This window comes from Nicotiana sylvestris, chromosome 8 (genome assembly GCF_000393655.2).
Source record: "Nicotiana sylvestris chromosome 8, ASM39365v2, whole genome shotgun sequence".
Lineage (NCBI taxonomy): Eukaryota > Viridiplantae > Streptophyta > Magnoliopsida > Solanales > Solanaceae > Nicotiana > Nicotiana sylvestris.
Window position 1 is genome coordinate 191,008,424 of NC_091064.1, and position 71,339 is coordinate 191,079,762.

A 71,339-nucleotide genomic window follows, 5' to 3' on the forward strand; every position below is an offset into this window, starting at 1 on the left:
AGGTATCTACGCCAATGGGTGAGTCTGTTGTAGTTAGATGGGTATATCGAAGTTGTGACGTGAAGATTCATGACCGCCATATGTTAGCTGATTTGCATGAGCTAGAAATGGTTGATTTTGATATCATTATGTGTATGGATTGGTTGTCTTCTTGTTATGCCAATATAGATTGCTGGACAAAGATTGTTCGTTTTAATTTTCCAAGTAAGACTATTATTGAATGGAAAGGTGATGTTGCAGCGCCTAAGGGAAAGTTTATTTCTTACCTTAAAGCTCGAAGGATGATTTTGAAAGGGTACATCTATCATTTGGTACGAGTGCATGATATGGAGGTGAAATCTCCAACTCTTCAATTGGTTCTCGTCGTGAATGAATTTCCCGATGTATTTCCTGATGAACTTCCTGGTCTTCCTCCAGAAAGAGAAATCAACTTTGCTATTGATATGCTTCTAGATACTCAGCCAATATCTATTCCTCAATACAGAATGGCTCCTGCTGAGTTAAAAGAATTGAAAGCCCAGTTGAAGGATCTTCTGAATAAGGGCTTTATCAGGCTCAACACATCTCCCCGGGGTGCACCAGTGTTGTTTGTTCGTAAGAAGGATGGTTCGTTAAGAATGTGTATTGACTATCGTCAGCTCAACAAAGTGACTATCAAGAACAAGTACCCCTTACCCAGAATTGATGATTTGTTTGATCAGCTGCAAGATGACAAATATTTCTCAAAGATTGACCTTCGATCCGGCTATCACCAGTTGCGAGTTAAGGAGAGAGATATTCCGAAAACGGTTTTCCGGACTAGATATGGCCATTATGAATTCCTTGTGATGTCTTTTGGTCTTACTAATGCGCCAACAGCTTTCATGGATTTAATAAATCGGGTTTTCAAGCCATTTCTAGCTATATTTGTAATTGTTTTCATTGATGATATTCTGGTATATTCTCGATCAGAAGCAGAACATGAGGATCATTTGCGTGTGGTGTTGTAGACTTTGAAAAATCAGAAATTATATGCTAAATTCTCCAAATGTGAATTTTGGTTGAATTCAGTGGCTTTTCTTAGGCATATCGTTTCCGATGAAGGTATTAAGGTAGATGGTCAGAAATTGAAGCATTACAAAATTGGCCTAGACCCACAACTCCTACGGAAGTTCATAATTTCTTGGGCTTAGCTGGTTATTATTGGAGATTTGTTGAGAACTTCTCTTTTATTGTTGCTCCCATGACAAAATTGACACACAAAGCCGTTAAGTTCCAATGGTCTGATGCATGTGAAAGGAGCTTTCATGAGTTGAAGAAACGCTTAACATCGGCACCTGTTCTAGCACTTCTTAAGGGATCTGAAGGTTATGTGGTATATTGTGATGCATCCAGGGTTGGATTGGGATGTGTTCTAATGCAGCATGGAAAAGTTATTGCATATGCTTCGAGGCAGTTGCGGAAGCACGAATACAATTATCCGACTCACGATATTGAGTTAGCAGCCGTTATATTTGCCTTGAAAATATAGTGTCATTATCTTTATGGTGTTCATGTGGATATCTATACAGATCATAAAAGTTTACAGTATATATTTAAGCAGAAAGACTTGAACTTGAGACAAAGGAGATGACTTGAATTGCTGAAGGACTATGATGTGGATATTTTGTACCATCCGGGCAAAGCGAATGTGGTAGCTGATGTGTTGAGTCGCAAATCCATGGGCAGCTTAAAGCATGTAGAAGTTGGGAAATTAGAAATGACTAAGGAGATATATCGATTGGCTAACCTGAGTGTGCGGCTACATGATACAGGTGACCAGGGTGTAGTAGTCCAAAATATTGTGGGGTCATCACTGGTAGCTGAGGTAGAAATGCGTCAATTTGAGGATCTAGAGCTAGTCAAGATTAAAGAGAGCATCCCTTTTCAGAAGAAGCAGTTGTTCGAGCAATCTGATAATGGAATTCTAAAATATAAAGGTCGATGGTGTGTACCTAATGTTGGGGAGCTTCGCAAGCAAATTATGACAGAGATGCACCAGTCTCGGTACTCAGTTCATCCTGGTTCAACCAAAATGTATAATGATCTTCGTCAGCTATACTGGTGGAACGACATGAAGAAAGATATAGCCACATTTGTGGCTCAGTGTCCCAACTACCAGCAGGTTAAAGCTGAACACCAGAAACCTGGATGGCTACTTCAAAATATTGAGATTCCAGCTTGGAAATGGGAATCGATTAATATGGATTTCATTACAGGATTTCGCAATTCTTGTCGTAAGTTCAATTTTATTTGGGTCATTGTGGATAGGCTGACGAAATCAGCTCACTTTCTCCCAGTTAGGACCACCTATCCAGCTGAAGACTATGCGAGCCTGTATATCAAGGAAATAGTTCGGCTACATGGAGTTCCGTTTTCTATTATATCTGACAGAGGTGCCGAATTTACAGCTAATTTCTGGAGGTCTTTTCAAGAAGGTTTGGGTACTCTTGTTAACCTTAGTACAATATTTCATCCGCAGACCGACGGACAAGCCGAACGCACTATTCAGACACTCGAAGATATGTTGCGAGCTTGTGTCTTAGACTTCAAGGGAAGTTGGGAAGATCATTTACTGCTTATTGAGTTTGCCTACAATAACAGTTATCATGCCGGTATTCAGATGGCACCTTATGAGGCACTATATGGGAGGAAATGCAGATCTTCTATTTTTGATGTTGGCGAGACAAAGTTGCTAGGACCCAAATTGGTACAACAAGCTGTAGAAAAGGTAAAGTTGATCCAGGAAAGGTTGCGTACAACTCAAAGTCGACAGAAATCATATTCAGATAACTGACGTCGAGACTTGGAATTTGCTGTGGGAGACTGGGTATTCTTGAAAGTGTCGCCTATGAAGGGTGTAATAAGATTTAGAAAGAAGGGAAAACTCAGCCCTAGATATGTCGGGCCATATCAGATTGTTCAGAGAATTGGGCTAGTAGCCTACAAACTTGACCTGCCACCGGAATTAGAAACAATCCATCCGGTATTTCACATTTCCATGCTTCACAAATTCTTAGGTGATCCTTCTTGCATCAGCCCTAGTGAGGATACTGAAGTTTCTAAGAACTTGTCATATGAAGAAATACCTGTTGCCATTCTTGACCGTCAAATCCGTAAGCTACGGACCAAAGAGGTAGCCTCAGTAAAAGTACTTTGGATGAGCAATAATGTAGAGGAAATGACATGGGAGGCCGAGGAGGACATGAAGTCTAGATACCCTCATTTATTTGAGTCTTCAGGTGATATGCTTGAGACAAATATGGCAGGTGTTGCACAGATATCAACCAGTGACAACTGAGGTAATTAAGTTACGGCTAACCTTCTTATTATCATTATTGTATAAGTAAATGGTCGTGTGAGGCCAAGTTGATGTTATTATGATGGTGTGTAGCCCTGTTTGGCCTTAGATATGTATGTTTGGGCTGATGACAGGTTTTGGATAGTCCTATTTATAGGGGAAACTCTGGCGAAATTTATTTTAAATTTTTTTTTCAGAAATAAGGTTAACCGTTAACATTCGAGGACGAATGTTCTGAAGGAGGTGAGAATGTTACACCTTGTGTGTTTGGCGTTATCATTCTGTAAATGGGCTAATTCGATAGGAAGATAATTTCTATGAGATATTTAAATGATGTAATAGTTATACGTTAAGATTGGAAGTCATTTGAGTTGTGATTAAAAATTCGACAAAGATCGCCGCAAGTTACGGGTTTAAAGTTTACTGGAATTTGGATAAACTTTTAATAAGATTTTCTCTCAATATACTAGGAGTTATGGTGTGTTCTAGGGATTTCCTCTTCGTATAGGGGTGCACACTGTTACGGGAATAGTGTGCTTAGTCGGGTTTAGTTAAAAAAAATTTATTTAAGTCATTCTTTAAAACTGAAACCCCTGCGTTTTATCCTCTCCAAAATAGAACCTAACACCTAGGGATTTCCTCTCAAACTCCTCCCATCCATCTAGCCAATGATAATAACAATTTAGTCATCCTCAAGATGGAGAACACCATGGTAACTTCGGAATCGTGAATTCTTCGGTGTTTCACTTTTCATAGCAAGACTCCGCCTTGAAGTAATTTCGAATTTTGAGTAATTCTGGTCACATAAGGTATGATTTAACTTCCTCTTTGATCTTTGTAAACTTCTACCATAAGAATTCCTAAGAAATGGTTGAAACCTCTATAGAAATATTCTTGATTATTTTAAGAAACCTCTCTTAATATTGTTGGGGTTGTTCTATATGGTTTTATTATGTTGTTTGGATCTGTGAAGATATGGATGGAATCCTGTCGATGAGGAGATGTAGTAATGTAAAATTTGGTGGTGTGTTGGAGGGAAATTAATCTACAAAAGAGTCTACAAATTCATGGCCACAAGTTGTTCGCGTAAATGTCTAAATGAAGAATAGATAAGCTATGAGCTTGAATTTGATTTTGAATGGTTCGTATTATGTAGGAAATCATTCCTAAGGCTTTCGAGGTCTCGGAAACAGTATATAACTCCATCGACAAGGTATGTAGGGCTTTCACTATACTTTTCGGCATGACTAGAATTCGAATAAACGTTTATCGAATTGTCTCGTCGGATTCGAGTTATTTCACCTTCAACTGATAAATATGCTTAGACCTGATCCTTTCTCATAGATTGCTTACTCTAGAGGATATCTATGAATTCTCGGATTTCCTTGTTCCTTGCTTAAAAAGAACTAGAGCCTTTTTACTCGTTCTCCTTTCGACGTTCATATAAATCATGAATAAGTAACACTTACTTCAAAGGTATTCATAATGAATAACTCTCATGTTCTTAGTACTTGTTGGCTCGTAGTAAAAAAAATTAAATATTTTAGCAACAACCATGATAGTCGAGGAATAATGATGGTAGGCCACTTTGACTCTTCTTAGAATACGTCTTTTAAGGTTGGTTTCGCATTGCACCTATATAATTCATGATTTAGTATATGTATATATTTACTTTCATTATCGAACCGCACTATAGACGGTCGGGTATGACACATATTGTGTAACCACTGATCAGTTGGGATTACCGAGCTTCACGTGGCCGGGTACGATTCTACCGAGCCTTTATTATGGCAGGGTATGTTATGGATATTATAGCCCCACGGAGGGATTTATTATTATATAATGTGATATATTATAAGTAGCAATAGTGAACGACGATTTCACGAGCATACATTTATATCCATGTTGAATTTTAGTTTCCTACCGAGGCTAGTTTCATAATTCAAATTGTCTCTATATCTCTTCTCTTGTTAATTACATTTTTCACGTTACACTTGTCCCCTTACATATTCAGTACATATTTCGTACTGACGCATTTTTATGCGCTGTGTTCATGCCCACAGGTTCGGATAGACAGAGCGGCGTGCCTCCTAAGTAGGACCCCTAGGATCAGCGTTGGGTTTCGCACTCCACTTCTTCGGAGTTGCTGACTTTGAGTCCATAGGTACTATTACAGATGTATATGTGTGGTTTTGGGCGTGTCGGGGGCTTTGTCCCGCCCTGTTGAGATTGTCTTACACTCTTAGAGTCTTGCAGACTAGCGGTCATTGTATATATATATTTTTCGTATGGCCCTATCGGCATCCTGGATAGCTGTTATACTGTTGTTGCAGCCTTGTTGGCCTAGGTTTTATATATATATATATATATATATATATATATATATATATATATATATGTCGTGTTGGGCTCTTCTGCCTGCAGGTTATTATATTTCAGATCATATCTCATGGTTGGTTCACTCGGGCCTTCGGGCATCGGGTGTCAGCCACACCTCCCAATGTTGGTGTGTGACAATCCCATCTCTCTGAACCTCATCAGCTACGGCCACACAATAATTGTGCGGTCCGCACATTGCAAAGGAAATCTGTTAGAGATTTCTTCATGGTCTGCGGGTGCACGCAATATTGTGCGGTCTGCATTTTCTCTTTTTGCTTCATTTTAGTCCTTGTCCAAAATTACTCCTTCTTGAGTTGATTTTTATCTCTTTGACTCATATTCCAACACTCATGCAAGTAAGCATATTTCATCAGTTTTCGGGAATATCTTTAAGTAATTTTGAGCTAAAACGAAAGTAAAAGAGTGCAAATAAATAGTCAAAATCCCTACTTACAAGCAACAATGAAGAAACGAGAGAGAAGTATCTGAGAGTCTGTTATTTTGATATAAAATGAACATTGGTCTCTAAATGAATCTAACTATTGTGTATATATATTTACAAGTACAAATGGGTCGGGTTGCACCCTTTAAATACAAATAGATCCGCATCGGATTTTTTGTAGTTTGTGGGTTGCTGCTGCTTTACGACGGGTTATTGTATGTTGGGTTGTGAATCATCATATTGGGCTCTAACAGTTTGTGAGATAAATAGTGAATATGAGTAATATCGTAGTGAGATGTTTAAAATAAAGAATGTTATTCTTTTGAAGTTATAATAGTCTTTTGATACTATCAAGTTATAATATTACAGTGATATTATATTACTCCGCTCGAGTATTGTATTTTAGCCTGTCAAAAGATTTGGTGTCGTTGTTAATGTCTTGTGTTATTGTAATTTATCGTGGATATTGTTCGTGGGCGGGATATTACTTTCTCAACATAGCTGTGTTCGGAAGGCAATACTCTAGAAACTGGGCATGTGAAACTTCTGTTCTCGCTTTTCCTTTTATCTTCTCTTGTCTATAGAAGAATGAAGATGTGAAATGTTACTCCCTTAGAAGAGTGAAGTATACGCGCTAACATTGGATTAGTTCCCAACTCTTACTTAATTCCTTTTATTTGATCACTAGAGTCCTATCTCAACTGTGTCATATTTCAACTCGTGGGGATATAGTACTTTTCTTTAATTTGTTGGAGCAGTTAGTACCTCTGAGCACCTTCTCTCTCTTTGGGTTGCTGAAGCGAGGCATAAAAATCCTTGAAGTTCTCTTTGAAATGACTGTGGACAAATTCCTCTATTAACTTCAGATTTTCTGTCAACTGCACTATGCTGTGTCATATAATGCAGTAGCTGATCTCTACTCACTTTAGTGTTCACTTTTTATTTTGTTCATTTTTGTAAGTTTTGATGTTCTGTACTGAAGTCTTCGCTGCAATAGTGGTCTGGGTTGTTGGGACGTAGTTAGGGCTCGATGGGTTTGTGTAAATCTTGACATGTGGTGGTGAATAGTTACTAACAGATTAGGATTTACTTTGCCTTGCTTAACTTCTCCCTTTGCTTTTTCTCCTGCTTTAACATTTGGCAGGTTTCATGTATGTGTGTGTGTGTGGGGGGGGGGGGGGGGTTATGTTTCTGCCAGCAATAGATTTTTATGTCTCTTAGGTATATTCTTTTATCAACCAAATGTATCGATTGTAGATTTCTAGTGCAGAGCCCTATGAAGTGTTGTGTTCAACTCTAATCACTGTCGTAATATAACAAAGTCAGTGCCAAGTTTTGTATTGTTATTATTTTCGTTCATATGGCAGTGATAGTAACTTTGCATACGAAGTGGCCGGTGACTTGTAGCTATGCGGTTGCTTTTCTTTTCTACTTGTTGAATTACTATTGCATTTGTATTTATTTAGCTGACTTTTAAGACTTTTAGCCCTTAATTAACTGTAGAAAATAAGCTTACTAGACATGTCTAACATCAAAGTGAGTATTATATTTTTGTAGGTATCATTTAACATTTTCATGTAAAGACTTGTGCATTGACTACTATATATCACACATTTGGAATTGTCCCTTTTTTTCCACTAAAATTCTATAAATGTGATGTAGAAATAGGAAGAAACAAGTAGCCCCCAGTCCGGACTTGTGCATTGACTTGAGCTATATATGGCATGTTCAACAATTGCTAATGACTAAGAAAAAGCTTGTCTCATGTAGATTTCAATTGAATTCATGGAAAGACTTGTGCACTAACTTAAATTAAACATTGGGTTATCTATTTTTTATTGTAGTAATTAGATCAATATTGTTACCCTGATGATGAAAAAAAATTCAAGAATTGCAATTTTTTCTTAACATTAAATCAATTATGTCTTTGTCTCTTTGAAAGGGAAAAAGGCACTTATTCTTATAATATCAATCAAACAGTCGCAACAATTTTGACAAGTCAAAGAAAACTATTCTCCTCTATATATTTGCGTAGCTTTTTCTTAATTTCCAGAAACAACTTTTGAACTCCTTTTATACAAACATGGGCTACAAATATCGTCTAGCATGAACTTGCTTTTTCTTCATCCACATTAGCTCAATTGTGCCACAAAGATCAAAGCATTTCCCTTCTAAAATTCAAGCAGACGCTTACTATAGATCTCTTGGCTTCTGCTTCCTGTGATATCGCTAGTCAAAAAACGAGTACATGCAATATGAGCAGAGATTGTTGCTTATGGGATGACGTGCAGTGCGATGAGATGTCTGGCCATGTTACTGAGCTTGACCTTGGCTGCAGCCACTGATTGATTCTAACAGCAGCCTATTCCACCTTGAGCAGAGATAACGATCTTGAAGGACCGATTCCTCTGTTTGCAAGTGGAATGCAGAATCTGAAGGTACTTTACCTATCAAATAACTCCCTGAATGGAGAAATACCATCCTGGATATACACGCTTCCATCACTAACTGAACTAGACTTGAGCTGTAACCACTTTTCTGGTCAACTTGATTATTTCAAGTCCAATTCACTAGTCGTTATTGACTTAAGTGGCAATCAGTTGCAAGGCGTCAATTCAAAACCTTGTAAATCTAGAACAACTTATTCTTTTCTTTAACAATTTTAGTGACAATGTAGACGTCAGCATTTTACAAACCTCAAACAACGTCACTCGTTGGGTCTTTCATATAATAGTATTTCGTTGACCAATGAGAACAAAGTCAAGTTTACCTTATCCGAATCTCTTACAGCCTTATCCCTGTCCGGTTGTGAAGTAAAAGAATTGGATTTTTTGAGATCAGCAAAGGAACTTTTTTCTTTGAATCTTTCAAATAACAATATTCAAGGAACAATTCCTGATTGGGCATGGTCTAATTGGATGCACTCAGTGTATTATCTTAACTTATCCCACAACATGTTGATAAGTATCGACTATATTTCATCATTTTTTTCAACTAGATATCTAGATTTGCGATCCAATTTTTTTCAAGGATCGCTACCTATTCTATCGTCCTCTCTAAGTTATTTTTTCATATCAAATAATAGTCTCAGTGGGAAAATCCCTTCTTCTGTTTGCAATTTGACATCATTAATAGTTCTTGATTTGGAAAGAAACAATTTGAAGGGAGCAATTTCATAATGTTTGGGTAACATGAGTCACCAACTTGAGGTTTTAGATATGCAACACAATTTTCTTTCTGGAAATCTCCAAACAACTTTTAGAGTTGGAAGTGGACTGAAAAGCTTCAACTTGCATGGCAAAAAGGTAGAGAGAAAAATTCCAAAATCCTTAGCCAATTACAAACAGCTGGAAGTTCTTGATTTGGGAAAAAATCACCTCAATGATACATTCGCTATGTGGTTGGGGACTCTTCCAAAGCTACAAGTTTTAAGCTTGACATCCAATAAACTATACAGACCAATTAGAACTTCAGGGATTAAAAGCATGTTTCCTCAGCTTCGGATGTTAGATCTCTCATGCAATGCATTTACAACAGAGTTGCCAACAAGTCTTTTTCACCATTTGAAAGCCATGACGAGAATCGATCAAGCAATGAAGACACCACTTGATGGATATTACCAAGATTCTGTAGCTGCCGTAACAAATTGACATGGGCTTGAAGTTGTGAGAATCTTGTCTTTGTACACCACTATGGATCTTTCAAACAATAAATTTGAAGGACAAATTCCAAGTATTATGGGAGATCTAATTGCACTTCGTGTGTTGAACTTATCTCATAATGGATTGGAAGATCATATACCGAAATCACTTAAAATTTTATCTGTAGTTGAATCACTAGACATTTCATTTAACCAGTTTTCAGGAGAGATACCGCAACAACTTGCTTCTCTTAAGTCTCTTGCGTTCTTAAATCTCTCCCACAATCATCCCCTAGGATGCATTCCTCAAGGAACTCAATTTCAAACCTTTGAGAATAAGTCATATGAAGGTAATGATAGATTACTTGAATTCCCAGTTTCGGAAGATTGTGGAAGTAGCAGGATTCCCGAGACAAACAACACAACATGCGTTTTGAATGAAGAAAGCAATTCTATATTTCTAAGTGAATTTAGGAAAGCAATTCTTATGGGATACGCGAGTGGACTAATTATTGGATTATCCATTGCATATTTTATGCTTTCAGCTCGAAATCCCAATTGGCTTTCTTGGATTGTTGAAGAACTAGAACACAAAATCACCATGAGAAGGCGAAAGAAGCAGCGAGGCCGTCAAAAGCACTACAGAAAAAGAAGAAATAATGGTGTCTAGACAAGTTCCAGTCGTCCAATATGTAATTTCAGGAATATATTCATATTAAGCTCTATATCTGATTCTTTTTTAGTTTATATTAACTGGCATTATATATCTTCATTTGAATATTTCTTGCTTTATTAGCTTGCTAAGTGTATCTTTATTAATGCATGAGAACTGAGATTATTTATTCTATATCTCACTCTTCCATTGAAACTTAGTATGAATTAAATGTAGGCAAAGAATGTGTCTAGTTGAAATACCATGGGAAAAGACTATGTACTATAGATGTTTACAACAGCAAATGCCACAAGGAACATGAAGATTAATAGATGCTTTCGATTTTTTTTTTTTGTACTGTAAATGTTGTTGTCTTTTTTTCTTTTTTCTTTTTTTTGTTTTTAAATAGAAAAAAGAGAACAAATTCTTGTCCTTAGTGTCACGACCCATTTTCTAAACAAGTCGGAACCGACACTCGACCACTAAACATGACCGAGCGAACCATCTCTGCTTATCAAATCTATTAACTCCAAATTTTATATGCAACAAGGCAATACTCTAACAAAATACTTTTTATTAAATTAAATATTTAAACAAATCAACTCCAAAACTTTATTCGTAGTAACTACCGAATTACTACTAAGTTATTATCAAAAACATCTGAATCTTAACCCAACGACTATGTCCATGAAACCTCTACTAATAAACCGACGCACTGCTCAGGACATGAGATTTCCTGGACAGTTCTCTAAGTAAACAAAGAAATAACTAAATAAAGATGACTCAAAGGGATACTCCACAAATAGAAGCGGAGCTCACCAATAGCACTAGAAGAGAAGGAAGTCCTAACCCGTAGTCTACTCGCCTGCAAAATTGATTCCTACGTTGTACCGCAGACCAACATAGGTTCCCAAGAAAGAATGTCAGTACCATCCATTGTACTCATGTCACGACCCTAAACCCGGACCCGGTCTTGATGGCACCTCTCGTGAATACAAGGCTAACCCACACTTTCCCATTTCAGTTTTAAGCAATTAAATAATAAGAATTAAGTCGAAAACGTAATAAACAACCCAAAGGTAATCAGTTAACAAAATAGTTTGCGGAAAATAAACCCAACACAGCCCGATACCAGGGTGTCACTAGTCATGAGCATCTATCAATTTTAACACAAGGCTAAAAGGTCTACAAAGCTATTACAAGTCACTAATACGGAAAAAGAAATGAGATAAGGGGGAGAAACACGGGACTGCGGACGCCAAGCAGCTACCTCGTGAACTCCGAAGTCTGCCGGGAGCTCTCAACTCTCTCTAGCAGGGTCAGCAATGCCTGAATTTGCACACATGATGTAGGGAGTAAAGTGAGTACTCTAACTCAGTGAGTAATAATCATAAATAAAGACTGAAAGCAAGAAATCACGTAAGGCACATTACAGGCTACAATGAAGCAGTAAAAGCCAATAAAATAGTGAATCAGTAAAGATATGTAAAAATCATTTTAGCTCAGTTTAAACTTCATAAAAGGCCTTTTCAACAATTAAGCAGGTAAATGACAGGCAATAAGAAAGATTAACACATAAAAGGTTCACCCCTCGGGCACAATGTCAACAAATCCGCCCCTCGGGCACATATCTCAGAACAACACCAGCCCCTTGGGCTATATCTCACATCACAATGGGTACCCGCGCTCACTAGGAGTGTGCAGACTCCTGGAGGGGCCCCTTACAGCCCAAGCACAATATCAAGCCATCTCGTGGCATCATCACTAGGCTCTCGGCCTCATATCAACAAGCCACCTCGTGGCGTACATATCTCAGGCCATCGGCCTCAGAATCATAATCAGTGTTTCCTCACAAATAGGCCTCAGTCAAATATCCTCACAAGCCGCTCGGACAATAGTAAAACATGATTCTCAGCCCAAAATATCATTTAGAAGATCATTTAAGTGTTAAAACAGAGTAAACATGGCTAAGATATGAAAATAGTGGAATATAGCATGACTGAGTTCAAGTATAAAGTCAAAACAGTGAGAAAATATCAATAAAAAATCCCCTAATGGTTCAAATAGTTGGCATGAGGCCCAAATATGGCTTTAAGCCCAAAATAAAATGTTCACAAATATATTTCTGTCAAATACGCGGTAAAATAGTCATTCGCGACGGACTAAGTCACAATCCCCAACAGTGCACGACTCCACGCTCGTCATCAAGCGTGTGTGTTACCTTAATATAGCACAATGATGTGCAATCCGGGGTTTCATACCCTCAGGACATCATTTACAATCATTACTCACCCCAATGCGGTCCAAACTCTAGCCCCGACGCCTTTGCCCCTCGAATCGGCCTCCACTCGCATCGAATCTATCCAAAATCAGAATCACGACATCAAAATATGCTAAGGGAACGAAGCCCAAGCTGAAATATTCAATTTACAACATAAATCCTGAAATTATCAAAACCCGATCCCCGGGCCCACGTCTCGGATTCCGATAAAAATCACATCAATGGATTCCTTATCACTCCCCAAGTTCATTCATACCAAAAGCATCAAAATCCAACCACAAATGGCCCCTCAAATCCCAAATTCTAGGTCTCCAATTTCAAGCCCTAGTTCTTCAATTTTAGGCCTAATTTCCACGATTAATTAGGTAGATTTTGCATTAGAAACGAGTATTAAGTCCATGAATCTTACCTCCAAGTGATTCCCCTTGAATCCCTCTTCAATCCTCTTCAAAAAGCTCCAAAAACGCTCAAAAATGGTGGAAATAAACCCCAAAATCGCGGACAAGACGGCTATTTAAACATTCTACCCAGACCTCATTTCCATCTTCGCGAACGCGATCAATGCCTCGCTTCCCGAAGCATAAATCAACTTTGATCAAAATTTCCTCTTCGCGATCATGACATGCCTATCGCGAATGCGATGCTTCCTCAAACAACTCTTCGCGAACACACCCCCTCTCTCGCGATTGCGATGAACAACTCGATCTCAAGCCCAGCTGACCAAATTCTTTTACGCAAACGCGGTCCCCTTCACGCGAATGCGATGACCAATCACTCAGCCCTTCGCGAATGCGGAGCCTTCCTCGCGAATGCAAAGGCTTAAATCATCTGCCTTCTCAGCTAACCCTTCACGAACGCGAGGACCTACTCGCGAACGCGAAGGTCAAATTCTCTGCAACACTTCAGCAGTTTTTCTACAATTCCAAACAACATGAAATGGTCCGATTGACCACCCGAAACTCACCTGAGGCCATTGGGACCTCAACCAAACATGCCAACTTATCCCATAGCCTCATTCAAACTTGTTCCAACCTTGGGAATGCTCAAAAAAACATCGAAACACCAAATTCGCATTGGATTCAAGCCTAAGAACTCCAAAATCTTCTAAATTACGGTTTTGATAAAAAAAAACAACCAAACCATGTCCCAATGAACTGAAATTTTGCACACATCCTAAATGACACAACAGAACTATTGCAACTCTCAAAATTTCATTCCGACCCCTATATCAAAATCTCACCTATCAACCGGAAATCGCCAAAAATCCAATTTTGCTAATTCAAGCCTAATTCTACTCCATACCTCCAAAACTCATTCTGATCACGCTCCTAAGTCCCAAATCACCTCCCGAAGCTATCCGAACCATCGTAACTCGCATCCGAGCCCTCTAACACATAAGTCAACATCCGGTTGGCTTTTCCAACTTAAGCTTCCTCAAAAGAGACTAAGTGTCTCAAACCTTACCAAATATTTTCCGAACCCAAGCCAATCAACCCGATGACATGAAATACAACTGAACAAAGCAATAAGAAGCAGAAATGGGGGAAACGGAGCGTAACTCATGAGACGACTGGCCGGGTCGTCTCATCCTCCCCCTATTAAACAAACGTTCGTCCTCGAACGAGTCAAGAAACATACCTGAAGCCTCAAATTGGTGAGAATATCTGTTTCGCATCTCCCGCTAGGTCTCCCAGGTAGCCTCCTCTGCGGGCCAACCTCTCCACTGCACTTTCACTGAAGCTATATCCTTTGATCTTAACTTTCGAACCTAACGCTCCAAAATAGCTATTGGCTCCACATCACAAGTCAAATCACCATCTAACTACACCGTGCTGAAATCTAGAACATGAGACGGATCCCCAATATGCTTCTGAAGCATAGAAACATGAAATACCGAATGCACACTCGACAAGCTGGGTGGCAAAGCAAGCTCATAAGCCACCTCCCCAATTCTCCGAAGCAACCTCAAAAGGCCCAATGAACCGAGGACTCAATTCATCTTTCTTCCCAAATCTCATAACGCCCTTCATGGGCGAAACCTTCAACAGAACCTTCTCGCCAACCATGTAGGACACATCCCGAACCTTCCTATCAGCATAACTCTTTTGCCTCGACTGCGCTGTACGAAAGCCTCTCCTAAATCACCTTCACCTTTTCTAAAGCATCATGCACCAAGTCTGTCCCCAATAGCCTAGCCTCACCGGGCTCGAACCAACCAACTGGAGACTTGCACCACCTCTCATACAAAGCCTTATATGGAGCCATCTGAATACTCGACTAGTAGCTGTTGTTATAAGCAAACTCTGCAAGTGGTAGAAACTGATCCCATGACCCTCCAAAATCAATGACGCAAGCGCGCAACATATCCTCCAATATCTGAATAGTGCGCTCGGACTGCCCGTATGTCTAAGGGTGAAAAGTTGTGCTCAACTCAACCTGAGTACCCAACTCTCACTGCACATACCTCCAAAACTGCGAAGCAAACTGAGTGCCCCTATCCGAAATAATGGAAACTGGGACACCATGCAAACGAATAATCTCTCAGATATAGATCTCTGCCAACCGCTCTGAAGAATAAGTAGTACACACAGGAATGAAGTGCGCGGACTTGGTCAGCCGATCCACAATCACCCAAATAGCATCGAACTTTTTCAAAGTCCGTGAAAGTCCAACTACAAAGTCCATAGTGATCCTCTCCCACTTCCACTCTGGAATATCCATCCGCTGAAGCAAGCCACCTGGTCTCTGATGCTCATATTTCACCTGCTAACAATTGAGACATCGAGCTACAAATCCCACAATGTCTATTTTCATTCTTCTCCATCAATAATGTTGCCTCAAATCCTGATACATCTTTGCGGCACCCGGATGAATAAAATACCACGAGCTATGGGTCTCCTCCAAAATCAACTCCCAAAGCCCATCCACATTGGGCACACATATCCGGCCTTGCATCCTCAACACCCCATCATCACAAATGGTCACATATCTCGCATCATCATGCTGAACTCTATCCTTAAGGACAAGAAAATGCGGATCATCATATCGGCGCTCTCTGATGCAATATTATAAGGAAGACCGAGAAACCACACAAGCCAATACCCGATTGGGCTCCGAAATATCTAACCTCACAAACCGAATGGCCAAGGCCTGAACATCAACTGCAAGAGGTCTCTCCCCAACTGGAATATATGTCAAACTCCCCATACTCACCGCCTTTTGGCCTTCCCCGAATGGTATAGAATAGTGATATCATAATCCTTAAGCAACTCCAACCACCTCCGCTACCTCAAATTAAGATCCTTCTGCTTGAACAAGTGCTGGAGGCTACGATGATCAGTAAACACCTCACAAGACACACCATACAAGTAGGGCCTACAAATCTTCAACGCGTGAACTATGGAAGCCAACTCCAAATCATGAACGGGGTAGTTTTTCTCATGGGGCTTCAACTGACGAGAAGCATAAGGAATAACTCTACCCTCCTGCATCAACACACAACCAATACCAACTCTCGAAGCATCACAATACACGGTATATGAACCTGAAGCTGATGGAAAAACTAACATTGGAGCTGTGGTCAAGGCTGTCTTGAGCTTCTGGAAGCTCTCCTCACACTCATCCGACGATACAAATAAAGCACCTTTCTGAGTCAACTTGGTAAAGGGCGATGCGATAAATGAGAATCCCGGAACAAACCGGCGATAATAACCCGCAAAACCAAGGAAGCTGCGAATCTCTGTGGCTGAGGATGGTTTGGGCCAATTCTGAACCGCCTCTATCTTCTTCGGATCAACCTGAATACCCTCGCTGGACACCACGTTCCCAAAGAAAGCCACTGAACTAAGCCAAAACTCACACTTGGAGAATTTTGCATAAAGCTTCTCCTCCCTCAATCTCTGCATCACAACTCTCAGATTCTCTGTGTGCTCCTCCTGACTATGCGAATACACCAGAATATCATCAATGAAGACTATAACAAACGAGTCGAGATAAGGCCAGAACACGTTGTTCATCAAATGCATGAACGTTGCTAGGGCATTGGTCAGCCCAAAAGACATCACCAAGAACTCATAATGACCATATCGGGTCCTGAAAGTTGTCTTAAGAATATCCGAGTCCCTGATCTTTAACTGGTGATAATCCGAACGAAGATCAATCTTGGAGAACATTCTCGCTCCCTGAAGCTGGTCAAATAAATCATCAATGTGAGGCAATGGATACTTGTTCTTAACTGTTACTTTGTTCAATTGCCTATAATCAATGCACATCCTCATAGTGCCATCCTTCTTCTTCACAAATAGAACCGGCATACCCCAAGGTGACACACTAGGCCGAATGAACCCCTTATCAAGGAGTTCCTGAAGCTGCTTCTTTAACTCCTTCAACTCCGTTGGTGCCATACGATACGGTGGAATAGAAATGGGTCGAGTGCCCGATACCAGGCCAATACAAAAATCAATATCCATGTCCGGTGGCATGCCCGGTAGGTCTGCAGGAAACACATCGGGAAAATCTCTTACAACTGGAACAGAATCAATACTAGGAGTCTCAACACCGACATCCCTCACAAAGGCTAGATACGAAAGACAACCCCTCCCAACCATACACTGGGCCTTCAAGAATGAAATCACTTTACTGAGAACATAATCAGTCACACCTCGCCACTCAATCCGTGGCACACCCGGTATACCCAATGTGACTGCCTTAGCATGACAGTCTAGAATAGCATAACACGGAAATAGCCAATCCATGCTCAAAATGACATCGACATCCACCATACACAATAATAAAAGATCTATTCGGGTTTCTAAACCCCCAATAGTCACCACACACGACTGGTACACATGGTCTATAACAACGGTATCACCCATCGGGGTAGATACATGAATAGGTGAAGCACAAGACTCACGGGGCATACCCAAATAACGAGCAAAGTATGATGACACATAAGAAAAGGTGGAACCGGGATCAAATAATATAGAGGCATTTCTGTGGAAGACTAAAAAAATACCTGTAATAACAGCCTCAGAAGCAATAACATCGGGTCTGCCTAGAAGTGCATAGAAACGGGCCTGACCGCCACCTGATCGACTTCCCCTTCTAGGGCGACCCCTAACTGACTGACCTCCACCCCTAGCTGGCTGGGCGGGTGGTGGTGAAGTAATTGGCGTTGAAGCCGATGGCTAACTCCTCTGCTGAGATGAACTCGCAAGACAACGAGGACACTGCCTCTACATATGACCTATCTCTCCACACTCATAACAACTCTCAGGTGCTGGAGAAGGGGACTGAAGGGAACCCTTTGCACCGGAGTGACTAGCAGATGCACCTGGCATAGAAGAGCCCTAAACTGATGGAGCACGGGATGAATTCTAAGCTGGAAGGGCACTAAGTGATGACTGGCCCTGATGAGAACTGTGAGAACCATGACCCGATGATGCCCCACAATAACCTGGGCGAGCTGGCTGAGCATGCCTGAATGGACGGCCTCTGCCGTGCTGAAACTGACCTCTCGAAGGAGTACCACTGTAACTACCAGATCCTCGAGGCCTCTTGGCCTCCTTCTCCTCTCACTCCTGGCGACGAACAGACTCAATCTCACGGGCAATATCCACAACCTCCTCGAAAGTAGCACCAGTCACCCTCTCCCTGGTCATGAGAATACGAAGCTGATAAGTGAGGCCATCAACAAACCTCCTAATCCTCTCTCTATCTATCGAAACTAACCAAATAGCGTGACGAGCTAGCTCAGAGAACCTCATCTCATACTGCGTCATCGCCATCTCTCTCTGACGCAACCACTTAAACTACCTGCGCAGCTCCTCTCTGCGAGACTACAACAAATACTTCTCCAAAAAGAGAACGGAGAACTGCTGCCAGGTAAGGGGTGTTGCACCAATAGGCTTACGCCTTTCAAAAGTCTCCCACCAAGTGAAGGCAGCTCCAGAAAACTGATAAGTAGTGAAAGCGACCCCGCTGGTCTCCAGAATACCTGTTGTACGAAGCATCATCTGACACTTATCCAAGAAACCTTGGGCATCCTCGCCCTCTGCACCACTGAAGGTCGGAGGCTAAAGTTACCAAACCTCTCCAACCTACGCTGCTCGTCATCTGGCATGGCAAGAATTACATAGTCCTGAGCAGCTACAACCGGCTGGGATGGATGCGCCCCCTACGTTTGAAGTCCCTGCATGACCTGCTCAGGTGTGCCAGCAGCGAGAGTCTGAGTGCCTCCCCCGGCCTGAGAAGTAGTTGCGGTTGTAGTGACTGAAACCGCCTGAGCTAGGACAGTGCAAACTGATAGAATCTGAGCCAAGACCTTCTAAAGACCCAGAATCACAATGGGCACAACTGGTGCCTGAGTTGGTGTTGTTGGAACATCCACAACTGGGACCTGATCCTGAACTGGGGCGGCTGATGGATTTGCAGGTGCTGTCCTTGCTATTGTGCGAGCCACACCTCTGCCCCTACCGCTACCACGACCGCATCTTCGGCCTCAAGTGGCCACATCTGGTGGTACTGGTGGTTGTTCATCCTAACCGGTAGCGCGTGTCCTCACCATCTGTGAGAGAATAGAGTAACAGAAGTTTAGTACTCGGATCAACAGATTTGCACGACAAGAATTTCAAGAATATGAAGTTTTTCCTAAAGGTTCTACAGCCTCTCAAGGATAAATATAGACATCTCCGTACCGATCCACGAGACTCTACTAAACCTGCTCATGACTCATGAGACCTATGTAACCTAGGCTCTAATACCAACTTGTCACGACCCTAAACCCAGACCCGGTAGTGATGGCACCTCTCGTAAAGATAAGGTCAACCGCACTTTCCCATTTTAGTTTTAAGTAATTAAACAATAAAAATTAAGTATAAAATGTAATAAATAACCCAAAGGTAAGCAGTTAACAAAACAGTTTGCAGAAAATAAACCCACACATCAGGATACTGGGATGTCACTAGTCATGAGCATCTATCAATTCTAACACAAGGCTGAAAAGTCTACAAAGCTATTACAAGTCACTAATACGGAAAATGAAATGAGATAAGAGAGAGAAACACGGGACTACGGACGCCAAACAACTACCTTATAAACTCCGAAGTCTGCCAAGAGCTCTCAACTCTCGCTAGCAGGATCAGTAACGCCTGAATCTGCACACTGGGTGCAGGGAATAAAGTGAGTACTCCAACTCAGTGAGTAATAATCATAAATAAGGACTGAAAGCAAGAAATCACGTAAGGCACATTACAGGCTACAATGAAGCCGTAAATGTCAATAAAACAGTGAATTAGTAAAGATATGTAAAAATCATTTTAGCTCAATTTAAACTTCATAAAAGGCCTTTTTAACAATTAAGCAGGTAAATGACAGGCAATAAGAAAGATAAACACATAAAGATTCACCCATTGGGCACAATGTCAACAAATCCGTCCCTCGGGCACATATCTCATAACAACACCAGCCCCTCGGGCTATATCTCACATCACAATGGGTACCCGCGCTCACTGGGGGGTGTGCAGACTCCTGGAGGGGCCCCTTACGGCCCAAGCGCAATATCAAGCTATCTCGTGGCATCATTACAAGGCTCTCGGCCTCATATCAACAAGCCACCTCATGGCGTACATATCTCAGGCCCTCGGTCTCATAATCATAATCAGTGTTTCCTCACAAATAGGTCCCCAGCCCTACTCAGTCAAAAATCCTCACAAGCCGCTCGGGCAATAGAAAGACATGATTCTCAGCCTAAAATATTATTTAAAAGATCATTTAAGTGTTAAAACAGAGTAAACATGGCTGAGATATGAAAACAGTGAAATATAGCATGACTGAGTTCAAGTATAAAGTCAAAACAGTGACGAAATATCAATAAAAATCCCCTAGGGTTCAAATAGTTGGCACGAGACCCAAATTTGGCTTTCAGCCCAAAATATCATGTTCACAAATAGATTTTAGTCAAATACGCGGTAAAATAGTCATTCGGGACAGACTAAGTCACAATCCCCAATACTGCACGACTCCACACTCATCATCAAGCATGTGTGTCACCTCAATATGGTACAACAATGTACAATCTGGGGTTTCATACCCTCAGGACATCATTTACAATCATTACTCACCTCAATCTGGTCCAAACTCTAGCCCGCGATGCCTTTGCCCCTCGAATCGGCCTCCACTCGCGTCGAATCTATCCAAAATCATAATCACGGCATCAAAATATGCTAACGAAACGAAGCCCAAGCAAAAATATTCAATTTACAACATAAATCCCAAAATTACCAAAACCCAACCCCCGGGCCCACGTCTTGGATTTCGGTAAAAATCACATCAATGGATTCCTTATCACTCCCCGAGTTAACTAATACCAAAAGCATCAAAATCCAACCACAAATGACCCCTCAAATCTCAAATTCTAGGTCTCCAATTTCAAGCCCTGGTTCTTCAATTTTAGGCTTAATTTCCATGATTAATTAGATAGATTTCACATTAGAATCGAGTATTAAGTCCATGAATCTTACCTCCAAGTGATTCCCCTGAATCCCTCTTCAATCCTCTTCAAAAATCTCCAAAAAGGCTCAAAAATGGTGGAAATAAATCGCAAAATCACGGACAAAGCTACTATTTAAACATTCTGCCCAGGTCTCATTTCCTTCTTAGCGAACGCGGTCAACGCCTCGCGTTCGCGAAGCACAAATCTACTTTGACCAAAATTTCCTCTTCGCGATCGTGACCTGCCTATCGCGAACACGATGCTTCCTCAGACAACTCTTTGCGAACGCACCCCCTCTCTCGCGAACGCGATGAACAACTCGACCTCAAGCCCAACTGGCCAAATTCCTCTACGCGAACGCGGTCCCCTTCACGCGAATGCGATGACCAATCACACAACCCTTCACGAATGCGAAGCCTTCCTCATGAACGCGAAGTCTTAAATCAACTGCCTTCTCAGCTAACCTTTCGCGAACGCGAAGGTCAAATTCTCTACAACACTGCAGCAGTTTTTCTACAATTCCAAACACATGAAATGGTCCGATTGACTACCCGAAACTCACTCAAGGCCCTCGGGACCTCAACAAAACATGACAACTTATCCCATAGCCTCATTCAAACTTGTTCCAACCTTCGGAATGCTCAAAACAACATCGAAACACCAAATTCGCATCGGATTCAAGCCTAAGAACTTCAAATCTTCTAAATTACGCTTTTGATCAAAAACCCCAACCAAACCACGCCCGAGTGACCTGAGGTTTTGCACACACATCCCAAATGACTCAACGGAACTACTACAACTCTCGGAATTCCATTCCGACCCCTATATCAGAATCTCACCGATCAACCAAAAATCGCCAAAAATCCAATATCGTCAATTCAAGCCTAATTCTACTTCGGACCTCCAAAATTTATTTCGATCACGCTCATAAGTCCCAAATAACCTACCAAAGCTATCCAAACCATCGGAACTCACATCCGCACCCTCTAACATATAAGTCAACATCCGGTTGGCTTTTCCAACTTAAGCTTCCTCAAAAGAGACTAAGTGTCTCAAACCTTACCAAATTCTTTCTGAACCCTAGTCGATCAACCCGATGACACAAAATACAACTGAACAAAGCAATAAGAAGCATAAATGGGGGAAACGGAGTGTAACTCATGAGATGACCGTCCGGGTCATCATAACTCAGTGAGTCTCAACAATAGGGGGCGAAACTTTACTAACATATACATTACGAGCAAAGATTCTAAATGCATGTAAAACATAAAGCTTATAAGAATAATTCTAAAATAATTGCATACTAGTAGTTTATGAATATTCTAAAAGAAATTCTTTTCTTTTTCTTTCTTATAAAAAAAACTTCGCTTTATACTTTGGGAGTTCCAACTATCCTGACTTAATTCTGTCTTAGTCACTGTGTGATCAATACGGGTTTGATCCCAACCTGATCGAATAGGCCCAATCCACGAGGTGCCACTCGCTTCATGGTTCTCAACGCTCATGTATCACACCTTAGCATGGCTAAGTAATTTCTCAGCAACGAGACCCTTGGCTCGTGTGCTCCCTACTTTGGCACAAGTAGTTTCAGGAAGTCAATGCCTTGGTCAAGACCCTCGGCCTGGACGATGACCCCTTCTCAAAATAAAGGATACTCCCAAAAATCTTTTCTTTCTACTTTTTCTTATGACCTTTCAAGTTTAAATCTTTTCTTTTTGGAACATCATGTACATGTTCGGGATGGTATCCTTAAATGTAAAGCATGGCATAATTTTGAAATAAACATCTAAAAGTATTTCTAAAGATTCTTGTTTCTTCAAAAAATTTCAACATGAAAATAGCATATAAGAATAACACAAAATCTGAAAATTTATGCACGTATATCATAATAAATTATCTAAACTTTTGCTAAAAAAATTCTAAGTTAATAGGAACTCACCCACTCCAATTAAGTAAATATAAACTCTTTTAAGCAATTATCAAACACCTTGTATGCGTGCTTTTGTGAGTTAAACCACTTTAGTAAAAAGTTATATCAACCCACCTCAAAACTTCTCGAGCTAATACGTAGGCCCCAGTCCAATAGACACCAGTCAAACAATCGATTCTACAACAACCAGTGCATTTTAATCAATTTTAAAGTTCCACACCTAAACATGAAATTTATTGTTGACATAAAGGAAGAAGGGAATTAACTATTCAATTCTTACCGATTACTATTGTAGGATAATTGACAATAAGGAATTTTATGTATCTGAGTTCAAGAATTAGTGATTCGTAATGAAACCTCGAATCTTCCGTTTTTGCTGTAAAGCCGCTGTTGTTTCTTGGCAAACTGAACGTGGAGTTCTGTTCTTTTTTGTTCCTAAGGCTTATGCCCTTTTCCTGCCAAAAGCCCTTTATGGGCTTGGCTTGCACGCCCTTTTTCTTTTGCTTTCTTCTTCTTCTTTTTTGACTTAAGTAATAATTAATGATACCCACTTTTAATAATTAACAATACTAAAATTATTAATATTTTTTTAATTGTATATCCAATTATTTATGTGTGTGTGTGTATATATATATATATATATATATATATATATATATATATATATTTCACTATAGGCAAGATAAAAATAATAGTGATAATAATAATTTTGTTCTATAATTAGAGTGTTACAATCTTTCCTCCTTAAAAACATTCGTCCTCAAATGTTGCTAGGGCCTTATACTTAAGCTAACAATTATTTCTTAGGTCCTTGAACCTTTTAAGTTTTCTTAGCCCTACTCACTCTTGCAAGGGACTCAAAATTTTGGCTAACTCCCCAAAATTTTAAAATTTTTGGCAGAGTTTCCCTTGTAAATTGGACTATCCAAAAACAATTCCATGTCACAAATACCACAACTGCACCAACAACAACCAAATATACCATAACAGGCCATTTAAAGGCACATACATAGCTCATAAATTAATTACTCACACTCCGGCAAGGAGGTACCACAATAACCAACAAGAATTTAAAGCAAAATATTTTAGCAAAAGTAAATCACTTTAATGAGTTAAATGTACTCTGGCGTGGCACTAAATTGTTAAATAACTAAATATACTCGGACAAAAACTAAATCAACAACTAAGTATAATCTAGCAAGGACATAAACACATGCTAACTTGTATTTAATAAATAAAATATTAATGTCAAACCAAACTTAGGTTCACATACCTTTTTCCTCAAATAAATATGGATATTTCTTTCTCATATCTTCCTCAACCTCCCACGTAGCCTCTTTTGAATCATGATTACTCCATAAAACTTTTACCGATGCTAAATCTTTTGTTCTCAACTTTCTTACTTGCCTATTGAGAATTTCTATAGGTACCTCTTCATAAGTCAAGCCTTCTTTAATTTCTATGATATCAGCATGTATTATATGCGACTCATCATGAATGTACTTTCTAAGCATAGACACATGAAAGACAGGATGGACAGAGGACAACTCAATGGGCAACGCTAGCTCATAAGCCACGTTTCCTCTCTTTCCTATAATCTCATAAGGTCCAATAAATCTAGAACTAAGTTTCCCTTTCTTACCAAACCTCATAACTGGTTTCATTGGTGAAACTTTCAAAAACACCTTGTCACCAACCATGAACTCTAAGTCACGATGCCTCTTGTCAGAATAGGACTTTTGACGACTCTGAGCCACTTTCAGTCTTTCTTTGATTATCTGGACTTTCTCTAAGGCCTCACAAACAAACTCTGGACCAATCAATGACACCTCTGCTGGTTCAAACCAACCCACTGGAGACCTACATCTTTGCCCATACAGCGCTTCATAAGGAGCCATACCAATGCTGGCATGATAGCTGTTATTGTAAGCAAATTCTATAAGTGGCAAGTGATCATCCTAATTACCTCCAAAATCCACAACACACACACGCAGCATATCTTCGAGAGTCTGAATGGTCCTTTCTGCTTGGCCATCGGTCTGTGGATGGAAAGCGGTGCTTAAATTGACCTTGGTACATAATCTTTTCTGAAATGCCAACCAAAAATGCGTCGTGAACTGAGGGCCTCTGTCAGATATGATTGAAACTGGAGTACCATGCAATCAAACTATTTTTTTGATGTACAACTGCGCATACAGCTCTGCGGAATCTGTCGTCTTTACTGGTAGTAAATGTGCGGACTTTGTCAGTCGGTCTACAATAACCCAAATTGAATCATGCTTACGATACGTGCAAGGTAGACCTACTACAAGATCCATATTAATCATCTCCCACTTCCACTGTGGTATCTCTATATCTTGAGCTAGGCCACCAGACCTCTGATGCTCGCTTTGACTTGCTGGCAATTCAAACATTTAGCCACATGATCTGCTACTTATTTCTTCATACCTTTCCACCAATACAACTCTTTCAAATCTAGATACATTTTGGTAGCACCTGGGTGGATAGAGTACCTCGAACTATGAGCTTCCTCCATTATGGCCTTCCTAAGACCATCTACATCAGGCACACATAACCGATCATTCAACTTCAAAACTCCATCACTTCTAGAGTGAAAGCAGTAATTTCTTTGTTTCTGACTCCTTCTTTTAACTTCACTAAGTACGGATCTTCGTCTTGCTTAGCCTTAACATGTGCAACAAGGGAGGATTGCATTAAGGCATAAGCAGTTATACCTTCTTCTTCGGTCTCATCTAATCTAATTCCATCATTTGCGAGTTTTTGAATTTCTCGACCCAAAGATCGCCTTTGTACTGCAAGATGGGAAAAGACACCCATTGACTTCCTACTAAGTGCATCTGCTACCACATTAGCTTTGCCCGGTTGATAAACGATATTGATGTCATAATATTTCAATAGCTCGATGTTACAACCCATGTTTTGTACGTGAAAATACGATGTAAGTCAATTGATGTAAGCTCAGAAATGAGATCCTCAAGTATATAAAGTGATTTGATGGTGTTACGTCCCATTTCTTTTGCAAGAATTTAAGAGTTAATATTCAAGGAAAAATATTTTTTAAGGGTACGTGTTGTTACACCCTGTACTTCATACGTCACTATCATTATGGGATTATCTAATGTAAGCTCAAAAAAGGATGAAGTCCTTCTACAAGGAGAAGAAAGGTTTGCCGAAGTGTTAAGTAAGTTAAGGTGAATATGAGACTTGTTAATCATGATTTAAATGTTTTTAAAGCCATAATATGATTATATATGATGTTTAGATATGAAATATAAAGTTTGAGAAAAATTGAATTTAAGTTGCGTTAAAATCGACTAAGGATTTGCCTTGTAATGGAGCTTTTTGAGAAATAAATTTCATGAGCTATATGGTCTTTTTGGGGCATATTATATATCAAATTGAAGGTCTTGGAATGTAGTTTCTAACGCTTTTAACCGTTAATTCATACAATATATGAATAAAAAGATATAAGCGTCTGAAGGAGGACCTATGCGAGGGTGCCAAGTGACACCTTTTTGACTTTTGGGAAAACGGGATATTTACATCCCAATCTCGTCTCCTTCTCCATTATTCCAGAGACCTCGACCAAAAAGCACCCCCAAACTCACCCTCAAGCTCCCCACAAGTATTTCCAATAATATTATAATCCCGGGCACGAAATCAAGTAGCGATAACATCAAAACGATTCCCACGACGTAAGTATTGCTATATAGCCTCTCTTTTTCTTTGTAGTTTGAGTTTTGGAAGGTACTTTGAAGTTAATAAAAATGCATAATTTCAGGTTTCAAGATCTTAAACATCAAGGAAGATTGATTAATTTATTTCATAATAGTTAGAACTCACAGGACGGTGATCGGAAGCCGTGAGTTCGAATTATTAGATTTGTAATGGACTATTTTGTGGGTTGTTTCCTGTAGCTTTTGGGCTGTATATTTTTCTGCTATTTAATGGAGTTTTTGGAAGATAAATTGTGTGGAGAAACACCACCTAATGGCGAAATAATGGATTAGTCATTCTTTGTAATATTTTCGGGGCGTTGGACACTACTATAGTCGTCGTTTTTGGTATGAATTGATTGGGGTGTGTTAGGCTGTTGTAATCTAAATATAACATGGATTTTGACTTTTATCCACTGTAGAAGGTAATTATATTGTGTTCCTACAGGCACTTAAGGTTATCTTGGCATTGGTTAAGTTAAATGGATGAACTAGACATGAACTAGTGTATAAAGTTGCTAATTAAGAATAATTGGAGTTGTGGATCATTTTCTTTATTATGGATATATGGTATAAGGCTGGAATTATTGATGAATGACTTCATTATCATGTTAATGATACTATTAAGTTAAAGGCAAAAGTCTATAAGGGGTGATATGGGGTATACAGATTCCAATTGGAGCTTGCCGCTCGTCGTAAAATAGTTATGACTTGTTGTTATTTTATGGTGTCTTGTTATTGATAATTATGTATCGCTGGATTTCTCTGGTAATTGTTGTTGGTATATGGTATTGGAGGAGACTCGTGTTACAGGGGAAATACTTTTCGAATTTATATAAACGAGCTACAAGTAAGTTACAGAATTAGCCTTTATTCAATACTGATTTTGAATCTCCTTATGCAATGGTAGATTGAGTTGAGTTTTTTGAAGAGGTTCTTGGGAGGTATTAAGGACTCACCATGGTTAAGGTATGTTAAGGCACTTACTTCTTTCTATTGGCATGATCGAAAGTGAAACGAACATAAACGGTATGCTAATTCATAACGGATCTACTCCTAGAAACTAAGATTGTCCATGTTATTCTTTCCTTATAAAGTTATTCTAAGCAAGTGTGTATGATCCTTAAATCCTACTAAGGTTCATATTGATGGTAGGGATGTCCATAATGTTAATCGAAGGTGCAATGACCTTACGTCACTTCGAAAGGTTTAGAACGTGATTCTATGAGTCCAACATGCATTATATATGTATTTACTTTAATCTACCGAGCCACGTTATAGTCGGCCGGGTACGGCACCTATTGTGCAACCAATGATCAGTTGGGTTAACGGCTCCACATGGCCGGGTACGATTCTACCGAGCCTTATGATGGCCGGGTACATTTTTACCGAGTCCTCTTTGAGGCCGGGTACGATATGATGATGATGATGCCCACAAAGGCGTATGTTTTTAAAAGTTTATGTATATATATGAATTATGTATTTCATGTCAGTATCCCCTAGAGGCACTCAGATGTTACAGGTTGTATCTTCTCTATCTCTCTTTACATTAATGTTCTTGTTTATGTTTTCCTGCCTTACATACTCGGTACTTTATTTGTACTGACGTCCCTTTTGCCTGGGGACGCTGCGTTTCATGCCCGCAGGTCCCGATTGATAGGTTGACAGTCTTCCTAGTAGTCTATCAGCTCAGCGGAGGTGTTGGTGAACTCCACTTGCTCCGAAGTTGCCTATTTGGTCAGTATGCTTTGGATATGTATTGATTGGTATGGAGGGCCCTGTCCCGACCTTTATGATTTTATGTACTCTTAGAGGCTTGTAGACAGATGTTAGGTTTATGGATACTTGTATGGCCTTGTTGACCTATGTGTTGAGTTTACAAATGGTCATGTCGGCCTTATAGGCCCGTATGTCACATGTATAAGTTTGTATATCATGTTGGGTCATCATATGTTGAGTATTCCCTTACGTTTTATTCTTTTTATCTCATGACGGGTTTCTGCCTCATTTATGCAAGATACTATAATAAGAAAGATATATTATATTGGTACTTGGTTGAGTAAGGCACCGGGTGCCCGTCGCGGCCCTTCGGTTTGGGTCGTGACACTCGAGCCACCTTCTCTATCTCAAATTTAATTCTTTTTGCTTGAAAATGTACTGGAGGCTTTTGTGATCTGTAAACACTTCAGAATGATCGCCGTAAAGGTAATATCGCCATATTTTTAATGCAAACACTACTTCTTCAAGCTCCAAGTCGTGTGTGGGGTAGTTCTTTTTATGATTCTTTAACTGCCTGGAAGCATAAGCAATAACTTTTCCATTTTGCATAAGAACACAACCAATGCCCACTCTGGAGGCATCACAATACACTGTGAACCCACCCGAACTTGTCGGCAAAAGTTAACACGAGTGCAGTGGTCAACCTCTTTTTTAACTCTTGAAAACTCTGCTCACAAGCGTCTGACCATTGGAACTTAACTGCTTTCTGAGTCAACTTAGTTAATGGAGCTGCAAGTGAGGAAAACCCCTCTACAAACCTTCTATAGTAGCCAGCTAACCCCAAAAAACTCCTGATTTTGGTTGGCGTTGTCGGCCTAGGCCAGTTCTTGACTGCTTCTGTCTTCTGAGGGTCTACTTTTATGCCTTCACTAGATACCACATGGCCTAAGAATGCCACTTACTACATCGAGAACTCACATTTTGAAAACTTGGCATAAAGCTCATTCTCCTTCATGGTCTACAAGGTTATTTTGAGGTGTTCTGCATGATCTTCCTTGCTCTTAGAGTATATCAAAATACCATCTATAAACACTATAATAAAGGTATCTAGGAATGGCTTGAAAACTCTGTTCATGAGGTCCATGAATGCAGCTGAAGCATTTGTCAACCCAAAGGACATTACTAGAAATTCATAGTGCCCGTAGCGAGTTCTAAAGGTTGTTTTAGATATATCTTCTTCCCTGATTCTCAATTGATGGTACCCCGACCTCAAGTCTATTTTTGAAAACTACTTTGCACCCTGAAGTTGATCAAATAAATCATCAATTCTTGGCAGTGGGTAATTGTTCTTAATTATAACTTTATTCAACTGCCGATAGTGAACGCACATTATGAGGGACCCATCTTTCTTCATGACAAACAGGACCAGGGCACCCCATGGTGAAACAGTCGGCCTGATGAAGCCCTTGTCAAGAAGGTCTTTCAACTGCTATCCCAACTTATTAAGTTCTGCTGGAGCCATCCTATAAGGAGGTATAGATATGGGCTGAGTGCCTGGCATGAGATCAATACCAAAGTCTATGATTCATTCAGGAGGAAGTCCGGGAAGGTCATCTGAGAAAACTTCTAGAAATTCTCTAACAACTAGCACAGACTGAAGAGCTGGTGGTTCTGATTTTGGATTAATGATGTGTGCCAAATAGGCGAGACACCCCTTACCGATCATTCGTTGTGCCTTAAGGTAAGAAATAAACTTACCTACAAGCGATACTGAACTACCCTTCCATTCTAAGACCTCTTTATTTGGAAATTGGAACCTGACTATCTTGGCGTGACAATCTAACATGGCATAGCAGGAAGACAACCAATCCATACCCATGATCACATCAAAATCCACCATTTCTAACTCTATGAGATCGGCTTTGGTGTTGCGACCTTGGAATAAAACTATACAACCTCTATAGACTCTGGTGACTTTCACTGACTCGCCAACTGGATTAGATACTAGGAATGGCTCACTAAGTTGTTCGGGTTCTAGTCCGAGGTTAACTACAAAGTATGGAGTCACATATGAAAACGTTGAACCTGGATCCATTATGGCATAAGAATTATGTGAGCAGACTAAAAGTATACCTGTAATAAATTTTGCAGATGCCTCTACACTTTGACAATCAAGTGTAGCAAACAAACGGGGTTGTCCTCCTCCCCGAGTAACTCGATCTGCACCTCTGCATGTCCTATGCCCGACCTGATTATGAGAACCACGAGCCTGGGATGGTGCAACTGTAGTAGCTGAGGAACTAGAAGGACGAGTTGATCCACCACTGAAATTAAGTCGCAACTTTGGGTAGTTGGCCTTTATATGACCAATGTCTCCACAATGATCGCAACCATAAAACCCGAGCTTGCACTGACCTGAATGTTTCCGCTTATATGTTCCACAAAGACCTTGTTGGTGTGAATGTTGCTCAGCATGACTCTGGCTATGTGAGGATGATGTCCTAAAATTATGATCCTGGCGAGACTAATTTCCATAACTGTGAGTACGTCTGAAAGAAGACCCACCACCTGACTGATGACTGGATTGAGCTGGTACTAATGACTCTTTATTAGAGGAATCCCTTTCACCTCCGCTGGATGTACCATTAAACCTGCCTGTTGTCCGGGCTTTCTTATTATGCTCTTTTTCTTCTCTCCTTTGTTGTCTGTCTTTTTCTAAGTGCTTGGCAAATCCCACAACAGAGGAGAAGGCTATCATCCCTACTGTTGCAACTGATGTCGTATTCTTAATGTGGTAAGCTAAACCGCCAACAAACCTGCGAATCTTTGCTTTGTTCTGTCTTAACCATGTGATGAGCATGCTTAGCTAACCTTATTAATTCCATGTAGTACTCTTGAACACTTTTATTCCCTTACTTGAGTTGTTCGAAATCTGTAGACTTAGCGTCCCTATCCTCTTCTGGGATAAAGTTAGCCATGAAGGCCTCTTCAAATTCTTCCCAAGTAAGCGAACCATCATCTTTATCTCTTTCTTTTTCCCACATCTCAAACCAAGCGCCAGCCACATCTCTAAGCTGGTAAGCAACCAGCTCCACAGCTTTATCATCAAATGCTTTCATTGCTCGGAGGGCTTTCTTCACACCCTCCAGCCACAACATTGGATCTTCAACAACTATAGAACCATGGAACACTGGAGGACTTAACCTCAAAAATTCATTCACTCTTGAGGACTCAAAATTGTTCTGTCTATTTGATTGAGCTGGAATCTCATCTCTTCTCTCGTTCTGGTTGGCCATGAAGGCTTGAAATATCTCCATAGCATTGTTGATTGCATTAAACATCTGACTCACCTCTAGAGATATAGTTGTCTGAGCCGGAGCTACTATTGGGGGCAGCACTGGATCCTGAGGTACTGGATCATCATGTTCCACCCCTTCTTCATGTTCAACCCGGGGTACTTGAACCCCCTTTGTGGATTTACCCTTCATTTTATGAGTTGGAGCCTTTTTAGTTCTGCCTTAAGCCACAATAGTAGCAATAGTTCCTTGAGCAGCATCCTGTGGGTTGGTGTCAGAGTTGCGAGTACGAGCCATTTATGCGAGTTTTGGAGAAAATATAATATAATTTATTAGAGGCAGACTCTACTGTACGATCTAAAGTATGAAAAAAATGAGACTTTTCCTAAATGCTTGTAGCCTCTTGTTTATAAGTATGGTGTGCTTCATACCCATAAACAAGACTCTACTAATACAACTTTATAGACCCCTAGGACTCCATAAACCTGAGGCTCTGATACCAAGTTTGTCACGGCCCATTTTCTGAACAAGCCGGGACCGGCACTCGATCACTAAACATGACCGAGCGAACCATCTCTACTTATCAAATCTATTATAACTCCAAACTTTATATGCGACAAGACAATACTCTAACTAAATACTTTTGATTAATTTAAACATTTAAACAAATCAACTCCTAAACTTTATTCGTAGTAACTACTGAATTACTGCTAAGTTATTATCAAAAACATCTGAATCTTAACCCAACGACTATGTCTATGAAGCCTCTACTGATAAACTGACGCACTGTTCAGGACATGAGATTTCCTGGCCAGTTCTCTAAGTAAACAAAGAAATGACTAAATAAAGATGACTCAAAGGAATACTCCACGAACAAAAGCGGAGCTCACCAATAGCACTGGAAGAGAAGGAAGTCCGAACTCGTAGCTTGCTCGCCTGCAAAATCGGTTCCTACGTTGTACCGCAGACCAACGTAGGTTCCCAAAAGAGAACGTCAGTACCATCCATTGTACTCAGTGAGTCTCAACAACAGGGGGCGAAACTTTACTAACATATACATTACGAGCAAATGTTCTAAATGCATGTAAAACATAAAACTTATAAGAATAATTCTAAAATAATTGCATACTAGCAGTTTATGAACATTCTAAAAGAAATTCTTTTCTTTTTCTTTCTTATAAAAAAAATACTTCACTTTATATTTTGGGAGTTCCAACTATCCTGACTTAATTCTGTCTCAGTCACCGTGTGATCGGCACAGGTTCGATCCCAACCTGATCGAATAGGCCCAATCCACGAGGTGCCACTCGCTTCATGGTTCTCAGCGCTCATGTATCATACCTTAGCATGGCTAAGTAATTTCTCAGCAACGAGACCCTCGGCTCGTGTGCTCCCTACTTTGGCACAAGTAGTTTCAGGAAGTCAACGCCTTGGTCAGGACCCTTGGCCTGGACGATGACCCCTTCTCAGAATAAATGATACTCCCAAAAATATTTTCTTTTTACTTCTTCTTGTGACTTTTCAAGTCCAAATCTTTTCTTTTTGGAACATCTTGTACATGCTCGGGCTGGTACCCTTAAATGTAAAGCATGGCATAAGAATGAAATAAACATCTAAAAGTATTTCTAAAGATTCTTGCTTCTTCATAAATTTTCAACATGAAAATAGCTTATAAGAATAACAAAAAAATCTGAAAATTTATGCATGTATATCATAATAAATTATCTAAACTTTTGCTAGAAAAATTCTAAGTTAATAGGTACTCACTCGCTCCAATTAAGTAAATATAAACTCTTTTAAGCAATTCATCAAACACCTTGTATGCGTGTTTTGTGAGTTAAACACTTTTGTAAAGGGTTATATCAACTCACCTCAAAACTTCTCGAGCTAATACGTAGGCCTCAGTCCAATAGACACCAGTCAAACAATCGATTCTACAACAATCAGTGCATTTTAATCAATTTTAAAGTTTCACACCTAAACACGAAATTTATTGTTGATATAAAGGAAGGAGGGAATTAACTATTCGATTCTTACCTATTACTATTGTCGGATAATTGACAATAAAATTTTTTATATACATGAGTTCAAGAATTAGTGATTCGTAATGAACAGTGGCGGAGGTAGAGATTCGGGACCGGGTTCGGTCGAGCCCAATAACTTTAATCCAAACCCTGTGTTTGTCTTACAAAATCCATTGAATATGTATAAATGATTAATATAGAACCAACTAACTTTTAACAATTAGAATCCTGAACCCATAAATTTGAAACTCTGGCTCTGCCTCTAGTAATAAAACCTAGAATCTTCCGTGAGTATTTTGTTGTAAAGCCGCTGCTGTTTCTTGGCAAACAGAACGTGGAGTTATGTTCTTTTTTGTTCCTAAAGCTTATGCCCTTTTCATGCCAAAAAGCCCTCTATGGGCTTGGCTTGCACGCCCTTTTTCTTTTGCTTTTTTTTTTTTTTGACTTAATTAGTAATTAATAATATCCATTTTTAATAATTAACAACACTAAAATTATTAATATTTTCCTAATTGTATATTCAATTATTTAAGTGTGTGTGTCTATATATATATATATATATATATATATATATATATATATATATATATATATATATTTCACTATAGGCAAGATAAAAATAATAGTAATAATAATAATTTAGTTCTATAATTAGCATATCTTAAAACTTATATAAATTTGAGAAATGTTACATTAACATACGATTACGCATATTGTTTAGAGGTTTTTGTATTAAGTTATTTTATAAAAGGTGTTATTTCCCGAAATGAATTATTTTCTATTTTCTTTCAACACAAAAGAAAAAAGTATTTTTATTTTAACAACACTCCGAAATAATTATACTGCATAAAGAACAAAAAAAAGAGGAAATAACAGAAAGAGCACTTAATTAGATAACCAACTACGCCAACTTTAGTTTGACAGGAAAAACCTACAAAACAAAAAAAAAGAAGAAAAGAAAACACTGTCTTCTACCTAATAAATAAGTTTAACATCAATTTGGTTATCTGATTCAATGTATTATTATCGGGAGAAATTAAAAAATAGTCAGATTTACAAGTGGTCATTTAAAAATAGCCATAATTTCAAAAGTAATCAAAATTTAGTCATTTTCATGTAAAAATAAATCTGAACGAAAATATTGTTCAAAATCCGGACAAATACTCCAGTATAATATACTTGACTTCCATCATAAATATACTGAATTTTCAGTATAATATACCAGTCCAACATAATATGCTGCAAGTTCATACATAGGTGCTCCAATCTCCAATACATTATGCTGAAACTTTTCGCGTGTTGGAGTTCCAACATATTTAAGTTCATACACAGGTGCACCGATCTCCAGTATATTATGCTGAAACTTTTCATGTTGCAGCAAAATAGTGGTTATTTTTCACTGACTTTGCAAACGCGATCTGAAAACTGGTTAGTTCATGCTATTTTTACTTTATTATCGACTTAATTATTTTTAAGTCAATAAAATATTATTATACTCTTTACGAGAGAATGACAGGTTCTGACTGAGTTATTATACATGAGTTTTTAAGTAATATACTCTAATTGAAATACTATTTCGCCTCTTGATTTCCCCATTATAATTCTCTTCCTCTTCCTCCAATCATTCACCTTCTCTCTCTGCCTCATCAATGGCTTTATCTCAAAAGTCACAACTCTTGTTTTGCTCTCTCCTCTTCATCTTCTTCTCCCAATCTCTGTCCTTCAATCGTAGCCGTCCAAATAAAGATGATGATATCCATGATCTCCTTCCTTCCTACAACCTTCCAAAGGGACTTCTCCCAAACAATGTGAAATCCTACACTCTTTCTCCTAAAGACAATTCCTTTACAGTCCAACTCACACACCCTTGTTATGTACAGTTCCAAGATCAACTTGTTTACTACCAAAAAGAAATCAGAGGGAAAATGAGTTATGGACAGGTTTCTGATGTCTCTGGAATCCAAGCTAAGAAGTTGTTCGTGTGGGTCCCTGTAACAGGGATTAATGTTGATGAGGAGTCTCATATGATTGAATTCCATGTTGGGTTTTTGTCTGAGAAGTTGCCTGCTAAGGATTTTGAGACTATTCCCACTTGTAAGAATAAGGGGTGCCAAGATTCTCTCCTTTCTTCAATATGATGAGGTCAAAGTTCTTATCTTTATACTCCATATATTTCAATTTATATATCTTACTTTATATTTGTTTAATAGAGATGTAACTTTTATTTTATGTGTCTTACTTTATATTTGTTTAATAAAGAATGTCACTTACTATTCCCACCTGTAAGAATAAGGGGAGTTGTCTTTCTCCCAAACACAACTCCTTTACCATTGAACTCACACGGCCATGTTATATATATAGTTCAAAAATTGGTCCCAAGGGTTTTGGTCTAGTGGTAAGGGTGCATCGCGTGATGTGTAGTTTAGGCGCACGTCACGAGTTCGAACCGCTACAAACAAAGCTTGTTATGTATTTAAGTTGATAAGGGTAGGGAGGCGGGCCCATCATCCACCGACTTTTGAACATGTACCAGCCGGCCCTCTGAGATTTTTGGGTTATCAAATATCATCCTTTTTACTGAACAAAATTGTTATACCAACTCCCAGTATTCTTGTGTTGTATGCCTCAAGTTACCCAACCTTCTGTGTATGAGTGGTTCAACTATGGGAGGGCTAACTGATGAGTCTACCTTTAAGATAGTTGAAGCTTGAAGACTATATTTGCGAAGGAGAATTAAGTACAAGGCTATGCTTAAGTTATTGAAGATACATTTTGATGGAAAGAACCAGAAGGAAAGGAGAGGAGACTAATGATAATACTACCAAGTTTTTGTGCTTAAAATATGTTATCATTGCTTTTTCTTTTCGTCCCTTTCCCGACAACAACAACAGCATCCCCGTGTAATCCCACAAGTGGGGTCTGGGGAGGGTACGATGTACGCAGGCTTACCCCTACCCGGGAAGGACAGAGAGACTGTTTCTGATAGACCCTCGGCTAAAGAAGATGGAAGAAGCGTTAATAGCAATTCATAGCAAGACAATATATTTATAAAACTAAATTGAAGATAACAATAAAAAATATGAAAGGAGTACCGATAGCAAGACAATATATTTAGAGAACTAAATCCGAGGGTCTGATAGCAATAGAGAATATGAATGGAGCACCGATAGCAAACTAAGGAAGTACTGATGTCAAGTAATAACAGAATAAGATATGCGATAATAGCAAACTCTGGATGAAAGGGTACCATACTAACACTAATACTATCGAACTAATGAAGACAAAGGTAAACGCACGACTACCTACTAACCTTCTACCCTAATCCTCAAGTAACTTCCACACCCTCCTATCCAAGGTCATGTCCTTAGTTAAAAGTATAAAAATTCGATGCTCAAGAGCATTTTACTACTCTGATATGAGCTTCGTCTCCTTCAGAATAAAATGTATTCTAAGATTATGTAAAATGAGATTGCTGATCCATTTGATCATCTTGCAGGACGAACGGAGCTCTGAGGCTTGTGAAGAATGAAATATTGATTTTGCTTAAGAAATAGTAAATGTTACCTGTATGTGGAGTCTATGTACTATTCTAAAGTTTTCACATTCACAGAAATTGGAATGTATAGTTCATGTTATCACACCAGAGGAAATCTTCCTTAATAGAAACAGAAGAAGGGACTTCTATGCTCTATCTTTGGTGTTTGTTCTTCTTAGTTCAATATTTCTCTCTTTCCTCTTTTCAATGTAAAATTTGCAAATAGTGAATGAATAACAAATTCTTTCTTTAATATCACAACTTAAAGAAAGAGGAGTATGACCTCCCCACCCCCCCCCCCCACACACAAAAAGCATCTATGGCCCAAACAGTTTCACTTTGATCCTTTATTTCTGGTAGCATATTGGCATTTGTTGTTGCAAACATCTACTACATAGTCTTTTCAATTCTTAGCATTTCAACTCTGTCCATTCACTTATCCCAAGTTATTCCCTGCATTTATTTCATTAAATACAAAGTAAAAGAGTTAGATACAGAACAATTATCTCAATATTCTCACACTTCTTTCTATAGAAATGAGTTTAATTTGAATATATACCTGAAAGTTTTGAACTTAACATCTTGTGCGTTTCGAAACTTGTTTAGACACCATTATTCCTTCCTCTGTAATGCCTTTGGCCTCGCTGCTTCTTTTGCCTTCTCGCAATGATTATGTATTCTATTTCTTCAATGATCCAAGAAAGCTAATTTGAATTTCGTGAAGAAAGCATGAAATATGCTAGGGAGAATCCAATAAATAGTCCACAACCATATCCCATAAGAACCACTTCCCAACTGAGCTTACTAAGAAATGTAGATTCACTTTCTTCGTTCAGCACAAACGTTGTGTTGCTTGTCTTTGGCATCCCGTTACTTCCACAACCTCTTGAAACTGGGAATCCACGTGATCAATCATTATCTTCATATGAATCGTTCTCTAATGTAGCAAATTGAGGTCCCCTAGGGATGCATCCTTCAAGATGATTGTGGGAGAGATTTAAAACTTCAAGCTAATTAAGTGAAGCAAGTTTTCTTGGTATCTCCCCTGAAAGCTGGTTAGATGAAAGGTCTAACGATTCAACTAGAGATAAAATTTCCAAGTGATGGTAGAATATGACACTGTAATCCATTATGAGACAAATTCAACACCCGAAGCAAAATGTTATCTCCCAGAACACTAGGAATATGTCCTTCAAATTTGTTGTTTGAAAGATCTACCGTGGTGTACAATGACATGCTCCAGTCCCTTTGTTACAACAGTTACTGAGTTTGTGTAATATAAATCCCCTTCATCACTAATTGGTGGCTTTATTGTTTGATCAATTCTCCACATTGCTTTTAATTGTTGAAAAAGACTTGTTGGTAACTCTACTGTAAACGCATTGCCAGAGAGATCTGGTATCCGAAGATGAGGAAACAAGTTTTCAATGCTTGAAGTTCTAATGGGTCCATGCAATTTATGGATCTCAAGCTTAAAACTTGTAGTCCCCAACCACATAGGAAATGTGTCATTGAGATGATTGTTTCCTAGTCAAGAACTTCCAATTGTTTGCAATTGGCCAAGGATCCTGGGATTTTTCCCTCTAGTTTATTGCCATGCAAATTGAAGCTTTTAAGTGAACTCCCAGATGTATAAGTTATTTGGAGATTTCCAGAAAGACTAATGTGTTGCATATCGAAAACCATGAGTAGTTCACTCATGTTACCCAAACATTGTGGAATTGCTCCCTTCAACTAGTTTCTTGACAAATCTAGAATTATTAATGATGTCAAATTGCAAAAGAGGAAGGGATCTCCCTAGTGAGATTATTATTTGACATGAAGAAAAATTGTACAGAGGGCTGTGGAATAGGCAGCGATCCTTGAAGAAAATTTGACCGTAAATCAATAGCATATAGATGAAGAAGATGAATGTGGTAAAAACTTGTCAACATGTTGTGGGATAGATCAAGAACTGACATGGAATGCATCCAATTAGACCATCCCAATCAGGGATTCTTCCTTGAATCTTGTTATATGCAAGATCCAACTGCTCAAGATTCTTTGCTGATCTCAAAAAATCCAATTCATTTACTTCACAAGCAGATAACAATAAGCTTGTCAAAGATTCATGCAAGGTAGACTTAACTTTGTTCTCATTGGTCAGCGAAATACTATTATATGAAAGATCTAGATCGGTAAGTTGTTTGAGGTTTGAAAAGATGTTGACGTCTACATTTCCACTAAAATTATTAAATGAAAGATAGAGTAATGTTAGATTCACGAGGTTCTGAAGTGACTTGGGAAGAGGACCTTGCAACTAGTTGTGTTCTAAATTAATCTCGACTAATATATTGTAATTGAAATCCTCAAGCTGAGCGGAAAAGTGGTTAAAACTCAAGTCTAGTGCACTTAGTGATGGAAGTGAGGATATCCATGATGGTAACGCTCCATTCAGGGAGTTATTTGATAGTAGAAGTGTGTTTAGATTCTGCTGTCCACTAGTAAAAGGAGGAATTGGTCCTTCAAGATGGTTATTTCGAAGATCCATAGACTCTATACGGGTGAGATTCCAAAGAGATTTTGCAATAGGTCCCGTGAGATTACAAGAATTAAGTTGCAAGGACTGCAAGGATGTTAGATAGCCAAGAGATAGAGGAACTGGTCCTTCAAGATAGTTATTTGAAAGGTGCAACAACTCTAGACGAGTGAGATTCCAAAGAGATTTTGGAATTGGCCCCGAAAGATTGCATGAATTAAGTTCCAAGGACTGCAATGAAGTTAGATAACCAAGAGATTCAAGCAAATCACCATAAAACTTAACTGGAGAAAGATCTAACTCCCCGAGAGATGCACTGCTGTTCCATTTTGGTCTTTGGAAAATAACCATCGAGCTGATTATTGTCTGACAAGTTAAGAACTTGCAAGTCTGGCAAGTGAAAAATAGTTTCAGGAATTATCCCATACAATCCTGTGGATCCCAACCTCAGAGTTGTTATATAAGAAGATAAATTTTGAGATATGGCTGAAGAGATGTATACTTTAGTAAGACGAGTCGGCATTTGAAGTTTATGGGTTCCAAAATTATTACGGAATCCATAGCTCGTCTTACTTACTGGTTTCACAATTAAATATTTATACATATTTAATTAATTTTTCAATACAACAGTGAAAATGATTGGGTTAGGCCGAACCCGCACCTAATGGGCTAGCTCCGCCTCTGCCAATACACAAGGACACTTCAACTTGTGCCGGGGTGGAGGCAGATATAGCTAAGTGGACTAAAGACATATTTGTCGCTCGCCCATCAGTACATGGACTGTTTGTTTTGAAGACACAAGACAAACCTAGAAAATCTAGTGATGCTACAATATGTTATGGCCCCCTTTAGTATGTGCAGTAAATATTATCTTTGCAACCAAAAAGCTGGGTAAAAAATAAAAAGTTAAAACACTAGTGTGCGCCACAGCTGAACTTTCTATGTGATAATTGCCCTACAGTCTAAAGAGAAAGTTAATAGCGATGGTTGATAACATAATTGTGCTCATGGATGAGTGATACTATAACATGCAAACTTTCTAGATTACTAATTAGTAGCCTACAGTTCTCAAATAAATACTCAAAGATTACTAATAAAGTTACAGTGATGTGTTGCTAACATAATTGCCTTTATGCATGTATGACATTGCATACAAACTTATTAGACTATTTAATAGTCTACAGGTCTGAAAATGTTAGCCGTAGACTTGTGCTAGCCACTGTTACTTACAACAAATGGGCTTCGGACTTTGTACTTACCATTTGTCCAAGTAATTGAGCCAAACATGTCTTCCTTTGTAGTAGATGAAGCTCTAAAAGACACTTCATAGCTTAATTTCTTGTTTTTATTTGTAAATTCCAGTTTACTTGGAATCACTTGGACTCGCAATCCAGTTGGTGCCTCAACAATCGCAATATATACCGATGCTTCTTCTCCAACATTAGTAACAGTTCTAGTAACTTTCTTGGTTTTATACTTTTTGAGACCAGAAATAGCAATTGATGGGTAATTCATATTAGAAACCAATTCAGAGCTTGAATGTTTTGGGCATGAAAAGTCTTTAGGAACTGTACTTGAGATCAGCTTTATCTTTGATATGTCATAGCCAACAGAACAGAGGAAATGCAAGTAGTCGGCGACATCTGTCGCGTAGACTAGACCTGGTTTTAATGGACCTGAAGTGCTTGCTTCTCCTGCACCTATGTCATATGGTGTTGCCTTGGATCCAAAGTTTGTAGTGATTGGAGCCTTCAAATTGTTTGTCTGAATAGCTGTTGAAACAAAGTTCGAAATGAGCAAGGATATCACATAAAGAATGTTAACTAGTTTACTACTCCTTCCATTTTATTCTATGCGTCTTAGTTTGATTGTGCATGGAGTTTAAAAAATGTAGGAAGAATCTTTAATCTTGTGGTTTTAAACTAAAGGAGTGTAATACACCAAAATTCCCTTGAATCTTGTGGTCTCAAATATGCCATGTGGAATATTGAAGTTAAAGAGTTACTATATATAGAAAGAGACATTCTTTTTGAAACAGACTAAAACAGAAAGAAACACACATAAATTGAAACAAAGGGAGTATTATTAAGTTCCTTACCAGTGGTCATAATAGCTGATTTGATAGTGGAGGGACCCCAGGTGGGATTTTGCGCCTTGACAGTTGCAGCAATGCCGGAAACGTGAGGGCAGGACATGGAAGTACCTGAGAGTATGTTGAACATTGGTTGTTTATTTCCAGGCCAAGCAGCAAGAATTGTTACCCCTGGTGCTGTAATATCTGGCTGCAAGGACAAATTAAAATCCATTTAGCATGTGGTTTGTTGTTTCTATCTACAGAAAACTTATGTTTAGAACACCAATCAAAGATATCAAATATGTTTGGCCTTACTTTGAGGAGGTTAGGGGTGTTTCCTGCAGGGCCCCTTGATGAGAAGTAAGGCACAACAGGAGCTGGTTTATACTTAGTTGTGGAAACAGTTGGTAGAATTGATGCAACTGGATTCCTTCAAGATGTTGAAGAATCGTTAACTGTTTGCTCACTTGGCAACAATATCATATCAATGATACAGTCAAACATCTCTATAGCAGCATCGTTTCTTCTAAAAAAAATTGGTTGTCATAGAGAACATATATTATAACATAGCATGAAAATTGGTTCCAAACGAAACTTGACTTTTCTAGTGAAAAGTTGTTATATAACAATAATATTATAGAGAGGTCTGATTCTGATAAATTCTTTTTACACATTACAAAAAAAAAGGCAATGGGTAAAATATTGTCGTACTTTAAATATCTATTTTTCTTCGTCATATGATGCAATGTTTCTCATATCATCATGTAAGAAACATCATTATAATGTGAATTTTTACCCAATGCTACCATTTATCTGGAGATCTAGCCGATAAAATATGACTCCATTTTTACCGGTATGAGGGGAGATGAGTAACTTCTATCTGGTGAAAGAATTATAGATCGAGGTTTATGACATCACTACAACAAATCATAAGTTCAGTGATCATAAATAACATTTTTAGGATTGATTCACCTTGGCCTTTTTGTTGGATTTGCATGCCTATTTGGTTTTCCATTGTCAAGTGTTGGGCTTTTCAGGAATTTTGATTTTCTGATGAACATAAAAGAAGTCTTTAAGTGACAAAAACTAGTTTATTGAGTCTAGTGCAAAAATCTTTAAGTTGGATTTCCACAAATCGAATATAGACAGATATTACCTTGTGGATTTGATGTAGGAGATGATTTCAGTACCATCTTTTCTAGAGACTGCAGCTGCTGGGAACGATTCGAATTTGGGTGCCACTGTTCTTAGATCATCATCTATTAGTATAAATCCAACTCCACCTCGGCTCTTCACTTCGAGTAGTCTGTCACTGGGTGAAAATCCATCGTTTTGAAGGTTTTCACATACAACAATTTTCCCCTTGACTTTGTTTTTGTCTAATGAATCAGGAACGCAACCCCTGAAAACACCGCCATTTTTAGTTACAGGTACATATTAGCATTTCATATCTTTGGGAAGCACTGGAAAATGTGACGTGACATTCTTGACGCATATATATACCTTGCCTCTTCCTCAGTAATACGCTTGTTTAGTTTAGCTGAATAGCCTTGAATCAATGGGTAGACCGCAGATTTTGTCATATTTCCAAAGTTTATACCTCCACCCTGAAATTCAACGAGGATATGTCCAAGTATTTTTATAAATAGCTTTGAACTAAAAGAAAGCAGATGATTGATGATTAGTATTGTAGTCACAAATGTTTGGTGTAGAGATGGATCAAGCATATAAGCAGTAGTTGTTAGGATCGAAAACGACCCAAAGATGCTTTTACCCTGGTGTGATATTGTCCGTTTTATATGCACACCTCCAAACCGAGTCTCATATCATCACTCTGTCATCTCCATATTCGCCCAGCGCTGAACCTGGGTTCTGATACCAGTTATTGGGCCAAAATAACCCAAAAATACTCTTAACATGGTGTGATATTTAGGCTTCACACCAATAAGAGATCCTTACCAATGTGGGACTTTGTTCACACACCCAACAGTAGTGCACGTGCATCCACTGTCTTGTACTTGAACACTATATTTATGCTCTCTCTATGTGTGTATTTTCTATATATATATACACACAAGATTTTAAATCTTGAATCTGCCTCGGTGCCTGGCTACGGTAAGATAAGGAGCTGTGTTTCATCTGTCACTTCTGAAATTAAGTTATGGAGAAGGAAGTTTGTTATTACAGTAGTATTTACCTTAACCAGCTTGTTTCCACCTAAGATAATATCTGTCTCGAAGTCACGGTCAATGGTGGTAGCTGCAACAGTGAGAATCCAAGGAGCTGTATTGACAACAGTTTTGGGATCAGGGCCACTATTTCCAGCAGAACAGACAACAACAATGCCCTTTTCCACGGCATGAAATGCTCCTATGGCAATAGGATTTTTTGATAACTCTTCGAACCCAGGTGATGAACCAAGTGATAGAGATAAAACATCAACCCCATCTGCAATTGCATCATCAAATGCTTTCATGATAGCTGATCCACGGCATCCATTAGACGTGCAGACACGATACACAGCGATTCTTGAACCTGGAGATCCTCCCTTGGCAGTTCCTGCAGCTAGACCATAGTAGGATGCACCTGCAACAGGGCTCCCAGCTGCTGTGGATGCAACGTGAGTACCATGTCCATTCTCGTCCCTGGCTGATCCAGCCATTTTCGTTCCTCTGCCATCAAACTCCTCGTAAAATCTTGCACCAACTATCTTCCTACAGAAAATTTCAACCATCACAAAAAATGAACAACTACTTATTTAACTTTGTTATATGAATCCATGAGGAAGAGAAGTCGACTAAGTAACAAGGAGCTGACATAAGAGAAAAAGAAAAGTGAAACCATATAACGGAGTTGGAAAAGAATTACATAATCAAAACAAGGTAGGTCTCAGTTACAAGTTTCATCTATATAAAAAGCAATATAGCTGAAAAAGTAAGTGTAAATATGAGGAGGAGAAAGTTACTTGTTGCATTTGGAAGCGCCAAAATCATGACCATCCATGCAAGTTCCTTTCCACCGGGCTGGAATTGGACCCATACCCTTGTCATTGAAACTCTTTGATTCTGGCCATATTCCTGAATATGATTTCAGTGATTTTACATAAAACTATTTCAAAGAAAATGCAGTAAGCTTGCACTATAATATTGTGATATCAGTATAAAATTTCAAAATGCCCTACCTGTATCCAAGATTCCTATTATGGTGTCAGCTCCATTTGGTGATGAATCAGAACCAGAGCTTGGACTTGAATTGGTTTCGTCAACGGTTTGATACTTCAAGAAATCCCATGAACGTGTAGTGTGGAGTTGCAGCACTGGATCAGGGAAAACAGAGACAACACCAGGTCTTTGAGCGATAGATTGGGCTTCAGCTTCTGATAAACGTGCCGCAAATCCTGAGAAACCATTCTTGTAGCTGTGTACCACTGTATTCTTGTTTCTAAAACAAAGCAAAAATTTATGTTTGTTTATTTCCGGAAACAATAGTTAGTCTAGCACAACTTAAGTTTATAACCTGGTGACAAATTCACCTAAATGACTTGCATAGGAAACAAAGGTATCCAGGATTTTAATATCATGGGTGCACTATTATCTTTAAGATAGATGTTTGGTTTCATTATATAAAATTTTATAACGGCGGCAAATTGACGAGCAAACTATATTAATACTATATTCGCAAAAAATATAATTCACTTTACAATTGTCCTCAACGAGCTTTTATTGAAAACAATCAATAATAACATCATTACTTACAGTTTTAAATATTTCACGCTCTATATAGCAAATTAAACAATCATTCAAACAAGTTTTTAAAAGCGGCGCTTAATATTAAGAAGGGGTTTTCCTGCTTTGAATCCACTGAGAGCCTGAGAACTTCAGAGCCGAGAGAGAAGAGTCATGAGTACTTTGCTTTCAGGATTTCAAAGTGTTTGTACTCAAAAGAATGATTAGGAGAAGAAAATAAAAAAGACGTAGGCAAAAGGGAATTTTTTTTATAAAAAAAGTAAAGAAAAATGTATTTGTTTGTTAATTGAAAAGAAATAAAGGGCATAGGGATATGTTGTTAATTGAAAAGAGTGTGAGAAATTGGGAATTTATTTATTGTAATTAATTATAAAAGGAATTAATCAAAAAGAATTGTATGGGGATCGAACCCTTGACCTTGGGGACAAAAAAGGAATAAGAGGGGCACTTAGTCACCAATGCACCAAACCAATCACTTAAGCACGGGTGGCCACAAATATATTTAACCACATAATTAAAAAAAATAGTATTTTAACATAGCCTAGGGAGGGGAGCATGGGTGCATGTACCCCACCCCACCCCCCCCCCTCCACGTAAATCTTTCTCTGATAGGAAATGTTCAAATTTACCCATCTATTTTACGAAATATCTCAATATTAAAAACCTTTGTCATTAGCAAATCATCTCGTATTTTTCCTTAACTTTAATGAAGCTCCAACATACAGAGGCGGATGCAGCTAAGTAGTACTGAGTTCATCTGAACTCAATACTTTAGACGCAAAGTATAAATTTACGCATAAAACTCTATTAAAAATATAGTAAATAATAGATATGAACTCATAACTTAAAAATATAATGGGTTCAATATTAAAAAATTTAAAAATTAAACCCGTAGAACTTAAATCTTGGATCTGCCTGCCAACATAAACGGGTTGGATTCCACATGAGGAAGTCTATATTTACCCATCTGCTTTTGGCAAAATACTTTATCACCCCCTAAACTTGTCATGGATTATTAGTTACAGCCTTAAACTATTTGTGGTCTTAATTATCTCCCTCAACTAGGCCTTTTGAGAGACATTACCCCTTGGACGCTGACGTGGCAAATTGTGTAGGTGTATTCGCCTGCCACGTGAATTTTCTGTATATGTGGCATTTTTTTGGAATATAAAATATATTTTTACCTTTTTAAGTATGTTACTTTTTTAGATAATTTTTTTCGAATATAATTTATAATAAAACTTGGATAGAACTACATTATTTAGGCTAAATTTTTTTATTTGCCTAAAAATAATAAAGCTTTAGTTAATTTTTTATTGAATTTGACCTGAAAATAAAGATTTATTCAATTGAAATAAATAGTCAAGGCATCTAAAAAGTTATAAAAATATAGTTTGAAATTAATTATTTGGCTATAATTTTTTATATAGCTCTAAATCATGATGGTCTAAAAATATACTTTTTACATATTTTACCTGAAAAGGTAAAAATACACACTTGAAATAAATAGCCATTGCATCAAAAGAAGAAATAAAAAGAGTAAACAATTGCAAGAAATAACTTATTATTTCTAACATAGTTATTGCTCTAAAAAATACTTATTGCAGAAATGCAAGGTAAGGCTGCGTACGATAGACCTTTGTGGTCCGACCCTTCTCCGGACCCCGTGCATAGCGGGAGCTTAGTGCATCGGGTTGCCCTTTATTTATTGCTCTAAAAATGTATCCATAGAGTAAGTTACTTTTTGCAATTGTACACTCTTTTTATCTCTTCTTTTGATACAATGACTATTTATTTCAATTGTGTATTTTTATTTTTTTCAGGTAAAATCTGTAAAAAGAAAATATTTTTAGAGCACCATAATTTAGACCTATATAAAAAATTATAGCCAAAATAATTAATTTCAAACCATGTATTTTTGTAACTTTTTATATGCATTGACTATTTATTTCAATTGTATAAATCTTTATTTTCAGGTCAAATTCAAAAAAAGATTAACTATTACTTTATTATTTTTAACCAAATAAAAGAATTTTGCCTAAATAATGTAGTTCTATCCAAGTTTTATTATAAATTGTATTCGAAAAAAATTATCTAAAAAAGTAACATACTTAAAAAGGTAAAAATATATTTTATTTTTCAAAAAAATGTCACATATACAGAAAAATCCACGTGGCAGGCGAGTGCACCCACACAATTTGCCACATCAGCGTCCAGAGGGTAATGGCTCTCAAAAGACTTAGTTGAGGGGGTAATTAAGACCACGAATAATTTAAGGCTGTAACTAATAATCCGTGACAAGTTTAGGGGGTGGTAAGGTATTTTGCCTTTGCTTTTAGCTATAGTTTAAAACTATACTCTGTTATACTGCAGATAGGGGGCTCTGTTAGGATCAATCGCAAATATGAGCTAATTCGCTAACGAAAGAGTATAGCTCAGGATAAAATAAAGATATAATAGAGGGGTAATTTTTGACTACTTTTTATATTTTATGTACGGACATTGTTTGAAGACATAAAATTTTAAAAATAAAAACTTTGGGACAATATAAACTAAAAAACACAGTATAACATACCAGAAGTTTCCTAGTATGACGAGAGTATTGTTAAAATTAAAAAATTTCCAAATATATAAAGCTTTTAATCTTTTTGAGACTGAAAAAAAAGAAACCAACCTTTTAATCAATGAGCTCACAAGCTGCATTTGATCATTTCTGGTGCCGCCATTAGATGAAGCAGCAGCACCCATATAAACGATATAAATGTCATCGTTTTTTGCTTGAGAAGCTGACTCGGCTTCTTCTCTTATACAAGAGACAATCACGAAAAGAGAAAAAGAGAAAAACAAAGATATTCCTTTCATTTTGCTGCTGATAAATGTTGATGAGAAGTCCGTTTAAAGGTATAGAAAACAAGCTTATAATTAATCCCGACAGTCATGTTCTAATTAAGTAATGGCAATTTTTGTTGGTGCATTCATATGTGTACGCACTGCTGAAGGCTGAAGCGCCCATCAGTCATCCTCTCCTCTCAAAGTGCGTTTATTGCTTATCCCAATTAAAACGCCCACTGACTGATGACTAATAGTCTGTTGACTCCCTTTTATTATTTTAGCGGGAATTATACTTTAATTTCTTTTCTTTTTTTTTGGTTTTGTTTCTCATTCTGGTGTTAATTCCTTTCTATTTCATTTGTTATAATATAAAGGTAGTAGCAGTTAGTAATAACAAAATTGAAGCTTCTTCATGTGAAGTGTTAAAGATTCAAGGACTATTGTCTATAAGCAAATTGTCATCAGTCTAAAATTACTTCCGAGATGTTTTTAAAGTCATCAAAGTTTCATTTATCTGTTAGAAAGAAGTCTTGGTGCAACGATCAAAATTGTATGCATGTGATAATAAAAATTGATGGGTTCAAGCCCTCAAAATAACCTCTTGTAAAAATGCAAGATAAAGTTGCGTATAATAGATTGACCCAACATGGTCCATCTAGCTCTTCCCGGAATCTAACGCATAGCTCGATTTTTGTGCACTATGCTACCCTTTAATGTTCATATGATAGTGATCCATATTTTTAGTGTGTTGAAATCATGTCCTAAGTGCACGCTTGTAATGCTCCCTCCATATGATGACACAAGCACCCGAACTTGATATTCCGATAGATAAACCATTAAACTTAAGAGAGTGGCGGCTGTGATTTTACCTGCCCTTGCGTACACGATCGCTTTATAGTCATCAAAGTATAATCTGTTAGTGACCCATCTATATTAATATTTTCAAGAGGTGATGAATGGAGTAAAATAAAATGAGAAAAGATAAATAAATAAACAAAAGTATGGAACAGCAGCAGGATATGCGTTTGCATTTCACATAACTTAAAAGATTTTCCGTTGCAGGGAATCGAACCCGGGTCTCCTGGGTGAAAGCCAGATATCCTAACCGCTGGACGACAACGGATGATTGGTACGATTGCGTCATGTACTTTAATTTGAAAGGTTCTTTTTGGTACTGACTCGGCTTCTCCACCTCACGCTTACTTCTAAATTACAATAACATATTAGCTGATTACTAATACTCTCTGCATGTTGGTTTCAGTGACGCAGTAACCACAAAAATATTGAAACAAATTGTATTATAATGAAGCTTCAAAAGGACCTATTTCTCGATGTCTAAAATAATTTAAAGGTTACATTCTAGTAGAGGGTCGCCTAGATAACTTATGTCGCATTAAGAAGACTAATGACTACCCTACATAGCTTCCAGAAACTTAGCTTAGTTAGGCGACATTTATTTGCATGAATCCGTCTTGGCCGATATTCAAATTCACATGTGCATGCTGGTCATTTGACAAGTCTGTTAGTCCTAACATTTCAGCAACCATATATTGCATCTCAAAGTTCAGATCGGTATGGTTAGACAGGAGAAGCCTACCCCCCTTTTCACTATTCAACATGAAAGGAACCACTAATGGTGATCAACGCAATACCGGCAGGCAAGTTATTCTTTGGTATCTGATAACATTACAGCCATAAATTTCATGAAATTCAGACTCTTCTAGGGAAATGGTCAAGAACCACATACTTTGTTTAATTCCTCCACTTAAAGGCAACCACAACTCATGCAAGAGCCAGGTACGTAATGGAGCAGGAAGATTAATCAAGGATCAAACAAACCATATAGCGTTATTAAGTACTATTACTAGAACTTCGAAGGAATTGAACATTCTATTCCATGTTCAATACTTCAACACAAATTTCTCCCACGCTAAGAGAAAGTTTGCAATAAGAAGAGCAGAACACAAGATCTGTATAAAAGAACGAACTGTGCTAGAGCCAGATCATAGGAGGCGCAAAAAGAGGCAAAGTGAAACTTAAAAAATATATCAAAATACAAAAATAATTGAAGCAGAAATGCCTAGATAAGTATAACAAAATCAGTAGAGCTCAACTGCTCTCTTTAACAGCCAAGAACTTTTTACATTTCAGTAACTTTCAACTGAATTTCCAAGCACACGGAGACAAATTACCCCAAAAAATTCCTCACTTCAAAGCACAAAACAAATCCTCGCCATTGAATTGCAATGGAATCCCACACTGCATCCATATTGCAAGTGTACAAGCCAAAAAACTAATAACTTCAAGCCAATCAACTTTGTATCCTTTTTATGTCCCCCTTCTTTTCATTCTCTATACCAGATAAGTTATACGTTATTTGTTTTCCACCCACTCACCTCGAAAGGTGCAAAAATCTGGCTTCAGCAGGGTCAAAATCGAAGCAATGATGTACCTGTCAATTTTCCAAAGACATGTTCCTTCAAGACAAGAACTATCGAACATGGTCCAACAACCATGACTGAAGATGCAAAAACTTTCAACCAACTTGACTGCTTCCTGCGTGGCCGGAACAGATTTCTTCAGCATTACCTTCCTGAACCAATTTTGACTGGCTAGTCAATTCCTCCGATAAGCCGCTGACAGCCACCTCGACTTGAACATCTCGCCGATCCACATCATTACTTTTGTCGTTACCTGATTCACCCAAAGAGACCTCCTGGAACGAACTCGTTAGAGCATTTTCCGTCGATCCACCAGGAGTTTGAGAGCCTGAATCAGCTGTAAGATGGCCAGAAGTATGTATCCATTTCTTCCAATCATCACGTCTCCTTACCTTATCATCCTGTGAAAAATAGTCATATTTAGAACATGCAACATCAGAGTTCAATTTTCAACAGCTCAACAGCCCACTACAACAGACAATGTGAATCCAGTGATACAGTTCACAGTGCATGTTCTTACTACATCACATTGGAAATTTCTTATGAGTATATGACAGAGGCAGATCCAGGATTTAGTTCTATGGGTTCAGGATTTGAGCTATGGTTCATAGTTCAGTATTTTCAACAATTCCAGTGGGTAGTGGGTTGGTTTTACACAGATAAATCCAAGTCTAGGTTAAAAGTTATGGGTTCTAATGGGCCACATCAATAGTGCTAGACCCACCCCTGTATATGTATTTAAATAATTGATTCATTATAGAATTTGTGAGTATATCACCAACCACAAAACGCTTAAAAACAACAGCTCTGGAAACAAATACAGGTTGTTAGAATCAAAGAAGCTTTTTAACTGCTTCCCAGTCCCCAGTTAATTAATCCCAAAACTGGCCGTGACGTCATAAGATATGATTTGAAGAATTAATAAAAGACTTGTCACTGCAATTTCTTTGAATTGAAAAAGAAAAAAACAGAAAGAAAGAAAAGAAAACCCATTGAATTTATGCAGGGAAATTTGGAAATCTCACCCACGTCTTTTAAATAAGAAATATTACAACATGCATTAAACTCAAGCCGGACAATTCAAAGACAAATAACTTTAGCAGCCTTTATGCATCATTGGCGCCATAGTGTATAATAATGGACAAAAGAAGAGCAGGTAAACAGAATGATCATGCTGTAACTACCATAATTTTCCAAAAGGCAGTGGATAAATACTTATAAACTGCAGCAATTCCCACAAAATGTTCCAAGGCATTAGCTGCCTCCTCCGACATGATAACAACAAGAGTTGATTTAGAATTTTTATTTCACACAATACCTGCACTTCCACAAGCGTTGAAGCCCTCAAACAGTCCAAGATAAACTGGATGTTGTTTGTCAAATGTCTAACCTGAAAAAAGAAACCATAGAGCAAAACCTTGATCTGTGCATGGGCAATACTAACACAGAAATGAAAAACACCTAGAAGGCAAGAAAATGTTGTCCTGTTGTCAAAGCTCAGCGTACTGTACAGAAGAATAATGTTCAAAAATATAATTACAATTTCAAGTCAGAACTCCTACATTTTAGAAAAAAGAATTCAATACCTAAAGACAGAACTCACTAAAAGTCATTAAAGTCTTTATCTAGTTGACATGATGAATACTAAAATAATTTAGGAACTTTCAATGATGTAGCAGTAGCTTAACCACAAGATCAAACAACAAAGAAAATAGAAATAAATAAGATGGGTTTCATCATTTGATCGATATTATATGGAAGTCCTACTTATCCACTTGATAATAGCAAAACATCCTGTGACTTAAATGTACAATTGCATCGATTTTAGATCAAATAAAAGTAGCAAGAAGCCAAACATCCATTATGAAGAATCATAGAAGCCACTGGTACAAATTGAAATTGGATATAGACACAATGCTCCTGAAAATAGTCGGGTGAAAGAAAGGCAAGGTTTAGATCTTTGGTAAATTTTAGAACTCAGAAAAAGTTAGCAAAACTTAAAATTTGGATGTCGAGTTTGAACTGAATATAGGAGTGAGAATGAACTTCCATTTTGACCTTAGAGTTCGGAAAGAGCAAGAAATGTAACAAAAAAAGAAAGTTATGAATGAAGCTGCAAGATAATTAGTTTAGCTTAAATGAAACCTACTTCTGTCAATTGCAATAATATCCTTCATTAGACAAACAGACTAGTATCAAAACTGGTAAATATAATGCTAAAATCAACAGGAAACATTGACATGAAATAGGAAGATATTACAATCCAGCAACAATCCTTTTTAAAGTAGACTGAGTAAAACACTTACCAGAGATATCATTCCATAAGTGGAAAAGAAAGATGTTTAATCAACCAATGGAATCTTCAGCAAACAAGGTTCAAGATAATTTTATGTATCTAATAAGTATCAGTATTCACTGCTAAACAATTTACGTACTAATAACAGGAAGACAAGACGAAGGAAGAGGAGACATGAAGCTACTTTTCGTGGAGGTATCTGAGGTCTCAAAACCATTTATATCTAATAGAAGGCCATAGGAGGTAAAAATCTTAGGACTTCTCAAGCAGTGATCAAACACCTTCCCATTAAAATCGAGAACCAGGTTAAATCACTTACACGAGGAAAGTTAGCAATCAATTCAATAGGAACCCATCCCTCTTCATCCATTTTGGACCTCAAAAAGTCATCTTTCACCAGATTATCATCACTGCAACAAATAAAAGATTCTGTCAGCAGATTCTCTTAAAAGAACTCAAGATTAAGGGGGAAGAAGTTGAAAGGGGGAAGAAGTTGGCATTCATAAGGGAGGGGGAAAAAAGAAAAAAAGAGAAGAAAGAAAGAAAGAAAGAATAGTCCAAATCACAAATACCTGAAGTAATATTCTATCTGTTTAACCAACAAGGCAGGTAAGTTTGGATCCACGACTGGAAAAAAGAAAGGTGGTGGTGGTGGTGGAGGTGGCGGGATAATTGGAACACCCCTAAAGGACTCTGGAGGCATCGTGGGGACATAAATGAACTGAGGTGGCATATCTGAAAGGAACCAAAGAAATAAGTGATAATTTCTAGCTTCTAGATAATGAACAGATGCTAAGGAAGACTTACCATATCCCACTGGACCAGCGAAGGGTCTCAAAGGTGCAGGCATAAATGGGGCAGAACCAGGGGACTGGGGTGTTATGAACCCTACTGGAGGAGGAACAAATTGAGGGGCTTGGTGGACATCTCTCCGATCTTGATCACGCCTACTATGATAAGATCCATCTCCACGGGGTCGGCCCCCAAAGTTTCCCTTCCTGTTTGGATTTCTATGTGAAGATTGATCACCTCCATGTGGCTGAGACGAAACTCCTCCAATGGGTCTAGGACCCCTTACACGAGGATCAAGAACAGGCGGTAACAAATTCCCATAAGGCATCACAGGAAATGGTGGTGGCAATGGCGGTGGGGGTGGAGGTGGAGCCCGACTAAAGCCGCCCTGATTAGATCCACTACCCGGGCCACTACCAACACTGCTGCTGCTGCCCCCGCGATGCTTCATTGATCTTTGTCTAACCGGCATTGTGTGATTTGCATTTGAATGTGAGTTTGCATTACTATTAGCTTGTTTTTGCGGTAATGGTGAAATGACAGGTCCCTATTCATAAAAACACCTTCATCAATCAAACATACAGCTAAAACAAATCCTATTTCCTCTACATCAACAGAAAAACCAATGCAGCCATTTTTTAACTCGATTTCGTAAAGCCTAACTATACAGATAAACATATATGAAACAACATACTCGGAGCAATAATAAAAAAATTAAAACCTTAGAAAATCCAGAGAAAATGAACCTGAGGAAGTGTGTTTGATCCATCTGCAACCGGTTTCGATGACTCCGAAGACGATTTCGGGATGGCCCGAGTAGACTCAGAGAGAGCCGGCCAAGCAACAGCACCACCCATAACCGAACCGGCTTCAACGACGCCGTTTAAAGGTTTGTTCCAAGCAGGCTTTTTCGGAGGACCTAAAGCATCATTAGTACCACTGGAGCTCTCAGGCTGACTATCGGAGACCTCATTCTCCGGAGAAATTTTCTGAGCCGAGCTATCGGGAACCGAAACTTGCTCCGGCGGTGATGGTGATGCTGACGGGGAGCGAGGAGCGGTGACCGTGGTTACTTCAGCATCGCTACCACCGCGGACGACTTGTGCCCAAGGTGAGGTTAAACTCAGGCGAGACTGAGGACTGTTGACGGCGGCGGAGCTACCGTCGGCGGTGGTGACAGGCGAAAGCGGCGAGTTGTTAGATACTGAAGAATCGGCCGGCATGGCCATCAAAAAATAGGAATTTTCTGGAACTTCAGCTGGAAGATTCGAGAAGAGAAATCGAAATGATCAGGGGAAATGAGGGTTCAGGTGAGAAGAACTGAACGGGAAAACTAGGGTTTTCAGTGATCAATGCGAGTGTTACTCTGTCTTTTCCAAAGTTTTATTTTTCTATTTTATTAAAATTTTCCTTGTAGGGAGAGAAAATGTAATTTACTTACTAAAAAGGCTCCAATATCATACTTTTGACCAAAAGTAATTACCCAATATTGCCCTTGTTAGTGAATTAAACAACCTTAATAATGCTGGGTGGTAAAGGACAATTTTGGATCAACACCAAACATAAATGAACATTTTTGTCATTTTATCACCCCTAAACACATGGCGAAACGATTATTCTCATAAACAATGTAAATTAGGGAGTATTAATAAAACAATCTAGTCATACGTACGATTTACAAGCCAATTAGGAAATATAATCTCCCATGAGACTGTAAGCACTAAGATTTCATTTGGATTTTCTAGGTCCACTTGCACCTATGGAATTCAATTAAATCTAATCTCATTAGGGTTGAACAATTAATTTGGATAATAAATGAGTTCATTTTATTAGTTTTAAGGCCAATGTCCATTTTATATTGAAACACAAACTCATGCCATATGAGTGTCTAATGACATGGTCTAACCAATTAAATACAATCTTATATAAAGCTCTTGATCGGCGTATTTACTCACATGAGACTACTCGTAATGACTTTAGTTAAATTGCTTTTTAATATATTATCCTTTTGAACCGAAAAAACATTGGTTAAATTGTTTTAATATATTATTCTTTTGAACCAAAAATCAAACTTATATTGATCAGGACTTAGATAAGGATCGCACTGTATTTGAAATAAGTTAAAAAAGATATAAAATAAAAGGAAAAAAGAAGGGTTCTTCCTTATTTAAAGTTCTAATTAACTCTCCCATTGATGTCCGTCCTTAACTCACTATAACCTTATCTAGTATTTGACGGGTGCATACGTACCTTCCAAATAAAACACCTTTTTTGCATTTAACTGTTTCATTGTCCCAAATAAAGAGATGCTAATTTTGGACTTGACTGTTGACAAAGGTTCAGTTTACAACAACAATCCAACAGAATTTCATTAGTATGGTCTGGGGAGGATAGAACGTACGCAGACCTTACCCCTATACCGAAAGGATAAACAGGTTGTTTCCGGGAAACCCTCGGCTCAAAGATAATATATGCGTAACTGCAACAGAAACTAGAAAAATAGTATTAGCATCGTAAAATACAACAAATAAATAGAAAGGTCAAAATGTGAAAGACAACGACAAAAACAAAAAAAAATTAAAAAAAAAATTGTGAAACACAACAAAATCAAAACGCAAGACAAAACACTATAGACAAGGTTCAAACACTATCAGACAAGGTTCAGTTTGAATCAAAACGTAAGACAATATTCTCTGCTCGGACGAATTGTACAATTTCTTTCTAAAGTTTATAATGCAGTTAAATCAAGTACAAACAAACCATGCTTAAACAAATCTTTCATCAAATCCTTTCAAACTTGACCACAAAACAGACACAATATGAGCTTTGTTTTTTTCATTTGATCCTTAGCTCTTCCGAAAAAATTAATTAAAACTACACAAATGAAGAGAGTCCAATTTACAGTAAATAAATCAGGCTTATCACCTAATTAACAAATCTACAGTTCAGCCTAACCTCTTGTCCACCACCACTAATACTACTCATCTTGATCATTGAATTGGCAAATGCTTTAAAGAACTCATCTTGGGAATTAGCATACTTTGAAACTAATGCTTTGGTTCTTGAAGAAGTGAGCAAAGATTCATCTGAAGAAAAAAGGCTTTTGCCCTGCATTAGTAATTTGTAGTAGGCGTTGTCGAATAATGTTGTAGTAGAATCCATTGTAGCTCCTGCATTCTTGACCTTGTTGTGCATGGGGCAAACATTTTGCAAACTGGTTGCAAATGATGCTTGTAATGTTGGATCAACAACGTGACTATTGTCGAAGTTGTGGATTCTGTTTTGGAAGGAAGAACAATGAGAGAATCCAAGAGTGTGTCCTCCTATAAGTGAAACAAGAAATATTGTGAATTATTTCATTAGCTAGCATGATAAAATTCCACTAAATAGAGCACATTCAATGGGTCTAGAGGATTCATATGTCCAACGCTGACTAGTTTAGGATTGAGACATAGTATTAATTCGTTGACTAAAGTGTTGTTGATTTACCTGAAAGTGCAACCAAATCATCCAATGAAAGGCCTCTCTTAGAGAAACTCTGTTTCAGTTGAGAAATGTTAAAGGTGGGAGCTGGTAATTGTCGCGTTTCAATGGCCTTTGAGATTCTACCGTCTTTTCTTCCTTTTGGCACATCCCAAGTAGGACCTCCCGACTACAATTATATGTTAGAAAAAGTTATTTCACCTTAGTCTTTAAAGCAAAAAATATATGAGTTAAAATCTTCAAATGGACTGCTTAAAAAACATATGGAGTAATATGTGGGTGTGTGTTAGGCTTATCTTGGAAGGGTAATAACACTATTTTTAAATTTTTCCTTTTTTAACAAAAACTAATGTTGCATTATTACTCTATCTTCTTTGCATGGGAATAAATTGTAGTTGAAGCAAAACTCACAAGAGCAACAGCATCTCTAGCAGCAAGAGCCACAATATCAGCACAAGAGACAACTCCAGGACACATATCCTCAATTTGTTTCTTAGCAATGTCAATTACATAGAACGCGTGCAATGAAATATTAGCTGGTCCATCTTTCTCTGCTTTGTTGTTTCTTGTCGAATTCAACAGCACAGAACCATCACAACCCTTTCATATATATAATAAGCATACCACAATAAGTTACTAAAGAAAATATGTAACTATTGCAAAATAAAGATGATGATAAGTGCTAATATATACTCCATATGGCAATAACAGTAGAAGTTTACTCTGACGAAACAATCATGGAATTGCATCCTTAAAAGCGCGGCTGGAACTGTTTTATCATTCAACATAGCTTTGTTGACAACTTTAGTGATGGTTGATTCGGCCATGGGGCATGTCTGGTCATAGTAATCGGAGCTAAGTGCGATCACAGCAGGTTGGAGAGAAGTTGAAAAGAGAATAATAACAGAAACTAGAGCAATAAGAGAGCTAGTTAATGTCATCATAATGATTGAAATTGACAAAATTTGTTCTCAATCTAGACTTGGCACTTGATTGTGAGAGCTAACGAGCTAAGTACGATAGGTATTTAATTAAATGGTAGGGACTGAGAGAGAGGGCAAAAGACTACAAGGAGAGTTGTTATAGGGGATTGGATATGTTCGTTAATAAGTTTGTTGAACTAGAACAATTATAGGGAAATGAAACAAGACTTGTTTAATAATTAGCACATTTTTACTAGCTAGCAAATATTGCCTATCAATTCATTTTAAACTATTGTGTACTTATACCAAGAAATAAATAGTTTAATAAAACACAGAATAAGTTGGTTATAACAAGATTAACCACAAGCTTAAAACTAAGCGTTATTTTTAGGTTTGATTAGCAGTTGTAAAGTGCGTTGTCTGAGGTAAGCAAAATGATCAAACTTTTTCCACTTTGAGGAATGTTATTGTTGCATTGATGGACCAGTTGAACCAATAAAGGGAAGGCCATTTATTAAAGCAGCCGAAATTGTGGCTGTCTGGCTGAGGGTATTATTCTAAATTTAAAATTCTAATTTCCAACAACTTCAAACTTTACAATAGAACCAAGACAGACGAACGATTGCCGGGCAACTAAGCAAGTACTGTTAATTTTTTACTGATCTAACGACTAACCGTACTAAAAGTACAAGAGGGGTTGAAGTGTTAACTATTTAAAATTTAGTTGACTAATACAAGTATTAGTTGACTGATCACAACTCAAAATGAAAGTAAGCAGTAAAGAACAGTAAATAACACATAGCGATTTACTGGTTCGATACCGTTGTGGTACTTACATTCAGTTTTCCTTGGGTCACAAGGGTTCTCTTAAGATCTTTGAATAAGTTACAATACAGATGGTTCACTACCAACGAACAGTATCAACACTTAAGTTCAGAATAGTTGACACCACTCTATTTTGTGTTCTAGATCTCCCTGTCTTTTGAGACACTGATAACTAAGGATTACATTGTTTGAACTAAGAAGTAGATAAACTTAGAATACAATGTGTGTAGTTACGCAATCTTCTTCTTGAGGGATTAGCCTTCTTATCGGAGAGAAAAGAGTCGTTGAGTCTTTTGCGAAATCAGAGGCACAAGATCTTTAATTAAAGGATTTGACTCAAGGGGTGCCTCTTCGAATCTTGCTCTTTGACTAGCCCAGATTCGAATGTGACTTTCTGATGATAGGCTATAATTACGTATTTTAATCGCTTATTACACTCTAATGTACTGCACTTTAATTGGATTTGAGCTTTAATCGCTAGTGTTTTGCACTAATTGTGTACTTTATGCCTTACATGAGTGATTGCGAGCTATATAGATGTTATGGAATGACTTCAAGTGATTTGGAGCTTTGAGGTATGAGTAAAAGCCCAAGGAATTAAGTCGGAATCGTGTTTGGGGATCAACGGATGATAGTTAAGAGCGAACGAAGAATCGAGTAGGCATATTGTGCACTGTCTAGTAAAATGCACATAACTTTTTGCTTCAGAACTCCATTTGAGCTTCACAATATATGGTTAGAAAGATAATTCAAAGGACTACAACTTTCATGTTTTACGTTTTTCCAAATTCCAAACGGTCCGCTGTCGAATCTGTGGCCGCGAACAGAATTTGGGTAAAATCCGTGGCCGCGGACGTCCTGTCCGAGAAAAGTGTCCTTTTTTGCATATGAGAAGTTGTAATTGTTTGGGCCCAACCCTACTTGGTATATATACATGAAAAAATGGTATTTTGAACATCTTTGACATACTTTTGATATAATTTAGACCTAAGGAGGCTAAGGAGACCGGAGATTCGACCTAAGGAGGCAAGAACACACTAGGAGCAAGGCGGAGAATTCTTCTACGAGTTTTTCCCTTCCTTCTTCCTATTTTCATTATTGGTTATGAATTCTAGTATTGTAGTTTTGCATACTATTATGAATATCTAATTTGTTATCTAAGGTTTTGATGGAACCGATTGGAGGAGATTTTCCTATTACGTTAATATAGTTTTGCCGTAGTATTTTCTCTATTTGTTCAACTACGTTATTATTGTGGTTGGTTGAAGAGATCTCAATCGACTGTGCCTATATAGTATGTATTACTCCGGAGAGAGTGCATATTTAGGTGGTTGTTGAACAACATCACTCCTAACGTATATAATGGATCAATACGAAGGGTTTAAAGGTGGGATTAATGATAACGAAACCTTGGGTGCGATCCGAGTGAGCCGTACTTAATGCCAGCTAGCGTAATTCAGGAGAATATGTCTAGTAAATTGTGTTAATTACTTGGGAGAGAGTTACGATAGTCAGAGCGCTCATGATCGGTAGAGAATACTTAGGCGAATTTATAGAAAAACGTAGCGGGAAGGATTCCGACAATAGGGGAAGTCATAACTCTAGACATCCTTAATCTTGTCTCTAACCCTTAGTATCTTTAGTTGTTAATTTACTATTTTAATTTGTTAGTTAATTAGTTAAACACAAAAATCTTAATATCTATAAGTTAGGAATTGCTCAAGCTTGTCTTCTTAGTGATAGTGAACAGTTGTAGCTAAGCCTTAGTTCTCTGTGGGATTCGACTCCGGACTTGTAAATCGGATTATATTTGCAACGACTGCTTAGTCCTTTTTATAAGACATAGTTGGGCGTGATCAAATTTTGGCGTCGTTGCCGGGGAACTAACGGTGTAGCTATAGGTGTACATATTTCTAGGTTGCAAGTTTGAACTTTTAGTTTTGTTTTCTTGTATTTGATTATTTTTTTTATTTTTATTTTTGACTTGAGAGACATGGCATCTTGGAATTATGAGAGTTTTGATATTGGTAATTCTACTTTTGATCCTCCTTATGCATATTGTGGAGGAAATCACCCAGGACAAAATTATCAAAATATTACCGAGGGCGAGTTATGTACACCAACTCAATCTTATGTGTGGAATGTGCGTGATATGTGTGGTGGTCAAGATGGTCACTTTCATGGTTATGCTTATAGTTCTTATCTTCCCCCAATCTCTTACTCTAATGGTTCTTTTTTTTGTGAAGTTAATAGGAACAAAGAACCCAGAGATGATGACCGGAAAGATATCAAAGATATGTTAAAGTGTTGCATGGAACTATATGATAAGAAATCACGGTAGATACAAAGGCAAGAGGCAACTATTCACAACTTGGAGGCTCAAGCGAATAAATTAACTGAACCTTGTAAAGTGCAACAAGTTGACATTGTGGATAGTATCCAATATGAGTATGAATCTGCAGAAATTTTCATTATACTGGAGGATTTAAAAAAATACTAGGATGAGCTAGAGGAGAAGGCCAGAGTAGAACACTAACAATCAATCAAACTAGATTTTGAGAATGCTGATGTCGTAGAAGAGATACTAGAGTCAATCAAGAATATTGAGGATACATATTTAGTTGACTCTAGTGCCATTAGTGTTGAGGATGTTGGCAATCCCAATATTTATGTAATTGAGCGCATCGGTTTACACTCCAAGCATTTTTCCACATTGTATTTGGATGATGATATGGAAATAGAGTCGTCCGAGCTACTGGAGGAGTCAAGGAGTGAGGAACAAGATGCCTACATTCTGGAATTCTTCGTGCCAGAAAGTCAGGAATACACATCTCATCCAAAGGCCAAGTTGTGCAGAATACTATATTGTTTTATTGGGCCAGTCAGATTTGTTCTACCACCTTAGGAGCATGATCACAGAGCAGAATCAAAATTTGGGGTGCAATTTATAAGTTCAAAGTGGAGGCAGAAAGTGATTCGCGTCGTACCGCAACGTTAAATCAATGCTTGTTGGGAGGCAACCCAGCTTTACTGCTTTCTTTTATTTTTTTATATTAGTATTTTTAATTATATTATTTTTGTAGTGTCGATTTTCGATTTTCTAGGAGCATGGAAAGCAAAGCTATTGGAAGGATGCAACAACAAACCAGATGGTTGGAACTAAGTGTAAGGTACCCGCACGAAGGACCAAGCTTGGGAGAAGTCTGAGTATCCATGAGCTGCTAGTGCTTCGACCTTTGGCCTACTAGGGAGTTTTTTTTTACCCTCTTATAATTATGATGTGCATTAGGGACAATGCACAATTTTAAGTGTGGGGTGAGGAGATTATCTGGGTGACTTTCTATGCTATTTTAGATGTGTTAGTTTAATTGAATAATGATTTTTTTTAAAGATTGAATTTTTCCCGTCGATGGATATGAGTTGACTCTTGTCTTGAAGGATTTAAGTCTAAAGAAAAAAAATTCTTGGTAGGTAGTGTAGTAATTCCCTCTTGGTTTTTCTTTGTGCCGCGGTTCTTTTCCAAGGATTTTGTTTGAACCGGGTGTAGTTAGTTTTATTATTTTTAGGAGTAGGAGCTAGTGTGAGATGACTTGAATTGCAGCGATATCTCTTAACTTTGGTATGCCTTGAGAATAGTTAGGACTTTGGTTGTGACGCTTAGGCTTAGTTTTTGACTCTTGTATAAGTACCTTAAATTATATGATCTTAACTTTGCTTAACTGCTTTGACTAGAGTGTCTTGAAGAATCCAATCCTGAGTGAGTTATGTGCCGTGTGTGTGAGGTTTGGATGTTATTCTATGTGTTGTATTTGATGCCTAAAACTTGCCCCGTGTGTTTGCAAAGCGAAATATTGGTTTTGTTCAGTCTTGAAAGTAATATAGGCGTTTCTTTGTTGAGCCAAATATGTATATTTTACCCGCCTAATTGTTATGTATCGTAGTTAACCCCTTTGATCCTATAATATTGTTTCTTTGGCAACCACATTACAAGTCTTACTAATTTGTTTGAATTAACCATCTATTTGAACCTTTTAACCTCTCATGAGCACTTGAATAGTTATGAACTTTGTAAAAGTTAAAGTGTGGGGTGGTTGGTTTGGCTTTTGAGTAGAACTAATGAAATAAGGAGAAAGGTGCACTGTTTTAAAAAAGTAAGAGCCACTTGAATTGGAAAAAAAAAAAGTAAAAATAGTTGTATTGTTGTGAAGAATATTCCTTGACAAGTGGTAACTCTTGATGTAATTATGCTCAAATAATTTGGAAGTTGATGTATATTGATGTGAAGGTGGAGTCATGGTTTGACATAAGTATGTGCTTGAATGTTAAAGTGTATGGATTAAAGTGCTTAGGGAGGTGTAGTCACTCTTATATATAAATGTATCTTACCCGTCCCTCAGCCTACATTACAACCAAATAAAGTCCTACTTGATCCTAGATTGAATGAGCTCAATTATATAGTAGTACACTACGGGCAAGACTATGGTGCATCTTTTGTGGAATATGAGTGTCGTTTCTAAGAGTGAGTTAATTCTTTCTATCTTGAGTTCCTAATTGTTTTTAACTTTTATATTGTGTGGAACTACTCTCTTTGATGTATGAGGGCACTTGATTCATGAAGGAAAGGTAATTTCAGTAACCTCTATATTAGAGTAAGTGTGTGAGTTGTGAATAATGAGTGGTACTTGTGAGTCAAATCTTGAACTGAAGATGTTACACTTTTGTGCTTATTCTATTTTAAATATTCTTGGTGTGTTGAGTTAGGAAAATTGCTTTAAAAGGTCGTGTCTATATAATGTGTAGTTTGATTGCTCGAGGACGAGCAATAGTTTAAGTGTGGGGTGTTGATGATAGGCTATAATTATGCATTTTAGTCGCTTAATACACTCTAATGTACTGCACTTTAATTGAGTTTGAGCTTTAATTGCTAGTGTTTTCCACTAATTGTGTATTTTATGCTTTACAGGAGTGATTCCGAGCCATGTAGATGTTATGGAATGAATTCAAGTAATTTGGAGCTTTGAATTCTGAGTAAAATCCCAAGGAATTAATCCGGGATCGTGTTCGGGGATCAACAGATGATAGTTAAAAATGAACGAAGAATCGAGTAGGCATATTGCGCATTGTCTAGTAAAATACACATAACTCCTTGCTCAGAACTTCATTTAGGGTCCACAATATATAGTTGGAAAGATAATTCAAAGGGCTAGAACGTTCATGTTTTATGGTTTTCCAAATTCCAAATGGTCAGCGGTTAGGTATGCGGTTGAATCCACGGCTGCGGACAGAACTTGGGTAAAATCAGCGGCCAGATCCGCGGTTGAATCTGCGGCCGCGGACGTCCTGTTCGGGAAAAATGTCCTTTTTGCGTAGGAGAAGGTGTAATTATTTGGGCCCAACCCTATTTGGTATATATACATGGAAAATGGTATTTTGAGCACCTTTGACATACTTTTGACATAATTTAGACCTAAGGAGGCTAAGGAGACCAGAGATTCGACCTAAGGAGGCAAGAACACACTAGGAGCAAGGCGGAGAATTCTTCTACGAGTTTTTCCCTTCCTTCTTCCTATTTCCATTATTGGTTATGAATTATAGTATTGTAGTTTTGCATACTATTATGAATAACTAATTTGTTATCTAGGGTTTTGATGGAACCGATTTGAGGATGATTTTCCTGTTACGTTAATATAGTTTTGTCGTAGTATTTTCTCTATTTGTTCAACTACGTTACTATTGTGGTTAGTTGAAGAGCTTTTAATCGACTATGCCTATTTAGTGTGTATTACTCGGGAGAGAGTGCATATTTAGGTAGTTGTTGAACAACATCACTCCTAACGTATATGAGGGATCAATACGAAGGGTTTAAAGGTGGGATTAGGGATAACGAAACCTTGAGTGCGATCCGAGTGAGCCGTGCTTGATGCCAGCTAGCGTAATTCGGGAAAATATTTTTAATAAATTGTGGTAATTAATCGGGAGAGAGTTACGATAGTCAGAGCGCTTATGATCGGTAGAGAATATTTAAGCGAATTTATGGAAAACTTAGCGGGAAGGATTCCGACTAACTCTAGACCTCCTTAATCTTGTCTCTAACTATTAGTATCTTTAGTTGTTAATTTTCTATTTTAATTTGTTAGTTAATTATTTAAACACAAGAATCTTAATATCTATAAGTTAGGACTTTTTCAAGCTTGTCTTCTTAGTGATAGTGAACAGTTGTAGCTAAGTCTTAGTTCTCTGTGGGATTCGACTCCGGACTTGTAAACCGGATTATATTTGCAACTACCGCTTAGTCCTTTTTATAAGGCACTTTCCTTGTCACAACTGAATTCAATGAGACGTTTACGCCTGGAGAGTTTAATTCACGAGTGCGATCTCTTTAATTAGAGGATCCATGATTGGCAATCCGAGTTCCCTTGATTGAGGACGAGTCAATTTGCTTCTTTTGATTGATCATTAATGTAGTAACAACATCTTCATTCTTTCCTTACTTGCTATTTTGAATCCAGTAGCAATCTTGTTGAGCATCTTCATTCTTTCCTTTTTGTTTGTCCTATAAATATAACATAAGAAAATATTGTCATCATTGAAACTTAAACTTAAACCTATCAATCTCCCCCTTTCTGATGAAGACAATCAAGAAGAAGTAAACAAAGTAAAGTAAATTAAGATACTTCCCTTTTAAGGAGTTGCTCCCCCTGAGCTAGTTGCTCCCTCTGAGCTGATGCTTCCCTTGCGATTATGTTGTTCCTATATTCCCTGAGCTAGTTGTTTACTCACATTTTTCTCCCCCCTTTGACATTAATCAAAAAGGAAAGAGACATAAAAATAGCAAAATAGAACATAATGCACATATTGATAAGGTGGTTAGAGCAGTAGAGCCTTCAGTAGAGGCTTAGTTAGTACAGTTCAAAAAAATTGTTTAAAAGCAACCACCAACAAGAAAACAAATGCAAAAGGAAATTTTTTGTCATAATAGCACAACCATAGAAATTAACTTTGTCCCATAAAGTATTTGAGGGTGTTGATCACTTTGGTGCAGAAGGAGTCATACGAATTCTCAACATCCTTGACGAGTTTGTCCATCTTTTCACTCATGGAATTGAAAGCCTTGGTTCCTTGTCTCCTTGTAGTTCCTATTTCAATCCGAAGCTTGGCCACATATGTACCTGTCTCCTTCCTGACATCCTTGATCTTATCTATCTATTCTTTCATCTCTACAAGCAGTAGTTTGACTCCATCAAGATAATGTTGAATTTGTTGAAGATTCAGGGAGGTAGTCGACTGAAAAGCTGGTTGATCAATCGGGATATCAACAGGAGTTGGAGCACTTTAAACCTTGGCTCGCTTAACCCATCCATCATTACCCAGAGTGTACCCCATCATAGAAAAAGCAGTCTTATTATAGGTACTGGAGATGTGCTTGGATGAAAAAGGTGTCAAGTCTACTTTCATAACTTCCAGAATATGAGAGATAAGAAGACCATAGGGCAGACATGCAGCAGCAGAAGAAATATCCCTTATACTTTCAAGCATTTATTGACGAATCCACACAAACCAGTCTACACGATTACTATTAACGAGACAATAGAGGATAAAAATATCTCTAGTAGACAAGGAACTGAGGGACCCAGATCTGGGAAGAAGAGTGGTGGCAACCATATGGTCTAAGATACGGTGTTCAAACTTAAGATTTTTGGGGCCAATGTCAGGGGGTTATCAGATAGAAAACTTTTTGCTTCATCAAAGGACACTTCAAAGTTTTTGGGCGAAGAATTTTGGACAAACACAGCATACCCATTAAACTTGGCGGAAAAGATCTTTCAAATTGGTAGGAGTCCAAAACAATTCTAGTCCCTAAAATCATAGATTCCAAATCATCTTTATCATTCACAAACATATTTCATAAAACATTCGCACAGGTTCTTCATACACAGTATTTTCAAGAGTGTCAAATAAAGGGAAGGTGCTGAAAATCGAAAATTGCAGTCACATCATAATGAAGGCTTTTCATAATAGAAAGACTTATAGAGTGTCCATAAGCCATGGATTTTGACTTGTAGGACTCAAACCTTGCCTTTTCACTAGGGCCATAAAATATTAGCTTGTCTTCAGGACCAAACTCCAAACGTTCAACCTTGCCCTTCTTGCATGCAACCTTTTTAGGGGTTTGCTCCATGGGCCTCTTGTCGGCCTTTTTCTAGCTGATAGGATGATTTTCAGATGAGGCAGTGCTATTGTTATTAGTTCTAAGAAAATCTGAATCAATGGATGACTCCACATCCACAAGTTCTTCAGTGTTGAGAAGTTTTTTAAACTTTCAACTGCGTCTAGTAGGGATTTATTTTGACCATAGTGAGAGGAGTTGGTTGGTAGTGAATGAGAGAAGTGTTGGAGATGGAGAGTTTTTATCGAGGAGTGAAGAGGAGTGAAGAGGAATCTTGGTAACTGGAAGGGTTAAGTGCAGACGGAAGTGATGGTTCAGAAGTGACTGATCGGCGGTACATGTAATAATTGCACTTCCACAGAAAATTAATTAGAACATATATAATTAAGGAAATAAAATATTCTGAAATCGTGTAAAATGATTTGAACACTTAAGGAAATATTTGATTTACAAATTTGGCACAATGCCAATCTTTTTTCGAAGAGTGCAGAATCTTTCTTCCAAAAGCGGTTTTATAAAAATATCAGCAAGTTGAGAATCAATACTAATGAATTCTAAAGTAATATCACTTTTTGCTACGTGATCATGGATAAAATGATGTTTAGTTTCTATACGCTTTGCTCTAGAATGATGCGCAAAATTTTTAGATAAGCAGATAGCACTAGTATTGTCACAAAAAATAGGAGTAGAAGTAAGAGATAAGTCATAATCAAGAAGTTGGTGCATGATCCATAGGACTTATGTACTGCAGCTTCCAACAGCTAGGTATTCTGCTTTAGTAGTTGATAGTGCAACACAATTTTGTTTCTTGCTATGCCAGATACTAATGCATTTCCTAGCAATTGACATGTCCCACTGGTGCTCTTCCTATCAATCTTGTCTCCTGCAAAATCAGCATCTGAAAAGCCTCTCAAAGAGAAATTGTTAGAGTGATCATACCATATTCGGAACTTAGGAGTACCAATTAAATATCTAATAATGCGTTTCCATGTGGTAAGATGGGATTCCTTAGGAGCCGACTGAAATTTAGTACATTTACAAACACTAAACATAATATCTGGTCGACTGGCAGTTAAGTAAAGTAGAGATCCAATCATTCCTCTATACATGGTTTGATCAACTCTTTTTCGATTGTTGTCTTCATCTAGCACGGTAGTTGGACTCATTGGAGTGCTAATAACTTTAGCATTTTCCATCCCAAATTTCTTAATGAGCTCCTTGGTATACTTGGTTTGGCTTATGAAAACTCCTTTAGGGGATTGCTTGATTTGAAGTCCAAGGAAGAATTTCAGTTCTCCCATCATGCTCATTTCAAATTCACCTTTCATGGAAAGTGCAAATTCTTGATAAAGAACTAAGTTAGAGCTACCAAAGATAATGTCATCTACATAAATTTGAGTAATAAGATTACCTTAATTGGATTGCTTAATAAAAAAAAGTTGTATCGATGTTACCTCGTTTGAAACCTTGACTTAGAAGAAAAGAGCTCAACCTTTCATACCATGCTCGTAGAGCTTGTTTAAGATCGTACAGGGCTTTAGTCAGCTTGTATACATGGTTTGGAAAATTTGCATTTGCAAAGCAAGGAGGTTACTTCACGTATACTTCTTCAGAGATATAACCATTTAGGAACGCACTTTTAATATCCATTTGAAACAATTTGAATCCTTTGTGAGCAGCGAAAGTAAGTAGAATTCGGATGGATTCAAGTCTTGCTACAGGTGCAAAGGTTTCATCATAGTCGATTCCTTCCTGTTGAGAGTAAACTTGAGCCACCAGTCTTGCTTTATTCCGAACAACTTGACCTGATTCATTAACTTTATTTCTGAAAACCCGCTTAGTTCCAACGACAGATGAATTTTGAGGCTTTGGAACAAGTTCCCAGACTTTGTTTCTCTCAAACTGTTCTAATTCTTCTTTCATAGCATCAATCCAATGAGAATCCTTTAAAGCTTCATCCACTTTCTTGGGCTCAATTTGAGAAATGAGAGCTACATGAGATTTGTTCTTTTGAGATCTCCGTATAGTTATTCCCTCTTGTGGATCTCCTATAATGAACTTATTGTAAGCACGTGATTTTTTTCCTATGAGAGAATTACTCCCAAAATATTCAAAATAAAACAATTTTCCTTTTGTGTGCAATTTTGAGAATTTCGTGGCATTTTTGATAATTATTTGAATTTTGTCCATGCATGTTTATTTGTGAAATTAATAAAAAAATACAAAAATATGTCGCATTTGCATTTAGGATTTAATTCTACAATTAGAAGTAATTAAGTTTTTTTACAAGAAAGAAAAAATCATAAAAATAATGTACGTTGCATTTTTAGCATTTAATGTCCAAATTGTGTGATTTTATCGTAATTGTTATTTAATTGTGTGTTAATTGTTATTGGGAGTTAATTTGCGCTTTTATAAATTAATTTAGTTCTATATGATAATTTAGGATTTTTAGAATTTAGTTTCAGTTTAAGAAAAAATAAAAGAAAAAAAAAGAAGCAATAAAAGAGGAAGAAAATCGGATTGGGCCACCTTTTAATTTAAATCAACTAGGCCCAAACCAAATAAACTCCTACCGGGTCGACCCGACCCGGTCCGCCCCATAACCCCAAGCAAACAACCCCACCCTTTCTTCCATTTGGACATTTGTTTTGAAAAAACCCTAAAACAAAACCTAAAAGCTACCCGCCCCCCCCTCTCTTCTTCTTCTTCGCAACACCCCATCCCCCTCGACTGCCATGGCTGCCCTCCTTCCAGCTCCACCACGACCATCTCCCTCACTCCATCCGAACCACCATGACCATTGTTGCTGCCTCGTCGACCACCCTCGCTGTTTCTTCTTCTTCGTCCAGCATCCATGGCTGCCCTCCTTCCAGCTCCACCATGACCACTGTTGTTGCCTCGTCGACCACCCTCGCTGCTTCGTCTTCTAAAACCAATGACCCTCCAGTCGCGAAGCTCCAGCCATGAACGACCATCACAGCAGCAACCAATACACCAACCAAACGACCCTTCTCATCTTCTTCACCTCCATTCCCGTCGACCACACACATAGCTCACGTCCTCACAACCACGCCTGAGCTTCGTCTTCTTCATCGCACATACCCAGCTCACGTCCTCACGACCACAACAACCAACAGCTCGACCAGCCTCACGCAGCAGTGAATGACCACGTCATGCTCAAACCATCGTCAAGCTCCATGAGCTTCACCTGCTGTTTCTTCTTCTTCATTGTTGCTGCTCCATCTCCTCGTCCCAAACGACCAGCAGCTCGACCAGCCTCATGCTGCTTCATCGTCGTCTTCGTGGTCGAGTTCTTGTTCGTCTTCGTCGTCCAGCTTCATCGCCTGAAATCAACCGGAAAACATACAAAAAGTTTCGGGAAGATTTGTTTCCGTTCGAGTTCGTCGTTGTTCATTTCCGGTTAGTTGGTTTAAGTTTCATTTCTGTCCGTATTTTGTTTGATATTCTCGGATTTAAAATCAGTATATGTTTGATTCTTTTCTTGTTCGTTGTTTTTCATTTCTTGATTATTTCTTCGGTTTGTTTCCATTCATTTGTTTTTGTTTAGTTTTAATATAGAAGGGTGTTAGTTTAATCATTTGAATCATTCATCTTTGTTGTTTAATTTAGATTTAATTCGTGTTCATTTTTTGTTTGAAGTTCGTTTTTAATCCAGTGATTTAATGTGAGTTTATGTTTTGGTTTTTAGTTTTTTGATTTAGTTTGAATCATTCATCTTTGTTGTAATGTTGTTGGATTTAATTTGAAGATCAATTGATTATTGAGTTTAGTGA

At 38.0% G+C, this 71,339-nt stretch overlaps 7 protein-coding genes, 1 non-coding gene and 2 pseudogenes across 9 annotated transcripts in view; 4 read left to right on the plus strand and 6 right to left on the minus strand.

Annotated features, from left to right (window-relative positions):
• The window catches only part of LOC138876160 (uncharacterized), a 1,859-nt gene extending 870 nt beyond the window's left edge, over nt 1-989 (plus strand). The window contains exon 3 of the mRNA XM_070155062.1: nt 1-989. This exon is cut by the window's left edge and continues 84 nt beyond it. Coding sequence (XP_070011163.1) covers nt 1-989 — 989 coding nt within the window.
• Nucleotides 990-2,869: 1,880 nt separating this feature from the next.
• Nucleotides 2,870-3,319, plus strand: LOC138876161 (uncharacterized). Its single transcript, XM_070155063.1, has one exon. It carries the CDS (start codon nt 2,870-2,872, stop codon nt 3,317-3,319), a length of 450 nt encoding a protein of 149 aa, XP_070011164.1.
• A 5,775-nt stretch (nt 3,320-9,094) lies between these two features.
• LOC104220103 (receptor-like protein Cf-9 homolog) lies at nt 9,095-10,450 on the plus strand (annotated as a pseudogene).
• Nucleotides 10,451-30,175: 19,725 nt separating this feature from the next.
• LOC138876162 (uncharacterized) lies at nt 30,176-31,450 on the minus strand. Its single transcript, XM_070155064.1, has 2 exons — nt 31,138-31,450; nt 30,176-31,005 (listed from the first exon to the last, which is right to left on the minus strand). Exons 1-2 carry the CDS (start codon nt 31,448-31,450, stop codon nt 30,176-30,178), a joined length of 1,143 nt encoding a protein of 380 aa, XP_070011165.1.
• A 4,038-nt stretch (nt 31,451-35,488) lies between these two features.
• LOC104220124 (uncharacterized) lies at nt 35,489-37,698 on the plus strand. Its single transcript, XM_009770939.2, has 2 exons — nt 35,489-36,052; nt 37,407-37,698. Exon 1 carries the CDS (start codon nt 35,560-35,562, stop codon nt 36,046-36,048), a length of 489 nt encoding a protein of 162 aa, XP_009769241.1. The 5' UTR covers nt 35,489-35,559; the 3' UTR covers nt 36,049-36,052; nt 37,407-37,698.
• An 82-nt stretch (nt 37,699-37,780) lies between these two features.
• LOC104220123 (receptor-like protein Cf-9 homolog) lies at nt 37,781-40,314 on the minus strand (annotated as a pseudogene).
• Nucleotides 40,315-40,926: 612 nt separating this feature from the next.
• Nucleotides 40,927-48,714, minus strand: LOC104220121 (CO(2)-response secreted protease-like). 2 transcript variants are annotated; one of them, XM_009770935.2, is made up of 10 exons: nt 48,458-48,712; nt 45,219-45,478; nt 45,003-45,114; nt 44,235-44,751; nt 43,541-43,644; nt 43,194-43,439; nt 43,010-43,087; nt 42,353-42,467; nt 42,062-42,245; nt 40,927-41,735 (listed from the first exon to the last, which is right to left on the minus strand). In XM_009770935.2, exons 1-10 carry the CDS (start codon nt 48,643-48,645, stop codon nt 41,176-41,178), a joined length of 2,364 nt encoding a protein of 787 aa, XP_009769237.1. In that variant the 5' UTR covers nt 48,646-48,712; the 3' UTR covers nt 40,927-41,175. The 2 variants fall into 2 exon arrangements, with proteins under 2 accessions (XP_009769237.1, XP_009769238.1); XM_009770936.2 differs by lacking the exon at nt 43,010-43,087 and having other exon boundaries at nt 48,458-48,714.
• A 952-nt stretch (nt 48,715-49,666) lies between these two features.
• Nucleotides 49,667-49,738, minus strand: TRNAE-UUC (transfer RNA glutamic acid (anticodon UUC)). Its single transcript has one exon. It is a non-coding gene; the product is annotated as a tRNA-Glu (tRNA).
• An 883-nt stretch (nt 49,739-50,621) lies between these two features.
• On the minus strand, nt 50,622-55,547 carry LOC104220120 (la-related protein 1C-like). The gene is made up of 6 exons (XM_009770934.2): nt 54,891-55,547; nt 54,160-54,691; nt 53,925-54,087; nt 53,672-53,762; nt 52,375-52,446; nt 50,622-51,457 (listed from the first exon to the last, which is right to left on the minus strand). The coding sequence occupies exons 1-6, from the start codon at nt 55,371-55,373 to the stop codon at nt 51,152-51,154; spliced, it is 1,647 nt and encodes a 548-aa protein (XP_009769236.1). The 5' UTR covers nt 55,374-55,547; the 3' UTR covers nt 50,622-51,151.
• Nucleotides 55,548-56,850: 1,303 nt separating this feature from the next.
• LOC104220118 (peroxidase 64-like) lies at nt 56,851-58,602 on the minus strand. Its single transcript, XM_009770933.2, has 4 exons — nt 58,350-58,602; nt 58,039-58,227; nt 57,634-57,796; nt 56,851-57,467 (listed from the first exon to the last, which is right to left on the minus strand). The coding sequence occupies exons 1-4, from the start codon at nt 58,569-58,571 to the stop codon at nt 57,070-57,072; spliced, it is 972 nt and encodes a 323-aa protein (XP_009769235.1). The 5' UTR covers nt 58,572-58,602; the 3' UTR covers nt 56,851-57,069.
• Nucleotides 58,603-71,339: the final 12,737 nt, after the last annotated feature.

Excerpts from the sequence above, each read along its gene's own strand:
- LOC138876161 (XM_070155063.1), top strand. The coding sequence starts at position 2,870 with ATGAAGGGTGTAATAAGATTTAGAAAGAAGGGAAAACTCAGCCCTAGA.
- LOC104220120 (XM_009770934.2), bottom strand. The coding sequence starts at position 55,373 with ATGGCCATGCCGGCCGATTCTTCAGTATCTAACAACTCGCCGCTTTCG. Across the intron at positions 54,692-54,890 it reads GATCAAACACACTTCCTCAG|GGACCTGTCATTTCACCATT; the intron begins GTTCATTTTCTC and ends TTTTATGAATAG. Across the intron at positions 52,447-53,671 it reads TGATTGCTAACTTTCCTCGT|GTTAGACATTTGACAAACAA; the intron begins GTAAGTGATTTA and ends TTCTTTTTTCAG.
- LOC138876162 (XM_070155064.1), bottom strand. The coding sequence starts at position 31,450 with ATGCTCATCACATGGTTAAGACAGAACAAAGCAAAGATTCGCAGGTTT. Across the intron at positions 31,006-31,137 it reads TGGTGGGTCTTCTTTCAGAC|GTCAGTGCAAGCTCGGGTTT; the intron begins GTACTCACAGTT and ends GGAAACATTCAG.
- LOC104220121 (XM_009770935.2), bottom strand. The coding sequence starts at position 48,645 with ATGAAAGGAATATCTTTGTTTTTCTCTTTTTCTCTTTTCGTGATTGTC. Across the intron at positions 43,088-43,193 it reads TCCTACATCAAATCCACAAG|AAAATCAAAATTCCTGAAAA; the intron begins GTAATATCTGTC and ends TATGTTCATCAG. Across the intron at positions 41,736-42,061 it reads ATCAGCTATTATGACCACTG|CTATTCAGACAAACAATTTG; the intron begins GTAAGGAACTTA and ends TTGTTTCAACAG.
- LOC104220118 (XM_009770933.2), bottom strand. The coding sequence starts at position 58,571 with ATGATGACATTAACTAGCTCTCTTATTGCTCTAGTTTCTGTTATTATT. Across the intron at positions 58,228-58,349 it reads TCCATGATTGTTTCGTCAGA|GGTTGTGATGGTTCTGTGCT; the intron begins GTAAACTTCTAC and ends TATATATGAAAG. Across the intron at positions 57,468-57,633 it reads TGATTTGGTTGCACTTTCAG|GAGGACACACTCTTGGATTC; the intron begins GTAAATCAACAA and ends TTTCACTTATAG.
- LOC104220124 (XM_009770939.2), top strand. The coding sequence starts at position 35,560 with ATGGCTTTATCTCAAAAGTCACAACTCTTGTTTTGCTCTCTCCTCTTC.